The sequence below is a fragment of the Leptosomus discolor genome, chromosome 22 (assembly GCF_034619465.1).
Source record: "Leptosomus discolor isolate bLepDis1 chromosome 22, bLepDis1.hap2, whole genome shotgun sequence".
NCBI classification, from domain to species: domain Eukaryota; kingdom Metazoa; phylum Chordata; class Aves; order Leptosomiformes; family Leptosomidae; genus Leptosomus; species Leptosomus discolor.
In genome coordinates this window covers 8,368,052-8,439,455 of record NC_141412.1, presented here as the reverse complement: position 1 = coordinate 8,439,455, position 71,404 = coordinate 8,368,052, and positions in this window count along the sequence as shown.

Sequence of the window (71,404 nt, the reverse complement as noted above, 5' to 3'; positions counted from 1 at the left end):
TAGGGACGTGCGTTGGGCTCTACGTCGGGACGTGTGTTGGGCTCTACGTCGGGACGTGCGTTAGGCTCTACGTCTGTAGTTAGCTAACTTTCAGCTCTACGTGGGGACGTGCGTTGGGCTCTACGTCGGGACGTGCGTTGGGCTGTACATCGGGACGTGCGTTGGGCTCTACGTCGGGACGTGCGTTGGGCTCTACGTCGGGACGTGTGTTGGGCTCTACGTCGGGACGTGTGTTGGGCTCTACGTCAGGATTTAGTTTAATTTCAGCTCTTCGTCGGGTCGTGCGTTGGGCACTACGTCGGGACGTGCGTTGGGCTCTATGTCGGGACGTGCGTTGGGCTCTACGTCGGGACGTGTGTTGGGATTTACATCAGGATTTAGGTTAATTTCAGCTCTACGTCGGGTCATGTGTTGGGCACTACGTCGGGACATGTGTTGGGCTGTACATCAGGATTTAGCTTACTTTTAGCTCTACGTGGGGACGTGTGTTGCACTCGACATCAGGATTTAGCTTACTTTTAGCTCTACGTCGGGAGATGTGTTGGGCTCTACGTCGGGACGTGTGTTGGGCTCTACATCAGGATTTAGATTACTTTCAGCTCTGCGTCGGGACGTGTGTTGGGCTCTACGTCGGGACGTGTGTTGGGCTCTACGTCGGGACGTGTGCTGGGCTCTATGTCGGGACGTGTGCTGGGCTCTACGTCGCGACGTGTGTTGGAGTCTGCCTCGGGACGTGTGTTGGGCTCTACGTCGGGACGTGTGTTGGACTCTACATCAGGATTTAGCTTACTTTCAGCTCTACGTCGGGACGTGTGTTGGACTCTACATCAGGATTTAGCTTACTTTCAGCTCTACGTCGGGACGTGTGTTGGGCTCTACATCAGGATTTAGCTTGTTTTCAGCTCTACCTCGGGACGTGCGTTGGGCTCTACGTCGGGACGTGCGCTGGGCTCTACGTCGGGACGTGCGCTGGGCTCTACGTCGGGACGTGCGTTGGGCTCTACGTCGGGACTTGCGTTGGGCTCTACGTCGGGACGTGCGTTGTGCTCTACATCAGGGTTTAGCTTACTTTCACCTCTACATCGGGACGTGTGTTGGGCTCTACGTCGGGACGTGTGTTGGGCTCTACGTCGGGACGTGTGTTGCGCTCTACGTCGGGACGTGTGTTGGGCTCTACGTCGGGACGTGTGTTGGGCTCTACGTCGGGACGAGTGTTGGGCTCTACTTCGGGACGTCTGTTGGTCTCTACATAAGGATTTAGCTTACTTTCAGCTCTACGTCGGGACGTGTGTTGGGCTCTACGTCGGGACGTGCGTTGGGCTCTACGTCGGGACGTGTTTTGGGCACTAGATCAGGATTTATCTTACTTTCAGCTCTACGAGGGGACGTGTGTTGGCTCGACATCAGGATTTAGCGTACTTTCAGCTCTACGTGGGGACCTGTGTTGGGCTCTACGTCGGGACGTGTGTTGGGCTCCACGTCGGGACGCGTGTTGGGCTGCATGTCGGGACGTGTGTTGGGCTCTACGTCAGGATTTAGTTACTTTCAGCTCTACGTCGGGACGTGTGTTGGGCTCTACGTCGGGACGCGTGCTGGGCTCTACGGCGGGACGTGTGCTGGGCTCTACATCGCGACGTGTGTTGGAGTCTGCCTCGGGACGTGTGTTGGGCTCTACGTCGGGACGTGTGTTGGGATCTACATCAGGATTTAGCTTGTTTTCAGCTCTACATCGGGACGTGTGTTGGGCTCTACGTCGGGACGTGTGTTGGGCTCTACGTCGGGACGTGTGTTGGGCTCTAGATCAGGATTTATTTTACTTTCAGCTCTACGAGGGGACGTGTGTTGGGCTCGACATCAGGATTTTTTGTACTTTCAGCTCTACGTGGGGACGTGTGTTGGGCTCTACGTCGGGACGTGTGTTGGGCTCCACGTCGGGACGCGTGTTGGGCTGCATGTCGGGACGTGTGTTGGGCTCTACGTCGGGATTTAGTTACTTTCAGCTCTACATCGCGACGTGTGTTGGGCTCTACGTCGCGACGTGTGTTGGGCTCTGCGTCGCGACGTGTGTTGGGCTCTGGGTCGGGACGTGTGTTGGGCTCTACGTCGGGACGTGTGTTGGGCTCTACGTCGGGACGTGTTTTGGGCACTAGATCAGGATTTATCTTACTTTCAGCTCTACGAGGGGACGTGTGTTGGGCTCGACATCAGGATTTAGCGTACTTTCAGCTCTACGTGGGGACCTGTGTTGGGCTCTACGTCGGGACGTGTGTTGGGCTCCACGTCGGGACGCGTGTTGGGCTGCATGTCGGGACGTGTGTTGGGCTCTACGTCGGGACGTGTGTTGGGCTCCACGTCGGGACGCGTGTTGGGCTGCATGTCGGGACGTGTGTTGGGCTCTGCGTCGGGACGTGTGTTGGGCTCTACGTCGGGATTTAGTTACTTTCAGCTCTACGTCGGGACGTGTGTTGGGCTCTACGTCGGGACTTGTGTTGGGCTCTACGTCGCGACGTGTGTTGGACTCTGCGTCTGGACGTGTGTTGGGCTCTGCGTCGGGACGTGTGTTGGGCTCTACGTCGGGACGTGTGTTGGGCTCTACATCAGGATTTAGCTTACTTTCAGCTCTACGTCGGGACGTGTGTTGGGCTCTACGTCGGGACGTGTGTTGGGCTCTACGTCGGGACGTGTGTTGGGCTCTACATCAGGATTTAGCTTACTTTTAGCTCTACGTGGGGACGTGTGTTGCGCTCGACATCAGGATTTAGCTTACTTTTAGCTCTACGTCGGGAGATGTGTTGGGCTCTACGTCGGGACGTGCGTTGGGCTCTACGTCGGGACATGCGTTGGGCTCTACATCTGTAGTTAGCTAACTTTCAGCTCTACGTCGGGACGTGCGTTGGGCTCTACGTCGGGACGTGCGTTGGGCTCTACGTCGGGACGTGCGTTGGGCTCTACGTCTATAGTTAGCTAACTTTCAGCTCTACGTCGGGACGTGCGTTGGGCTCTACGTCGGGACGTGCGTTGGGCCCTACGTCGGGACGTGCGTTGGGCCCTATGTCGGGACGTGTGTTGGGTTCTACGTCTGTAGTTAGCTAACGTTCAGCTCTACATCGAGACGTGTGTTGGGCTCTACGTCTGTAGTTAGCTGACTTTCAGCTGTACGTCGGGACGTGTGTTGGGCTCTACATCAGGATTTAGCTTACTTTCAGCTCTATGTCGGGACGTGTGTTGGGCTCTACGTCGGGACGTGAGTTTGTGTCTACGTCGGGACGTGTGCTGGGCTATACGTCGGGACGTGTGCTGGGCTCTACGTCGGGACGTGTGTTGGGCTCTACGTCGCGACTTGTGATGGAGTCTGGCCCGGGACGTGTGTTGGGCTCTACGTCGGGACGTGTGTTGGGCTCTACGTCGGGACGTCGGTTGGCTCTACGTCGGGACGTGTGATGGGCTCTACGTCGGGACGTGGGTTGGGCTCTACGTCGGGACGTGGGTTGGGCTCTACGTCGGGACGTCTGTCGGGCCCTACGTCGGGACGTGGGTTGGGCTCTACGTCGGGACGTCTGTCGGGCTCTACGTCGGGACATCTGTTGGGCTCTACGTCGTGACATGTGTTGGTCTCTGCGTCGGGACGTGTGTTGGTCTCTACATCAGGATTTAGCTTACTTTCAGCTCTATGTCGGGACGTGTGTTGGGCTCTTCATCGGGACGTGTGTTGGGCTCTACGTCGGGACGTGTGTTGGGCTCTACATCAGGATTTAGCTTACTTTTAGCTCTACGTCGAGACGTGTGTTGGGCTCTACGTCGGGACATGCGTTGGGCTCTACGTCGGGACGTGTGTTGGGCTCTACGTCGGGACGTGTGTTGGGCTCTACGTCGGGACGTGTGTTGGGCTCTACATCAGGACTTAGCTTACTTTCGGCTCTACGTCGGGACGTGCGTTGGGCTCTACGTCGGGACGTGCGTTGGGCTCTACGTCGGGACGTGCGTTGGGCTCTACGTCGGGACGTGTGTTGGGTTCTACGTCTGTAATTAGCTAACGTTCAGCTCTACATCGAGACGTGTGTTGGGCTCTACGTCTGTAGTTAGCTGACTTTCAGCTGTACGTCGGGACGTGTGTTGGGCTCTACATCAGGATTTAGCTTACTTTCAGCTCTACGTCGGGACGTGCGTTGGGCTCTACGTCGGGACGTGCGTTGGGCCCTTCGTCGGGACGTGTGTTGGGTTCTACGTCTGTAGTTAGCTAACGTTCAGCTCTACATCGAGACGTGTGTTGGGCTCTACGTCTGTAGTTAGCTGACTTTCAGCTGTACGTCGGGACGTGTGTTGGGCTCTACATCAGGATTTAGCTTACTTTCAGCTCTACGTCGGGAAGTGTGTTGGGCTCGACATCAGGATTTAGCTTGTTTTCAGCTCTACGTCGGGACGTGTGTTGGGCTCTACGTCGGGACGTGTGTTGGGCTCTACGTCGGGACGTGTGTTGGGCTCTACATCAGGTTTAGCTTATATTGAGCTCTACGTCGGGACGTGTGTTGGGCTCTACGTCGGGACGTGTGTTGGGCTCTACATCAGTGTTTAGCTTACTTTCACCTCTACGTCGGGACATGTGTTGGGCTCTACGTCGGGACGTGTGTTGGGCTCTACGTCCGGACGTGTGTTGGGCTCTACGTCGGGACGTGTGTTGGGCTCTACATCGGGACGTGTGTTGGGCTCGACATCAGGATTTAGCTTACTTTCAGCTCTACTTCGGGACGTGTGTTGGGCTCTACGTCGGGACGTGTGTTGGGCTCTTCGTCGGGACATCTGTTCGGCTCTACGTCGGGATGTAGCTTACTTTCAGCTCTATGTCGGGACGTGTGTTGGGCTCTATGACGGGACGTGTGTTGGGCTCTATGTCCGGACGTGTGTTGGGCTCTACGTCGCGACGTGTGTTGGGCTGTACGTCGGGACGTGTTTTGGGCTCTACGTCGGGACGTGTGTTGGGCTCGACATCAGGATTTAGCTTACTTTTAGCTCTACGTCGGGACGTGTGTTGGGCTCTACGTCGGGACGTGTGTTGGGCTCTACATCAGGACTTAGCTTACTTTCGGCTCTACGTCGGGACGTGCGTTGGGCTCTACGTCGGGACGTGCGTTGGGCTCTACGTCGGGACGTGTGTTGGGTTCTACGTCTGTAGTTAGCTAACATTCAGCTCTACATCGAGACGTGTGTTGGGCTCTACGTCTGTAGTTAGCTGACTTTCAGCTGTACGTCGGGACGTGTGTTGGGCTCTACATCAGGATTTAGCTTACTTTCAGCTCTACGTCGGGACGTGCGTTGGGCTCTACGTCGGGACGTGCGTTGGGCCCTACGTCGGGACGTGTGTTGGGTTCTACGTCTGTAGTTAGCTAACGTTCAGCTCTACATCTTGACGTGTGTTGGGCTCTACGTCTGTAGTTAGCTGACTTTCAGCTGTACGTCGGGACGTGTGTTGGGCTCTACATCAGGATTTAGCTTACTTTCAGCTCTACGTCGGGAAGTGTGTTGGGCTCGATATCAGGATTTAGCTTGTTTTCAGCTCTACGTCGGGACGTGTGTAGGGGTCTACGTCGGGACGTGTGTTGGGGTCTACGTCGGGACGTGTGTTGGTCTCTACGTCGGGACGTGTGTTGGTCTCTACGTCGGGACGTGTGTTGGACTCTACGTCGGGACGTGTGTTGGGCTCTACGTCGCGACGTGTGTTGGGCTCTACGTCGGGACGTGTGTTGGGCTCTACATCAGGATTTAGCAAACTTTCAGCTCTACGTCGGGAAAAGTGTTATGCTCTTTGTCGGGACGTGTGTTGGTCTCTACATCAGATTTAGTTTTTTTTCAGCTCTACGTCGGGACGTGTGTTGGGCTCTACGTCGGGACGTGTGTTGGGCTCTATGTCGGGACGTCGGTTGGCTCTACGTCGGGACGTGTGATGGGCTCTACGTCGGGACGTGGGTTGGGCTCTACGTCGGGACGTGGGTTGGGCTCTACGTCGGGACGTCTGTCGGGCCCTACGTCGGGACGTGGGTTGGGCTCTACGTCGGGACGTCTGTCGGGCTCTACGTCGGGACATCTGTTGGGCTCTACGTCGTGACATGTGTTGGTCTCTGCGTCGGGACGTGTGTTGGTCTCTACATCAGGATTTAGCTTACTTTCAGCTCTATGTCGGGACGTGTGTTGGGCTCTTCATCGGGACGTGTGTTGGGCTCTACGTCGGGACGTGTGTTGGGCTCTACATCAGGATTTAGCTTACTTTTAGCTCTACGTCGAGACGTGTGTTGGGCTCTACGTCGGGACATGCGTTGGGCTCTACGTCGGGACGTGTGTTGGGCTCTACGTCGGGACGTGTGTTGGGCTCTACATCAGGACTTAGCTTACTTTCGGCTCTACGTCGGGACGTGCGTTGGGCTCTACGTCGGGACGTGCGTTGGGCTCTACGTCGGGACGTGCGTTGGGCTCTACGTCGGGACGTGTGTTGGGTTCTACGTCTGTAATTAGCTAACGTTCAGCTCTACATCGAGACGTCTGTTGGGCTCTACGTCTGTAGTTAGCTGACTTTCAGCTGTACGTCGGGACGTGTGTTGGGCTCTACATCAGGATTTAGCTTACTTTCAGCTCTACGTCGGGACGTGCGTTGGGCTCTACGTCGGGACGTGCGTTGGGCCCTTCGTCGGGACGTGTGTTGGGTTCTACGTCTGTAGTTAGCTAACGTTCAGCTCTACATCGAGACGTGTGTTGGGCTCTACGTCTGTAGTTAGCTGACTTTCAGCTGTACGTCGGGACGTGTGTTGGGCTCTACATCAGGATTTAGCTTACTTTCAGCTCTACGTCGGGAAGTGTGTTGGGCTCGACATCAGGATTTAGCTTGTTTTCAGCTCTACGTCGGGACGTGTGTTGGGCTCTACGTCGGGACGTGTGTTGGGCTCTACGTCGGGACGTGTGTTGGGCTCTACATCAGGTTTAGCTTATATTGAGCTCTACGTCGGGACGTGTGTTGGGCTCTACGTCGGGACGTGTGTTGGGCTCTACATCAGTGTTTAGCTTACTTTCACCTCTACGTCGGGACATGTGTTGGGCTCTACGTCGGGACGTGTGTTGGGCTCTACGTCCGGACGTGTGTTGGGCTCTACGTCGGGACGTGTGTTGGGCTCTACGTCGGGACGTGTGTTGGGCTCGACATCAGGATTTAGCTTACTTTCAGCTCTACTTCGGGACGTGTGTTGGGCTCTACGTCGGGACGTGTGTTGGGCTCTTCGTCGGGACATCTGTTCGGCTCTACGTCGGGATGTAGCTTACTTTCAGCTCTATGTCGGGACGTGTGTTGGGCTCTATGACGGGACGTGTGTTGGGCTCTATGTCCGGACGTGTGTTGGGCTCTACGTCGCGACGTGTGTTGGGCTCTACGTCGGGACGTGTGTTGGGCTCTACGTCGGGACGTGTGTTGGGCTCGACATCAGGATTTAGCTTACTTTTAGCTCTACGTCGGGACGTGTGTTGGGCTCTACGTCGGGACGTGTGTTGGGCTCTACATCAGGACTTAGCTTACTTTCGGCTCTACGTCGGGACGTGCGTTGGGCTCTACGTCGGGACGTGCGTTGGGCTCTACGTCGGGACGTGTGTTGGGTTCTACGTCTGTAGTTAGCTAACGTTCAGCTCTACATCGAGACGTGTGTTGGGCTCTACGTCTGTAGTTAGCTGACTTTCAGCTGTACGTCGGGACGTGTGTTGGGCTCTACATCAGGATTTAGCTTACTTTCAGCTCTACGTCGGGACGTGCGTTGGGCTCTACGTCGGGACGTGCGTTGGGCCCTACGTCGGGACGTGTGTTGGGTTCTACGTCTGTAGTTAGCTAACGTTCAGCTCTACATCTTGACGTGTGTTGGGCTCTACGTCTGTAGTTAGCTGACTTTCAGCTGTACGTCGGGACGTGTGTTGGGCTCTACATCAGGATTTAGCTTACTTTCAGCTCTACGTCGGGAAGTGTGTTGGGCTCGATATCAGGATTTAGCTTGTTTTCAGCTCTACGTCGGGACGTGTGTAGGGGTCTACGTCGGGACGTGTGTTGGGGTCTACGTCGGGACGTGTGTTGGTCTCTACGTCGGGACGTGTGTTGGTCTCTACGTCGGGACGTGTGTTGGACTCTACGTCGGGACGTGTGTTGGGCTCTACGTCGCGACGTGTGTTGGGCTCTACGTCGGGACGTGTGTTGGGCTCTACATCAGGATTTAGCAAACTTTCAGCTCTACGTCGGGAAAAGTGTTATGCTCTTTGTCGGGACGTGTGTTGGTCTCTACATCAGATTTAGTTTTTTTTCAGCTCTACGTCGGGACGTGTGTTGGGCTCTACGTCGGGACGTGTGTTGGGCTCTACGTCGGGACGTCGGTTGGCTCTACGTCGGGACGTGTGATGGGCTCTACGTCGGGACGTGGGTTGGGCTCTACGTCGGGACGTGGGTTGGGCTCTACGTCGGGACGTCTGTCGGGCCCTACGTCGGGACGTGGGTTGGGCTCTACGTCGGGACGTCTGTCGGGCTCTACGTCGGGACATCTGTTGGGCTCTACGTCGTGACATGTGTTGGTCTCTGCGTCGGGACGTGTGTTGGTCTCTACATCAGGATTTAGCTTACTTTCAGCTCTATGTCGGGACGTGTGTTGGGCTCTTCATCGGGACGTGTGTTGGGCTCTACGTCGAAACGTGTGTTGGGCTCTACATCAGGATTTAGCTTACTTTTAGCTCTACGTCGAGACGTGTGTTGGGCTCTACGTCGGGACATGCGTTGGGCTCTACGTCGGGACGTGTGTTGGGCTCTACGTCGGGACGTGTGTTGGGCTCTACGTCGGGACGTGTGTTGGGCTCTACATCAGGACTTAGCTTACTTTCGGCTCTACGTCGGGACGTGCGTTGGGCTCTACGTCGGGACGTGCGTTGGGCTCTACGTCGGGACGTGCGTTGGGCTCTACGTCGGGACGTGTGTTGGGTTCTACGTCTGTAATTAGCTAACGTTCAGCTCTACATCGAGACGTCTGTTGGGCTCTACGTCTGTAGTTAGCTGACTTTCAGCTGTACGTCGGGACGTGTGTTGGGCTCTACATCAGGATTTAGCTTACTTTCAGCTCTACGTCGGGACGTGCGTTGGGCTCTACGTCGGGACGTGCGTTGGGCCCTTCGTCGGGACGTGTGTTGGGTTCTACGTCTGTAGTTAGCTAACGTTCAGCTCTACATCGAGACGTGTGTTGGGCTCTACGTCTGTAGTTAGCTGACTTTCAGCTGTACGTCGGGACGTGTGTTGGGCTCTACATCAGGATTTAGCTTACTTTCAGCTCTACGTCGGGAAGTGTGTTGGGCTCGACATCAGGATTTAGCTTGTTTTCAGCTCTACGTCGGGACGTGTGTTGGGCTCTACGTCGGGACGTGTGTTGGGCTCTACATCAGGTTTAGCTTATATTGAGCTCTACGTCGGGACGTGTGTTGGGCTCTACGTCGGGACGTGTGTTGGGCTCTACATCAGTGTTTAGCTTACTTTCACCTCTACGTCGGGACATGTGTTGGGCTCTACGTCGGGACGTGTGTTGGGCTCTACGTCCGGACGTGTGTTGGGCTCTACGTCGGGACGTGTGTTGGGCTCTACGTCGGGACGTGTGTTGGGCTCGACATCAGGATTTAGCTTACTTTCAGCTCTACTTCGGGACGTGTGTTGGGCTCTACGTCGGGACGTGTGTTTGGCTCTTCGTCGGGACATCTGTTCGGCTCTACGTCGGGATGTAGCTTACTTTCAGCTCTATGTCGGGACGTGTGTTGGGCTCTATGACGGGACGTGTGTTGGGCTCTATGTCCGGACGTGTGTTGGGCTCTACGTCGCGACGTGTGTTGGGCTCTACGTCGGGACGTGTGTTGGGCTCTACGTCGGGACGTGTGTTGGGCTCGACATCAGGATTTAGCTTACTTTTAGCTCTACGTCGGGACGTGTGTTGGGCTCTACGTCGGGACGTGTGTTGGGCTCTACATCAGGACTTAGCTTACTTTCGGCTCTACGTCGGGACGTGCGTTGGGCTCTACGTCGGGACGTGCGTTGGGCTCTACGTCGGGACGTGTGTTGGGTTCTACGTCTGTAGTTAGCTAACGTTCAGCTCTACATCGAGACGTGTGTTGGGCTCTACGTCTGTAGTTAGCTGACTTTCAGCTGTACGTCGGGACGTGTGTTGGGCTCTACATCAGGATTTAGCTTACTTTCAGCTCTACGTCGGGACGTGCGTTGGGCTCTACGTCGGGACGTGCGTTGGGCCCTACGTCGGGACGTGTGTTGGGTTCTACGTCTGTAGTTAGCTAACGTTCAGCTCTACATCTTGACGTGTGTTGGGCTCTACGTCTGTAGTTAGCTGACTTTCAGCTGTACGTCGGGACGTGTGTTGGGCTCTACATCAGGATTTAGCTTACTTTCAGCTCTACGTCGGGAAGTGTGTTGGGCTCGATATCAGGATTTAGCTTGTTTTCAGCTCTACGTCGGGACGTGTGTAGGGGTCTACGTCGGGACGTGTGTTGGGGTCTACGTCGGGACGTGTGTTGGTCTCTACGTCGGGACGTGTGTTGGTCTCTACGTCGGGACGTGTGTTGGACTCTACGTCGGGACGTGTGTTGGGCTCTACGTCGCGACGTGTGTTGGGCTCTACGTCGGGACGTGTGTTGGGCTCTACATCAGGATTTAGCAAACTTTCAGCTCTACGTCGGGAAAAGTGTTATGCTCTTTGTCGGGACGTGTGTTGGTCTCTACATCAGATTTAGTTTTTTTTCAGCTCTACGTCGGGACGTGTGTTTGGCTCTACGTCGGGACGTGTGTTGGGCTCCACGTCGGGATGTGTGTTGGGCTCTACATCAGGTTTAGCTTATATTCAGCTCTACGTCGGGACGTGTGATGGGCTCTACGTCGGGACGTGTGTTGGGCTCTACGTCGGGACGTGTGTTGGGCTCTACATCAGTGTTTAGCTTACTTTCACCTCTACGTCGGGACGTGTGTTGGGCTCTACGTCGGGACGTGTGTTGGGCTCTACGTCGGGACGTGGGTTGGGCTCTACGTCTGGACGTGGGTTGGGCTCTACGTCGGGATGTGGGTTGGGCTCTACGTCGGGACGTCTGTCGGGCTCTACGTCGGGACATCTGTTGGGCTCTACGTCGTGACATGTGTTGGGCATTGCGTCGGGACGTGTGTTGGTCTCTACGTCAGGATTTAGCTTACTTTCAGCTCTACGTCGGGACGTGTGTTGGGCTCTACGTCGGGACGTGTGTTGGGCTCTACGTCGGGACGTGTGTTGGGCTCTACATCAGGACTTAGCTTACTTTCGGCTCTACGTCGGGACGTGCGTTGGGCTCTACGTCGGGACGTGCGTTGGGCTCTACGTCGGGACATGCGTTGGGCTCTACATCTGTAGTTAGCTAACTTTCAGCTCTACGTCGGGACGTGCGTTGGGCTCTACGTCGGGACGTGCGTTGGGCTCTACGTCGGGACGTGCGTTGGGCTCTACGTCTATAGTTAGCTAACTTTCAGCTCTACGTCGGGACGTGCGTTGGGCTCTACGTCGGGACGTGCGTTGGGCCCTACGTCGGGACGTGCGTTGGGCCCTATGTCGGGACGTGTGTTGGGTTCTACGTCTGTAGTTAGCTAACGTTCAGCTCTACATCGAGACGTGTGTTGGGCTCTACGTCTGTAGTTAGCTGACTTTCAGCTGTACGTCGGGACGTGTGTTGGGCTCTACATCAGGATTTAGCTTACTTTCAGCTCTACGTCGGGACGTGTGTTGGGCTCTACGTCGGGACGTATGTTGGGCTCTTCGTCGGGACATCTGTTCGGCTCTACGTCGGGATGTAGCTTACTTTCAGCTCTACTTCGGGACGTGTGTTGGGCTGTACGTCGGGACGTGTGTTGGGCTCTTCGTCGGGACATCTGTTCGGCTCTACGTCGGTATGTAGCTTACTTTCAGCTCTATGTCGGGACGTGTGTTGGGCTCTATGTCGGGACGTGTGTTGGGCTCTATGTCCGGACGTGTGTTGGGCTCTACGTCGCGACGTGTGTTGGGCTCTACGTCGAGACGTATGTTGGGCTCTACATCAGGGTTTATCTTACTTTCAGCTCTACGTCGGGACGTGAGTTTGTGTCTACGTCGGGACGTGTGTTGGGCTCTACGTCGGGACGTGTGTTGGGCTCTACGTCGGGACGTCGGTTGGCTCTACGTCGGGACGTGTGATGGGCTCTACGTCGGGACGTGGGTTGGGCTCTACGTCGGGACGTGGGTTGGGCTCTACGTCGGGACGTCTGTCGGGCCCTACGTCGGGACGTGGGTTGGGCTCTACGTCGGGACGTGTGTTGGGCTCTACGTCGGGACGTGTGTTGGGCTCTACATCAGGTTTAGCTTATATTGAGCTCTACGTCGGGACGTGTGTTGGGCTCTACGTCGGGACGTGTGTTGGGCTCTACATCAGTGTTTAGCTTACTTTCACCTCTACGTCGGGACATGTGTTGGGCTCTACGTCGGGACGTGTGTTGGGCTCTACGTCCGGACGTGTGTTGGGCTCTACGTCGGGACGTGTGTTGGGCTCTACGTCGGGACGTGTGTTGGGCTCGACATCAGGATTTAGCTTACTTTCAGCTCTACTTCGGGACGTGTGTTGGGCTCTACGTGGGGACGTGTGTTGGGCTCTTCGTCGGGACATCTGTTCGGCTCTACGTCGGGATGTAGCTTACTTTCAGCTCTATGTCAGGACGTGTGTTGGGCTCTATGACGGGACGTGTGTTGGGCTCTATGTCCGGACGTGTGTTGGGCTCTACGTCGCGACGTGTGTTGGGCTCTACGTCGGGACGTGTGTTGGGCTCGACATCAGGATTTAGCTTACTTTTAGCTCTACGTCGGGACGTGTGTTGGGCTCTACGTCGGGACGTGTGTTGGGCTCTACGTCGGGACGTGTGTTGGGCTCTACGTCGGGACGTGTGTTGGGCTCTACATCAGGACTTAGCTTACTTTCGGCTCTACGTCGGGACGTGCGTTGGGCTCTACGTCGGGACGTGCGTTGGGCTCTACGTCGGGACGTGTGTTGGGTTCTACCTCTGTAGTTAGCTAACGTTCAGCTCTACATCGAGACGTGTGTTGGGCTCTACGTCTGTAGTTAGCTGACTTTCAGCTGTACGTCGGGACGTGTGTTGGGCTCTACATCAGGATTTAGCTTACTTTCAGCTCTACGTCGGGAAGTGTGTTGGGCTCGACATCAGGATTTAGCTTGTTTTCAGCTCTACGTCGGGACGTGTGTAGGGGTCTACGTCGGGACGTGTGTTGGGGTCTACGTCGGGACGTGTGTTGGTCTCTACGTCGGGACGTGTGTTGGTCTCTACGTCGGGACGTGTGTTGGACTCTACGTCGGGACGTGTGTTGGGCTCTACGTCGCGACGTGTGTTGGGCTCTACGTCGGGACGTGTGTTGGGCTCTACATCAGGATTTAGCAAACTTTCAGCTCTACGTCGGGAAAAGTGTTATGCTCTTTGTCGGGACGTGTGTTGGTCTCTACATCAGATTTAGTTTTTTTTCAGCTCTACGTCGGGACGTGTGTTTGGCTCTACGTCGGGACGTGTGTTGGGCTCCACGTCGGGATGTGTGTTGGGCTCTACATCAGGTTTAGCTTATATTCAGCTCTACGTCGGGACGTGTGTTGGGCTCTACGTTGGGACGTGTGTTGGGCTCTACGTCGGGACGTGTGTTGGGCTCTACATCAGTGTTTAGCTTACTTTCACCTCTACGTCGGGACGTGTGTTGGGCTCTACGTCGGGACGTGTGTTGGGCTCTACGTCGGGACGTGGGTTGGGCTCTACGTCGGGACGTGGGTTGGGCTCTACGTCGGGATGTGGGTTGGGCTCTACGTCGGGACGTCTGTCGGGCTCTACGTCGGGACATCTGTTGGGCTCTACGTCGTGACATGTGTTGGGCTCTGCGTCGGGACGTGTGTTGGTCTCTACGTCAGGATTTAGCTTACTTTCAGCTCTACGTCGGGACGTGTGTTGGGCTCTACGTCGGGACGTGTGTTGGGCTCTACGTCGGGACGTGTGTTGGGCTCTACATCAGGACTTAGCTTACTTTCGGCTCTACGTCGGGACGTGCGTTGGGCTCTACGTCGGGACGTGCGTTGGGCTCTACGTCGGGACATGCGTTGGGCTCTACATCTGTAGTTAGCTAACTTTCAGCTCTACGTCGGGACGTGCGTTGGGCTCTACGTCGGGACGTGCGTTGGGCTCTACGTCGGGACGTGCGTTGGGCTCTACGTCTATAGTTAGCTAACTTTCAGCTCTACGTCGGGACGTGCGTTGGGCTCTACGTCGGGACGTGCGTTGGGCCCTACGTCGGGACGTGCGTTGGGCCCTATGTCGGGACGTGTGTTGGGTTCTACGTCTGTAGTTAGCTAACGTTCAGCTCTACATCGAGACGTGTGTTGGGCTCTACGTCTGTAGTTAGCTGACTTTCAGCTGTACGTCGGGACGTGTGTTGGGCTCTACATCAGGATTTAGCTTACTTTCAGCTCTACGTCGGGAAGTGTGTTGGGCTCTACATCAGGATTTAGCTTGTTTTCAGCTCTACGTCGGGACGTGTGTTGGGCTCTACGTCGGGACGTGTGTTGGGCTCTACATCAGGTTTAGCTTATATTGAGCTCTACGTCGGGACGTGTGTTGGGCTCTGCATCGGGACGTGTGTTAGGCTCTACATCAGTGTTTAGCTTACTTTCACCTCTACGTCGGGACATGTGTTGGGCTCTACGTCGGGACGTGTGTTGGGCTCTACGTCGGGACGTGTGTTGGGCTCTACGTCGGGACGTGTGTTGGGCTCTACATCACGATTTAGAGTACTTTCAGCTCTACGTCGGGACGTGTGTTGGGCTCTACGTCGGGATGTGTGTTGGGCTCTACATCAGGATTTAGCTTACTTTCAGCTCTACGTGGGGACGTGTGTTGGGCTCGACATCAGGATTTAGCTTACTTTCAGCTCTACTTCGGGACGTGTGTTGGGCTCTACGTCGGGACGTGTGTTGGGCTCTTCGTCGGGACGTCTGTTCGGCTCTACGTCAGGATTTAGCTTACTTTCAGCACTATGTCGGGACGTGTGTTGGGCTCTTCATCGGGACGTGTGTTGGGCTCTACGTCGGGACGTGTGTTGGGCTCTACATCAGGATTTAGCTTACTTTTAGCTCTACGTCGGGACGTGTGTTGGGCTCTACGTCGGGAAATGCGTTGGGCTCTACGTCGGGACGTGTGTTGGGCTCTACGTCGGGACGTGTGTTGGGCTCTACGTCGGGACGTGTGTTGGGCTCTACATCAGGACTTAGCTTACTTTCGGCTCTACGTCGGGACGTGCGTTGGGCTCTACGTCAGGACGTGCGTTGGGCTCTACGTCGGGACGTGTGTTGGGTTCTACGTCTGTAGTTAGCTAACGTTCAGCTCTACATCGAGACGTGTGTTGGGCTCTACGTCTGTAGTTAGCTGACTTTCAGCTGTACGTCGGGACGTGTGTTGGGCTATACATCAGGATTTAGCTTACTTTCAGCTCTACGTCGGGACGTGCGTTGGGCTCTACGTCGGGACGTGCGTTGGGCCCTTCGTCGGGACGTGTGTTGGGTTCTACGTCTGTAGTTAGCTAACGTTCAGCTCTACATCGAGACGTGTGTTGGGCTCTACGTCTGTAGTTAGCTGACTTTCAGCTGTACGTCGGGACGTGTGTTGGGCTCTACATCAGGATTTAGCTTACTTTCAGCTCTACGTCGGGAAGTGTGTTGGGCTCGACATCAGGATTTAGCTTGTTTTCAGCTCTACTTCGGGACGTGTGTTGGGCTCTACATCGGGACGTGTGTTGGTCTCTACGTCGGGACGTGTGTTGGGCTCTACGTCGGGACGTGTGTTGGGCTCTACATCAGGTTTAGCTTTTATTGAGCTCTACGTCGGGACGTGTGTTGGGCTCTACGTCGGGACGTGTGTTGGGCTCTACATCAGTGTTTAGCTTACTTTCACCTCTACGTCGGGACATGTGTTGGGCTCTACGTCGGGACGTGTGTTGGGCTCTACGTCCGGACGTGTGTTGGGCTCTACGTCGGGACGTGTGTTGGGCTCTACGTCGGGACGTGTGTTGGGCTCGACATCAGGATTTAGCTTACTTTCAGCTCTACTTCGGGACGTGTGTTGGGCTCTACGTCGGGACGTGTGTCGGGCTCTTCGTCGGGACGTCTGTTCGGCTCTACGTCGGGATGTAGCTTACTTTCAGCTCTATGTCGGGACGTGTGTTGGGCTCTATGTCGGGACGTGTGTTGGGCTCTATGTCCGGACGTGTGTTGGGCTCTACGTCGCGACGTGTGTTGGGCTCTACGTCGAGACGTATGTTGGGCTCTACATCAGGGTTTATCTTACTTTCAGCTATACGTCGGGACGTGAGTTTGTGTCTACGTCGGGACGTGTGTTGGGCTCTACGTCGGGACGTGTGTTGGGCTCTACGTCGGGACGTCGGTTGGCTCTACATCGGGACGTGTGATGGGCTCTACGTCGGGACGTGGGTTGGGCTCTACGTCGGGACGTGGGTTGGGCTCTACGTCGGGACGTCTGTCGGGCCCTACGTCGGGACGTGGGTTGGGCTCTACGTCGGGACGTCTGTCGGGCTCTACGTCGGGACATCTGTTGGGCTCTACTTCGTGACATGTTTTGGGCTCTGCGTCGGGACGTGTGTTGGTCTCTACGTCAGGATTTAGCTTACTTTCAGCTCTATGTCGGGACGTGTGTTGGGCTCTTCATCGGGACGTGTGTTGGGCTCTACGTCGGGACGTGTGTTGGGCTCTACGTCGGGACGTGTGTTGGGCTCTACATCAGGATTTAGCTTACTTTTAGCTCTACGTCGGGACGTGTGTTGGGCTCTACGTCGGGACATGCGTTGGGCTCTACGTCGGGACGTGTGTTGGGCTCTACGTCGGGACGTGTGTTGGGCTCTACGTCGGGACGTGTGTTGGGCTCTACATCAGGACTTAGCTTACTTTCGGCTCTACGTCGGGACGTGCGTTGGGCTCTACGTCGGGACGTGCGTTGGGCTCTACGTCGGGACGTGTGTTGGGTTCTACGTCTGTAGTTAGCTAACGTTCAGCTCTACATCGAGACGTGTGTTGGGCTCTACGTCTGTAGTTAGCTGACTTTCAGCTGTACGTCGGGACGTGTGTTGGGCTCTACATCAGGATTTAGCTTACTTTCAGCTCTACGTCGGGACGTGCGTTGGGCTCTACGTCGGGACGTGCGTTGGGCCCTACGTCGGGACGTGTGTTGGGTTCTACGTCTGTAGTTAGCTAACGTTCAGCTCTACATCGAGACGTGTGTTGGGCTCTACGTCTGTAGTTAGCTGACTTTCAGCTGTACGTCGGGACGTGTGTTGGGCTCTACGTCGGGACGTGTGTTGGGCTCTACGTCGGGACGTGTGTTGGGCTCTACATCAGGTTTAGCTTATATTGAGCTCTACGTCGGGACGTGTGTTGGGCTCTACGTCGGGACGTGTGTTGGGCTCTACATCAGTGTTTAGCTTACTTTCACCTCTACGTCGGGACATGTGTTGGGCTCTACGTCGGGACGTGTGTTGGGCTCTACGTCCGAACGTGTGTTGGGCTCTACGTCGGGACGTGTGTTGGGCTCTACGTCGGGACGTGGGTTGGGCTCTACGTCTGGACGTGGGTTGGGCTCTACGTCGGGATGTGGGTTGGGCTCTACGTCGGGACGTCTGTCGGGCTCTACGTCGGGACATCTGTTGGGCTCTACGTCGTGACATGTGTTGGGCTCTGCGTCGGGACGTGTGTTGGTCTCTACGTCAGGATTTAGCTTACTTTCAGCTCTACGTCGGGACGTGTGTTGGGCTCTACGTCGGGACGTGTGTTGGGCTCTACGTCGGGACGTGTGTTGGGCTCTACATCAGGACTTAGCTTACTTTCGGCTCTACGTCGGGACGTGCGTTGGGCTCTACGTCGGGACGTGCGTTGGGCTCTACGTCGGGACATGCGTTGGGCTCTACATCTGTAGTTAGCTAACTTTCAGCTCTACGTCGGGACGTGCGTTGGGCTCTACGTCGGGACGTGCGTTGGGCTCTACGTCGGGACGTGCGTTGGGCTCTACGTCTATAGTTAGCTAACTTTCAGCTCTACGTCGGGACGTGCGTTGGGCTCTACGTCGGGACGTGCGTTGGGCCCTACGTCGGGACGTGCGTTGGGCCCTATGTCGGGACGTGTGTTGGGTTCTACGTCTGTAGTTAGCTAACGTTCAGCTCTACATCGAGACGTGTGTTGGGCTCTACGTCTGTAGTTAGCTGACATTCAGCTGTACGTCGGGACGTGTGTTGGGCTCTACATCAGGATTTAGCTTACTTTCAGCTCTACGTCGGGAAGTGTGTTGGGCTCTACATCAGGATTTAGCTTGTTTTCAGCTCTACGTCGGGACGTGTGTTGGGCTCTACGTCGGGACGTGTGTTGGGCTCTACATCACGTTTAGCTTATATTGAGCTCTACGTCGGGACGTGTGTTGGGCTCTGCATCGGGACGTGTGTTGGGCTCTACATCAGTGTTTAGCTTACTTTCACCTCTACGTCGGGACATGTGTTGGGCTCTACGTCGGGACGTGTGTTGGGCTCTACGTCGGGACGTGTGTTGGGCTCTACGTCGGGACGTGTGTTGGGCTCTACGTCGGGACGTGTGTTGGGCTCTACATCACGATTTAGATTACTTTCAGCTCTACGTCGGGACGTGTGTTGGGCTCTACGTCGGGATGTGTGTTGGGCTCTACATGAGGATTTAGCTTACTTTCAGCTCTACGTGGGGACGTGTGTTGGGCTCGACATCAGGATTTAGCTTACTTTCAGCTCTACTTCGGGACGTGTTTGGGCTCTACGTCGGGACGTGTGTTGGGCTCTTCGTCGGGAAGTCTGTTCGGCTCTACGTCAGGATTTAGCTTACTTTCAGCTCTATGTCGGGACGTGTGTTGGGCTCTTCATCGGGACGTGTGTTGGGCTCTACGTCGGGACGTGTGTTGGGCTCTACATCAGGATTTAGCTTACTTTTAGCTCTACGTCGGGACGTGTGTTGGGCTCTACGTCGGGACATGCGTTGGGCTCTACGTCGGGACGTGTGTTGGGCTCTACGTCGGGACGTGTGTTGGGCTCTACGTCGGGACGTGTGTTGGGCTCTACATCAGGACTTAGCTTACTTTCGGCTCTACGTCGGGACGTGCGTTGGGCTCTACGTCGGGACGTGCGTTGGGCTCTACGTCGGGACGTGCGTTGGGCTCTACGTCGGGACGTGTGTTGGGTTCTACGTCTGTAGTTAGCTAACGTTCAGCTCTACATCGAGACGTGTGTTGGGCTCTACGTCTGTAGTTAGCTGACTTTCAGCTGTACGTCGGGACGTGTGTTGGGCTATACATCAGGATTTAGCTTACTTTCAGCTCTACGTCGGGACGTGCGTTGGGCTCTACGTCGGGACGTGCGTTGGGCCCTTCGTCGGGACGTGTGTTGGGTTCTACGTCTGTAGTTAGCTAACGTTCAGCTCTACATCGAGACGTGTGTTGGGCTCTACGTCTGTAGTTAGCTGACTTTCAGCTGTACGTCGGGACGTGTGTTGGGCTCTACATCAGGATTTAGCTTACTTTCAGCTCTACGTCGGGAAGTGTGTTGGGCTCGACATCAGGATTTAGCTTGTTTTCAGCTCTACGTCGGGACGTGTGTTGGGCTCTACGTCGGGACGTGTGTTGGGCTCTACGTCGGGACGTGTGTTGGGCTCTACATCAGGTTTAGCTTTTATTGAGCTCTACGTCGGGACGTGTGTTGGGCTCTACGTCGGGACGTGTGTTGGGCTCTACATCAGTGTTTAGCTTACTTTCACCTCTACGTCGGGACATGTGTTGGGCTCTACGTCGGGACGTGTGTTGGGCTCTACGTCCGGACGTGTGTTGGGCTCTACGTCGGGACGTGTGTTGGGCTCTACGTCGGGACGTGTGTTGGGCTCGACATCAGGATTTAGCTTACTTTCAGCTCTACTTCGGGACGTGTGTTGGGCTCTACGTCGGGACGTGTGTCGGGCTCTTCGTCGGGACATCTGTTCGGCTCTACGTCGGGATGTAGCTTACTTTCAGCTCTATGTCGGGACGTGTGTTGGGCTCTATGTCGGGACGTGTGTTGGGCTCTATGTCCGGACGTGTGTTGGGCTCTACGTCGCGACGTGTGTTGGGCTCTACGTCGAGACGTATGTTGGGCTCTACATCAGGGTTTATCTTACTTTCAGCTATACGTCGGGACGTGAGTTTGTGTCTACGTCGGGACGTGTGTTGGGCTCTACGTCGGGACGTGGGTTGGGCTCTACGTCGGGACGTCGGTTGGCTCTACATCGGGACGTGTGATGGGCTCTACGTCGGGACGTGGGTTGGGCTCTACGTCGGGACGTGGGTTGGGCTCTACGTCGGGACGTCTGTCGGGCCCTACGTCGGGACGTGGGTTGGGCTCTACGTCGGGACGTCTGTCGGGCTCTACGTCGGGACATCTGTTGGGCTCTACTTCGTGACATGTGTTGGGCTCTGCGTCGGGACGTGTGTTGGTCTCTACGTCAGGATTTAGCTTACTTTCAGCTCTATGTCGGGACGTGTGTTGGGCTCTTCATCGGGACGTGTGTTGGGCTCTACGTCGGGACGTGTGTTGGGCTCTACATCAGGATTTAGCTTACTTTTAGCTCTACGTCGGGACGTGTGTTGGGCTCTACGTCGGGACATGCGTTGGGCTCTACGTCGGGACGTGTGTTGGGCTCTACGTCGGGACGTGTGTTGGGCTCTACGTCGGGACGTGTGTTGGGCTCTACATCAGGACTTAGCTTACTTTCGGCTCTACGTCGGGACGTGCGTTGGGCTCTACGTCGGGACGTGCGTTGGGCTCTACGTCGGGACGTGTGTTGGGTTCTACGTCTGTAGTTAGCTAACGTTCAGCTCTACATCGAGACGTGTGTTGGGCTCTACGTCTGTAGTTAGCTGACTTTCAGCTGTACGTCGGGACGTGTGTTGGGCTCTACATCAGGATTTAGCTTACTTTCAGCTCTACGTCGGGACGTGCGTTGGGCTCTACGTCGGGACGTGCGTTGGGCCCTACGTCGGGACGTGTGTTGGGTTCTACGTCTGTAGTTAGCTAACGTTCAGCTCTACATCGAGAAGTGTGTTGGGCTCTACGTCTGTAGTTAGCTGACTTTCAGCTGTACGTCGGGACGTGTGTTGGGCTCTACGTCGGGACGTGTGTTGGGCTCTACGTCGGGACGTGTGTTGGGCTCTACATCAGGTTTAGCTTATATTGAGCTCTACGTCGGGACGTGTGTTGGGCTCTACGTCGGGACGTGTGTTGGGCTCTACATCAGTGTTTAGCTTACTTTCACCTCTACGTCGGGACATGTGTTGGGCTCTACGTCGGGACGTGTGTTGGGCTCTACGTCCGAACGTGTGTTGGGCTCTACGTCGGGACGTGTGTTGGGCTCTACGTCGGGACGTGTGTTGGGCTCTACGTCGGGACGTGTGTTGGGCTCTACATCACGATTTAGCGTACTTTCAGCTCTACGTCGGGACTTGTGTTGGGCTCTACGTCGGGATGTGTGTTGGGCTCTACATGAGGATTTAGCTTACTTTCAGCTCTACGTGGTGACGTGTGTTGGGCTCTACGTCGGGATTTAGCTTACTTTCAGCTCTGTGTCGGGACGTGTGTTGGGCTCTATGTCGGGACGTGTGTTGGGCTCTACGTCGCGACGTGTGTTGGGCTCTACGTCGAGAAGTATGTTGGGCTGTACATCAGGGTTTACCTTACTTTCAGCTCTACGTCGGGACGTGAGTTTGTGTCTACGTCGGGACGTGTGCTGGGCTCTACGTCGGGACGTGTGTTGGGCTCTACGTCGCGACTTGTGTTGGAGTCTGGCCCGGGACGTGTGTTGGGCTCTACGTCGGGACGTGTGTTGGGCTCTACGTCGGGCCGTGTTTTGGGCTCTACGTCGGGACGTCGGTTGGCTGTACGTCGGGACGTGTGATGGGCTCTATGTCGGGACGTGGGTTGGGCTCTACGTCGGGACGTGTGTTGGGCTCTACGTCGGGACGTCTGTCGGGCCCTACGTCGGGACGTGGGTTGGGCTCTACGTCGGGACGTCTGTCGGGCTCTACGTCGGGACATCTGTTGGGCTCTACGTCGTGACATGTGTTGGGCTCTGCGTCGGGACGTGTGTTGGTCTCTACGTCAGGATTTAGCTTACTTTCAGCTCTATGTCGGGACGTGTGTTGGGCTCTTCATCGGGACGTGTGTTGGGCTCTACGTCGGGACGTGTGTTGGGCTCTACATCAGGATTTAGCTTACTTTTAGCTCTACGTCGGGACGTGTGTTGGGCTCTACGTCGGGACATGCATTGGGCTCTACGTCGGGACGTGTGTTGGGCTCTACGTCGGGACGTGTGTTGGGCTCTACGTCGGGACGTGTGTTGGGCTCTACATCAGGACTTAGCTTACTTTCGGCTCTACGTCGGGACGTGCGTTGAGCTCTACGTCGGGACGTGCGTTGGGCTCTACGTCGGGACGTGCGTTGGGCTCTACGTCGGGACGTGTGTTGGGTTCTATGAATGTAGTTAGCTAACGTTCAGCTCTAAATCGAGACGTGTGTTGGGCTGTACGTCTGTAGTTAGCTTACTTTCAGCTGTACGTCGGGACGTGTGTTGGGCTCTACATCAGGATTTAGCTTGTTTTCAGCTCTACGTCGGGACGTGTGTTGGGCTCTACGTCGGGACGTGTGTTGGGCTCTACGTCGGGACGTGTGTTGGGCTCTACATCAGGTTTAGCTTATATTGAGCTCTACGTCGGGACGTGTGTTGGGCTCTACTTCGGGACGTGTGTTGGGCTCTACATCAGAATTAGCTTACTTTCACCTCTACGTCGGGACATGTGTTGGGCTCTACGTCGGGACGTGTGTTGGGCTCTACATCGGGACGTGTGTTGGGCTCTACGTCGGGATGTGTGTTGGGCTCTACGTCGGGACGTGTGTTGGGCTCTACGTCGGGACGTGTGTTGGGCTCTACATCTGTAGATAGCTAACTTTCAGCTCTACGTCGGCACGTGCGTTGGGCTCTTCGTCGGCACGTGCGTTGGGCTCTACGTCGGCACGTGCGTTGGGCTCTACGTCGGGACTTGCGTTGGGCTCTACGTCGGGACGTGCGTTGGGCTCTACGTCGGGACGTGTGTTGGGCTCTACATCAGGATTTAGCTTAATTTCAGCTCTACGTCGGGACGTGTGTTGGGCTCTACGTCGGGACGTGTGTTGGGCTCTACGTCGGGACGTGTGTTGGGCTCCATGTCGGGACTTGTGTTGGGTTCTACGTCTGTTGTTAGCTAACTTTCAGCTCTACGTTGGGACGTATGTTGGGCCCTACGTCGGGACGTGTGTTGGGCCCTACGTCGGTACGTGTGTTGGGCCATACGTCGGTACGTGAGTTGGGCCCTACGTCGGGACGTGTGTTGGGTTCTACGTCTGTAGTTAGCTAACGTTCAGCTCTACGTCGAGACGTGTGTTGGGCTCTACGTCTGTAGTTAGCTGACTTTCAGCTGTATGTCGGGTCGTGTGTTGGGCTCTACATCAGGATTTAGCTTACTTTCAGCTCTACGTCGGGATGTGTGTTGGGTTCTACGTCGGGACGTGTGTTGGGCACTACGTCGGGACGTGTGTTGTGCTCTACGTTGGGACGTGTGTTTGGCTCTACATCGGGACATGTGTTGGGCTCTACGTCGGGATGTGTGTTGGGCTCTACATCAGGATTTAGCTTACTTTGAGCTCTTCGTTGGGACGTGTGTTAGGCTCGGCATCAGGATTTAGCTTACTTTCAGGTCTACGTCGGGACGTGTGTTGGGCTCTACGTCGGGACGTGTGTTGGGCTCTACATCAGGATTTAGCTTACTTTAAGCTCTACGTCGGGACGTGTGTTGGTCACTACGTTGGGACGTGTGTTGGGCTCTACGCCGGGACGTGTGTTGGGCTCTACGCCGGGACGTGTGTTGGGCTCTACATCAGGATTTAGCTTACTTTCAGCTCTACGTCGCGACATGTGTTGGGCTCTACGTCGGGACGTGTGTTGCGCTCTACATCAGGATTTAGATTACTTTCATCTCTACGTCGGGACCTGTGTTGGGCTCTACGTCGGGATGTGTGTTGGAGTCTACATCAGGATTTAGATTACTTTCAGCTCTATGTGGGACGTGTGTTGGGCTCGACATCAGGATTTAGCTTACTTTCAGCTCTACGTCGGGACGTGTGTTGGGCTCTACGTCGGGACATGTGTTGGGCTCTACATCAGAATTTAGCGTACTTTCAGTTCTACGTCGGGACATGTGTTGGGCTCTACGTCAGGACGTCTGTTGGGCTCTACATCAGAATTTAGCGTATTTTCAGCTCTACGTCGGGACGTGTCTTGGGCTCTACGTCGGTACGTGTGTTGGGCTCTACGTTGGGACGTGTGTTGGGCTCTGCGTCGCGACGAGTGTTGGACTCTGCGTCGGGACGTGTGTTGGGCTCTACGTCGGGACGTGTGTTGGGCTCTACATCAGGTTTAGCTTATATTGAGCTCTACGTCGGGACGTGTGTTGGGCTCTACGTCGGGACGTGTGTTGGGCTCTACATCAGTGTTTAGCTTACTTTCACCTCTACGTCGGGACATGTGTTGGGCTCTACGTCGGGACGTGTGTTGGGCTCTACGTCCGGACGTGTGTTGGGCTCTACGTCGGGACGTGTGTTGGGCTCTACGTCGGGACGTGTGTTGGGCTCTACGTCGGGACGTGTGTTGGGCTCGACATCAGGATTTAGCTTACTTTCAGCTCTACTTCAGGACGTGTGTTGGGCTCTACGTCGGGACGTGTGTTGGGCTCTTCGTCGGGACATCTGTTCGGCTCTACGTCGGGATGTAGCTTACTTTCAGCTCTATGTCGGGATGTGTGTTGGGCTCTATGTCGGGACGTGTGTTGGGCTCTATGTCGGGACGTGTGTTGGGCTCTACGTCGCGACGTGTGTTGGGCTCTACGTCGAGACGTATGTTGGGCTCTACATCAGGGTTTACCTTACTTTCAGCTCTATGTCAAGACGTGAGTTTGTGTCTACGTCGGGACGTGTGCTGGGCTCTACGTCGGGACGTGTGTTGGGCTCTACGTCGCGACTTGTGTTGGAGTCTGGCCCGGGACGTGTGTTGGGCTCTACGTCGGGACGTGTGTTGGGCTCTACGTCGGGCCGTGTTTTGGGCTCTACGTCGGGACGTCGGTTGGCTGTACGTCGGGACGTGTGATGGGCTCTATGTCGGGACGTGGGTTGGGCTCTACGTCGGGACGTGTGTTGGGCTCTACGTCGGGACGTCTGTCGGGCCCTACGTCGGGACGTGGGTTGGGCTCTACGTCGGGACGTCTGTCGGGCTCTACGTCGGGACATCTGTTGGGCTCTACGTCGTGACATGTGTTGGGCTCTGCGTCGGGACGTGTGTTGGTCTCTACGTCAGGATTTAGCTTACTTTCAGCTCTATGTCGGGACGTGTGTTGGGCTCTTCATCGGGACGTGTGTTGGGCTCTACGTCGGGACGTGTGTTGGGCTCTACATCAGGATTTAGCTTACTTTTAGCTCTACGTCGGGACGTGTGTTGGGCTCTACGTCGGGACATGCATTGGGCTCTACGTCGGGACGTGTGTTGGGCTCTACGTCGGGACGTGTGTTGGGCTCTACGTCGGGACGTGTGTTGGGCTCTACATCAGGACTTAGCTTACTTTCGGCTCTACGTCGGGACGTGCGTTGGGCTCTACGTCGGGACGTGCGTTGGGCTCTACGTCGGGACGTGCGTTGGGCTCTACGTCGGGACGTGTGTTGGGTTCTATGAATGTAGTTAGCTAACGTTCAGCTCTAAATCGAGACGTGTGTTGGGCTGTACGTCTGTAGTTAGCTTACTTTCAGCTGTACGTCGGGACGTGTGTTGGGCTCTACATCAGGATTTAGCTTGTTTTCAGCTCTACGTCGGGACGTGTGTTGGGCTCTACGTCGGGACGTGTGTTGGGCTCTACGTCGGGACGTGTGTTGGGCTCTACATCAGGTTTAGCTTATATTGAGCTCTACGTCGGGACGTGTGTTGGGCTCTACGTCGGGACGTGTGTTGGGCTCTACATCAGAATTAGCTTACTTTCAACTCTACGTCGGGACATGTGTTGGGCTCTACGTCGGGACGTGTGTTGGGCTCTACATCGGGACGTGTGTTGGGCTCTACGTCGGGATGTGTGTTGGGCTCTACGTCGGGACGTGTGTTGGGCTCTACGTCGGGACGTGTGTTGGGCTCTACATCTGTAGATAGCTAACTTTCAGCTCTACGTCGGCACGTGCGTTGGGCTCTTCGTCGGCACGTGCGTTGGGCTCTACGTCGGCACGTGCGTTGGGCTCTACGTCGGGACTTGCGTTGGGCTCTACGTCGGGACGTGCGTTGGGCTCTACGTCGGGACGTGTGTTGGGCTCTACATCAGGATTTAGCTTAATTTCAGCTCTACGTCGGGACGTGTGTTGGGCTCTACGTCGGGACGTGTGTTGGGCTCTACGTCGGGACGTGTGTTGGGCTCCATGTCGGGACTTGTGTTGGGTTCTACGTCTGTTGTTAGCTAACTTTCAGCTCTACGTTGGGACGTATGTTGGGCCCTACGTCGGGACGTGTGTTGGGCCCTACGTCGGTACGTGTGTTGGGCCATACGTCGGTACGTGAGTTGGGCTCTACGTCGGGACGTGTGTTGGGTTCTACGTCTGTAGTTAGCTAACGTTCAGCTCTACGTCGAGACGTGTGTTGGGCTCTACGTCTGTAGTTAGCTGACTTTCAGCTGTATGTCGGGTCGTGTGTTGGGCTCTACATCAGGATTTAGCTTACTTTCAGCTCTACGTCGGGACGTGTGTTGGGTTCTACGTCGGGACGTGTGTTGGGCACTACGTCGGGACGTGTGTTGTGCTCTACGTTGGGACGTGTGTTTGGCTCTACATCGGGACATGTGTTGGGCTCTACGTCGGGATGTGTGTTGGGCTCTACATCAGGATTTAGCTTACTTTGAGCTCTTCGTTGGGACGTGTGTTAGGCTCGGCATCAGGATTTAGCTTACTTTCAGGTCTACGTCGGGACGTGTGTTGGGCTCTACGTCGGGACGTGTGTTCGGCTCTACATCAGGATTTAGCTTACTTTAAGCTCTACGTCGGGACGTGTGTTGGTCACTACGTTGGGACGTGTGTTGGGCTCTACGCCGGGACGTGTGTTGGGCTCTACGCCGGGACGTGTGTTGGGCTCTACATCAGGATTTAGCTTACTTTCAGCTCTACGTCGCGACATGTGTTGGGCTCTACGTCGGGACGTGTGTTGCGCTCTACATCAGGATTTAGATTACTTTCATCTCTACGTCGGGACCTGTGTTGGGCTCTACGTCGGGATGTGTGTTGGAGTCTACATCAGGATTTAGATTACTTTCAGCTCTATGTGGGACGTGTGTTGGGCTCGACATCAGGATTTAGCTTACTTTCAGCTCTACGTCGGGACGTGTGTTGGGCTCTACGTCGGGACATGTGTTGGGCTCTACATCAGAATTTAGCGTACTTTCAGTTCTACGTCGGGACATGTGTTGGGCTCTACGTCAGGACGTCTGTTGGGCTCTACATCAGAATTTAGCTTATTTTCAGCTCTACGTCGGGACGTGTCTTGGGCTCTACGTCGGTACGTGTGTTGGGCTCTACGTTGGGACGTGTGTTGGGCTCTGCGTCGCGACGAGTGTTGGACTCTGCGTCGGGACGTGTGTTGGGCTCTACGTCAGGACGTGTGTTGATCTCTACGTCGGGACGTGTGTTGGGCTCTACGTCGGGACTTGTGTTGGTCTCTACGTCGGGACGTGTGTTGTGCTCTACGTCGGGACTTGTGTTGGGCTCTACGTCAGGACGTGTGTTGGGCTCTACGTCGGGACGTGTGTTGGGCTCTACATCAGGATTTAGCTTTTTTTCAGCTCTACGTGGGGACGTGTGTTGGGCTCGACATCAGGGTTTACCTTACTTTCACCTCTACGTCGGGACGTGTGTTGGGTTCTACGTCGGGACGTATGTGGGGCTCTACGTCGGGACGTGTGTTGGGCTCTACATCAGGATTTAGCTTACTTTCAGCTCTACGTCGGGACGTGTGTTGGGCTCTACATCAGGATTTAAATTACTTTCAGCTCTACGTCGGGACGTGTGTTGGGCTCTACATCAGGATTTAGATTACTTTCAGCTCTAAGTCGGAACGTGTGTTGGGCTCTACGTCGGGACGTGTGTTGGGCTCTACATCAGGATTTAGCGTACTTACAGCTCTACGTCGGGACGTGCGTTGGGCTCTACGTCGGGACGTGCGTTGGGCTCTACGTCGGGACGTGCGTTGGGCTCTACGTCGGGACGTGTGTTGGGCCCTACGTCGGGACGTGTGTTGGGCTCTACGTCGGGACGTGTGTTCGGCTCTACATCAGGATTTAGCTTACTTTCAGCTCTACGTCGGGACGTGTGTTGGGCTCTACGTCGGGACGTGTGTTGGGCTCTACATCAGGATTTAGCTTACTTTCAGCTCTACGTCGCGACATGTGTTGGGCTCTACGTCGGGACGTGTGCTGGGCTCTACATCAGGGTTTAGCTTACTTTCAGCTCTACGTCGGGACGTGTGTTGGCCTTGACATCAGGATTTAGCTTACTTTCAGCTCTACGTCGGGACGTGTGTTGGGCTCTACGTCGGGACGTGTGTTGGGCTCTAGGTCGGGACCTGTGTTGGGCTCTACGTCGGGACATGTGTTGGAGTCTGCCTCGGGACCTGTGTTGGGCTCTACGTCGGGACGTGTGTTGGGCTCTACATCAGGACTTCTGTTGGGCTCTACATCAGAATTTAGCGTACTTTCAGCTCTACTTCGGGACGTGTGTTGGGCTCTACGTCTGGATGTGTGTTGGGCTCTACATCAGGATTTAGCTTACTTTCAGCTCTACGTGGGGACGTGTGTTTGGCTCGACATCAGGACTTAGCTTACTTTCAGCTCTACTTCGGGACGTGTCTTGGGCTCTACGTCGAGACGTCTGCTGGGCTCTACGTCGGGACATCTGTTGGGCTCTCCATCAGGATTTAGCGTACTGTCAGCTCTACGTCGGGACGTGTGTTGGGCTCTACGTCGGGACGTGTGTTAGGCTCTACGTCGGGACGTGTGTTGGGCTCTACATCAGGATTTAGCTTACTTTCAGCTCTACGTTGGGACGTGTGTTGGGCTCTACATCGGGACGTGTGTTGGGCTCTACGTCGGGACGTCGGTTGGCTCTACGTCGGGACGTGTGATGGGCTCTATGTCGGGACGTGGGTTGGGCTCTACGTCGGGACGTGTGTTGGGCTCTACGTCGGGACGTCTGTCGGGCCCTACGTCGGGACGTGGGTTGGGCTCTACGTCGGGACGTCTGTCGGGCTCTACGTCGGGACATCTGTTGGGCTCTACGTCGTGACATGTGTTGGGCTCTGCGTCGGGACGTGTGTTGGTCTCTACGTCAGGATTTAGCTTACTTTCAGCTCTATGTCGGGACGTGTGTTGGGCTCTTCATCGGGACGTGTGTTGGGCTCTACGTCGGGACGTGTGTTGGGCTCTACATCAGGATTTAGCTTACTTTTAGCTCTACGTCGGGACGTGTGTTGGGCTCTACGTCGGGACATGCATTGGGCTCTACGTCGGGACGTGTGTTGGGCTCTACGTCGGGACGTGTGTTGGGCTCTACATCAGGACTTAGCTTACTTTCGGCTCTACGTCGGGACGTGCGTTGGGCTCTACGTCGGGACGTGCGTTGGGCTCTACGTCGGGACGTGTGTTGGGTTCTATGAATGTAGTTAGCTAACGTTCAGCTCTAAATCGAGACGTGTGTTGGGCTGTACGTCTGTAGTTAGCTTACTTTCAGCTGTACGTCGGGACGTGTGTTGGGCTCTACATCAGGATTTAGCTTGTTTTCAGCTCTACGTCGGGACGTGTGTTGGGCTCTACGTCGGGACGTGTGTTGGGCTCTACGTCGGGACGTGTGTTGGGCTCTACATCAGGTTTAGCTTATATTGAGCTCTACGTCGGGACGTGTGTTGGGCTCTACGTCGGGACGTGTGTTGGGCTCTACATCAGAATTAGCTTACTTTCAACTCTACGTCTGGACATGTGTTGGGCTCTACGTCGGGACGTGTGTTGGGCTCTACATCGGGACGTGTGTTGGGCTCTACGTCGGGATGTGTGTTGGGCTCTACGTCGGGACGTGTGTTGGGCTCTACGTCGGGACGTGTGTTGGGCTCTACATCTGTAGATAGCTAACTTTCAGCTCTACGTCGGCACGTGCGTTGGGCTCTTCGTCGGCACGTGCGTTGGGCTCTACGTCGGCACGTGCGTTGGGCTCTACGTCGGGACTTGCGTTGGGCTCTACGTCGGGACGTGCGTTGGGCTCTACGTCGGGACGTGTGTTGGGCTCTACATCAGGATTTAGCTTAATTTCAGCTCTACGTCGGGACGTGTGTTGGGCTCTACGTCGGGACGTGTGTTGGGCTCTACGTCGGGACGTGTGTTGGGCTCCATGTCGGGACTTGTGTTGGGTTCTACGTCTGTTGTTAGCTAACTTTCAGCTCTACGTTGGGACGTATGTTGGGCCCTACGTCGGGACGTGTGTTGGGCCCTACGTCGGTACGTGTGTTGGGCCATACGTCGGTACGTGAGTTGGGCTCTACGTCGGGACGTGTGTTGGGTTCTACGTCTGTAGTTAGCTAACGTTCAGCTCTACGTCGAGACGTGTGTTGGGCTCTACGTCTGTAGTTAGCTGACTTTCAGCTGTATGTCGGGTCGTGTGTTGGGCTCTACATCAGGATTTAGCTTACTTTCAGCTCTACGTCGGGACGTGTGTTGGGTTCTACGTCGGGACGTGTGTTGGGCACTACGTCGGGACGTGTGTTGTGCTCTACGTTGGGACGTGTGTTTGGCTCTACATCGGGACATGTGTTGGGCTCTACGTCGGGATGTGTGTTGGGCTCTACATCAGGATTTAGCTTACTTTGAGCTCTTCGTTGGGACGTGTGTTAGGCTCGGCATCAGGATTTAGCTTACTTTCAGGTCTACGTCGGGACGTGTGTTGGGCTCTACGTCGGGACGTGTGTTCGGCTCTACATCAGGATTTAGCTTACTTTAAGCTCTACGTCGGGACGTGTGTTGGTCACTACGTTGGGACGTGTGTTGGGCTCTACGCCGGGACGTGTGTTGGGCTCTACGCCGGGACGTGTGTTGGGCTCTACATCAGGATTTAGCTTACTTTCAGCTCTACGTCGCGACATGTGTTGGGCTCTACGTCGGGACGTGTGTTGCGCTCTACATCAGGATTTAGATTACTTTCATCTCTACGTCGGGACCTGTGTTGGGCTCTACGTCGGGATGTGTGTTGGAGTCTACATCAGGATTTAGATTACTTTCAGCTCTATGTGGGACGTGTGTTGGGCTCGACATCAGGATTTAGCTTACTTTCAGCTCTACGTCGGGACGTGTGTTGGGCTCTACGTCGGGACATGTGTTGGGCTCTACATCAGAATTTAGCGTACTTTCAGTTCTACGTCGGGACATGTGTTGGGCTCTACGTCAGGACGTCTGTTGGGCTCTACATCAGAATTTAGCTTATTTTCAGCTCTACGTCGGGACGTGTCTTGGGCTCTACGTCGGTACGTGTGTTGGGCTCTACGTTGGGACGTGTGTTGGGCTCTGCGTCGCGACGAGTGTTGGACTCTGCGTCGGGACGTGTGTTGGGCTCTACGTCAGGACGTGTGTTGATCTCTACGTCGGGACGTGTGTTGGGCTCTACGTCGGGACTTGTGTTGGTCTCTACGTCGGGACGTGTGTTGTGCTCTACGTCGGGACTTGTGTTGGGCTCTACGTCAGGACGTGTGTTGGGCTCTACGTCGGGACGTGTGTTGGGCTCTACATCAGGATTTAGCTTTTTTTCAGCTCTACGTGGGGACGTGTGTTGGGCTCGACATCAGGGTTTACCTTACTTTCACCTCTACGTCGGGACGTGTGTTGGGTTCTACGTCGGGACGTATGTGGGGCTCTACGTCGGGACGTGTGTTGGGCTCTACATCAGGATTTAGCTTACTTTCAGCTCTACGTCGGGACGTGTGTTGGGCTCTACATCAGGATTTAAATTACTTTCAGCTCTACGTCGGGACGTGTGTTGGGCTCTACATCAGGATTTAGATTACTTTCAGCTCTAAGTCGGAACGTGTGTTGGGCTCTACGTCGGGACGTGTGTTGGGCTCTACATCAGGATTTAGCGTACTTACAGCTCTACGTCGGGACGTGCGTTGGGCTCTATGTCGGGACGTGCGTTGGGCTCTACGTCGGGACGTGCGTTGGGCTCTACGTCGGGACGTGCGTTGGGCTCTACGTCGGGACGTGTGTTGGGCCCTACGTCGGGACGTGTGTTGGGCTCTACGTCGGGACGTGTGTTCGGCTCTACATCAGGATTTAGCTTACTTTCAGCTCTACGTCGGGACGTGTGTTGGGCTCTACGTCGGGACGTGTGTTGGGCTCTACATCAGGATTTAGCTTACTTTCAGCTCTACGTCGCGACATGTGTTGGGCTCTACGTCGGGACGTGTGCTGGGCTCTACATCAGGGTTTAGCTTACTTTCAGCTCTACGTCGGGACGTGTGTTGGCCTTGACATCAGGATTTAGCTTACTTTCAGCTCTACGTCGGGACGTGTGTTGGGCTCTACGTCGGGACGTGTGTTGGGCTCTAGGTCGGGACCTGTGTTGGGCTCTACGTCGGGACATGTGTTGGAGTCTGCCTCGGGACCTGTGTTGGGCTCTACGTCGGGACGTGTGTTGGGCTCTACATCAGGACTTCTGTTGGGCTCTACATCAGAATTTAGCGTACTTTCAGCTCTACTTCGGGACGTGTGTTGGGCTCTACGTCGGGATGTGTGTTGGGCTCTACATCAGGATTTAGCTTACTTTCAGCTCTACGTGGGGACCTGTGTTTGGCTCGACATCAGGACTTAGCTTACTTTCAGCTCTACTTCGGGACGTGTCTTGGGCTCTACGTCGAGACGTCTGCTGGGCTCTACGTCGGGACATCTGTTGGGCTCTCCATCAGGATTTAGCGTACTGTCAGCTCTACGTCGGGACGTGTGTTGGGCTCTACGTCGGGACGTGTGTTAGGCTCTACGTCGGGACGTGTGTTGGGCTCTACATCAGGATTTAGCTTACTTTCAGCTCTACGTTGGGACGTGTGTTGGGCTCTACATCGGGACGTGTGTTGGGCTCTACGTCGGGACGTCGGTTGGCTCTACGTCGGGACGTGTGATGGGCTCTATGTCGGGACGTGGGTTGGGCTCTACGTCGGGACGTGTGTTGGGCTCTACGTCGGGACGTCTGTCGGGCCCTACGTCGGGACGTGGGTTGGGCTCTACGTCGGGACGTCTGTCGGGCTCTACGTCGGGACATCTGTTGGGCTCTACGTCGTGACATGTGTTGGGCTCTGCGTCGGGACGTGTGTTGGTCTCTACGTCAGGATTTAGCTTACTTTCAGCTCTATGTCGGGACGTGTGTTGGGCTCTTCATCGGGACGTGTGTTGGGCTCTACGTCGGGACGTGTGTTGGGCTCTACATCAGGATTTAGCTTACTTTTAGCTCTACGTCGGGACGTGTGTTGGGCTCTACGTCGGGACATGCATTGGGCTCTACGTCGGGACGTGTGTTGGGCTCTACGTCGGGACGTGTGTTGGGCTCTACATCAGGACTTAGCTTACTTTCGGCTCTACGTCGGGACGTGCGTTGGGCTCTACGTCGGGACGTGCGTTGGGCTCTACGTCGGGACGTGTGTTGGGTTCTATGAATGTAGTTAGCTAACGTTCAGCTCTAAATCGAGACGTGTGTTGGGCTGTACGTCTGTAGTTAGCTTACTTTCAGCTGTACGTCGGGACGTGTGTTGGGCTCTACATCAGGTTTTAGCTTGTTTTCAGCTCTACGTCGGGACGTGTGTTGGGCTCTACGTCGGGACGTGTGTTGGGCTCTACGTCGGGACGTGTGTTGGGCTCTACATCAGGTTTAGCTTATATTGAGCTCTACGTCGGGACGTGTGTTGGGCTCTACGTCGGGACGTGTGTTGGGCTCTACATCAGAATTAGCTTACTTTCACCTCTACGTCGGGACATGTGTTGGGCTCTACGTCGGGACGTGTGTTGGGCTCTACATCGGGACGTGTGTTGGGCTCTACGTCGGGATGTGTGTTGGGCTCTACGTCGGGACGTGTGTTGGGCTCTACGTCGGGACGTGTGTTGGGCTCTACATCTGTAGATAGCTAACTTTCAGCTCTACGTCGGCACGTGCGTTGGGCTCTTTGTCGGCACGTGCGTTGGGCTCTATGTCGGCACGTGCGTTGGGCTCTACGTCGGGACTTGGGTTGGGCTCTACGTCGGGACGTGCGTTGGGCTCTACGTCGGGACGTGTGTTGGGCTCTACATCAGGATTTAGCTTAATTTCAGCTCTACGTCGGGACGTGTGTTGGGCTCTACGTCGGGACGTGTGTTGGGCTCTACGTCGGGACGTGTGTTGGGCTCCATGTCGGGACTTGTGTTGGGTTCTACGTCTGTTGTTAGCTAACTTTCAGCTCTACGTTGGGACGTATGTTGGGCCCTACGTCGGGACGTGTGTTGGGTCCTACGTCGGTACGTGTGTTGGGCCATACGTCGGTACGTGAGTTGGGCCCTACGTCGGGACGTGTGTTGGGTTCTACGTCTGTAGTTAGCTAACGTTCAGCTCTACGTCGAGACGTGTGTTGGGCTCTACGTCTGTAGTTAGCTGACTTTCAGCTGTACGTCGGGTCGTGTGTTGGGCTCTACATCAGGATTTAGCTTACTTTCAGCTCTACGTCGGGACGTGTGTTGGGTTCTACGTCGGGACGTGATTTGGGCTCTACGTCGGGACGTGTGTTGTACTCTACGTTGGGACGTGTGTTTGGCTCTACATCGGGACATGTGTTGGGCTCTACGTCGGGATGTGTGTTGGGCTCTACATCAGGATTTAGCTTACTTTGAGCTCTTCGTTGGGACGTGTGTTAGGCTCGGCATCAGGATTTAGCTTACTTTCAGGTCTACGTCGGGACGTGTGTTGGGCTCTACGTCGGGACGTGTGTTGGGCTCTACATCAGGATTTAGCTTACTTTAAGCTCTACGTCGGGACGTGTGTTGGTCACTACGTTGGGACGTGTGTTGGGCTCTACGCCGGGACGTGTGTTGGGCTCTACGCCGGGACGTGTGTTGGGCTCTACATCAGGATTTAGCTTACTTTCAGCTCTACGTCGCGACATGTGTTGGGCTCTACGTCGGGACGTGTGTTGCGCTCTACATCAGGATTTAGATTACTTTCATCTCTACGTCGGGACCTGTGTTGGGCTCTACGTCGGGATGTGTGTTGGAGTCTACATCAGGATTTAGATTACTTTCAGCTCTATGTGGGACGTGTGTTGGGCTCGACATCAGGATTTAGCTTACTTTCAGCTCTACGTCGGGACGTGTGTTGGGCTCTACGTCGGGACATGTGTTGGGCTCTACATCAGAATTTAGCGTACTTTCAGTTCTACGTCGGGACATGTGTTGGGCTCTACGTCAGGACGTCTGTTGGGCTCTACATCAGAATTTAGCGTATTTTCAGCTCTACGTCGGGACGTGTCTTGGGCTCTACGTCGGTACGTGTGTTGGGCTCTACGTTGGGACGTGTGTTGGGCTCTGCGTCGCGACGAGTGTTGGACTCTGCGTCGGGACGTGTGTTGGGCTCTACGTCAGGACGTGTGTTGATCTCTACGTCGGGACGTGTGTTGGGCTCTACGTCGGGACTTGTGTTGGTCTCTACGTCGGGACGTGTGTTGTGCTCTACGTCGGGACTTGTGTTGGGCTCTACGTCAGGACGTGTGTTGGGCTCTACGTCGGGACGTGTGTTGGGCTCTACATCAGGATTTAGCTTTTTTTCAGCTCTACGTGGGGACGTGTGTTGGGCTCGACATCAGGGTTTACCTTACTTTCACCTCTACGTCGGGACGTGTGTTGGGTTCTACGTCGGGACGTATGTGGGGCTCTACGTCGGGACGTGTGTTGGGCTCTACATCAGGATTTAGCTTACTTTCAGCTCTACGTCGGGACGTGTGTTGGGCTCTACATCAGGATTTAAATTACTTTCAGCTCTACGTCGGGACGTGTGTTGGGCTCTACATCAGGATTTAGATTACTTTCAGCTCTAAGTCGGAACGTGTGTTGGGCTCTACGTCGGGACGTGCGTTGGGCTCTACGTCGGGACGTGCGTTGGGCTCTACGTCGGGACGTGCGTTGGGCTCTACGTCGGGACGTGTGTTGGGCTCTACGTCGGGACGTGTGTTGGGCTCTACGTCGGGACGTGTGTTCGGCTATACATCAGGATTTAGCTTACTTTCAGCTCTACGTCGGGACGTGTGTTGGGCTCTACGTCGGGACGTGTGTTGGGCTCTACATCAGGATTTAGCTTACTTTCAGCTCTACGTCGCGACATGTGTTGGGCTCTACGTCGGGACGTGTGTTGGGCTCTACATCAGGGTTTAGCTTACTTTCAGCTCTACGTCGGGACGTGTGTTGGCCTTGACATCAGGATTTAACTTACTTTCAGCTCTACGTCGGGACGTGTGTTGGGCTCTACGTCGGGACGTGTGTTGGGCTCTACATCAGGATTTAGCTTACTTTAAGCTCTACGTCGGGACGTGTGTTGGTCACTACGTTGGGACGTGTGTTGGGCTCTACGCCGGGACGTGTGTTGGGCTCTACGCCGGGACGTGTGTTGGGCTCTACATCAGGATTTAGCTTACTTTCAGCTCTACGTCGCGACATGTGTTGGGCTCTACGTCGGGACGTGTGTTGCGCTCTACATCAGGATTTAGATTACTTTCATCTCTACGTCGGGACCTGTGTTGGGCTCTACGTCGGGATGTGTGTTGGAGTCTACATCAGGATTTAGATTACTTTCAGCTCTATGTGGGACGTGTGTTGGGCTCGACATCAGGATTTAGCTTACTTTCAGCTCTACGTCGGGACGTGTGTTGGGCTCTACGTCGGGACATGTGTTGGGCTCTACATCAGAATTTAGCGTACTTTCAGTTCTACGTCGGGACATGTGTTGGGCTCTACGTCAGGACGTCTGTTGGGCTCTACATCAGAATTTAGCGTATTTTCAGCTCTACGTCGGGACGTGTCTTGGGCTCTACGTCGGTACGTGTGTTGGGCTCTACGTTGGGACGTGTGTTGGGCTCTGCGTCGCGACGAGTGTTGGACTCTGCGTCGGGACGTGTGTTGGGCTCTACGTCAGGACGTGTGTTGATCTCTACGTCGGGACGTGTGTTGGGCTCTACGTCGGGACTTGTGTTGGTCTCTACGTCGGGACGTGTGTTGTGCTCTACGTCGGGACTTGTGTTGGGCTCTACGTCAGGACGTGTGTTGGGCTCTACGTCGGGACGTGTGTTGGGCTCTACATCAGGATTTAGCTTTTTTTCAGCTCTACGTGGGGACGTGTGTTGGGCTCGACATCAGGGTTTACCTTACTTTCACCTCTACGTCGGGACGTGTGTTGGGTTCTACGTCGGGACGTATGTGGGGCTCTACGTCGGGACGTGTGTTGGGCTCTACATCAGGATTTAGCTTACTTTCAGCTCTACGTCGGGACGTGTGTTGGGCTCTACATCAGGATTTAAATTACTTTCAGCTCTACGTCGGGACGTGTGTTGGGCTCTACATCAGGATTTAGATTACTTTCAGCTCTAAGTCGGAACGTGTGTTGGGCTCTACGTCGGGACGTGCGTTGGGCTCTACGTCGGGACGTGCGTTGGGCTCTACGTCGGGACGTGCGTTGGGCTCTACGTCGGGACGTGTGTTGGGCTCTACGTCGGGACGTGTGTTGGGCTCTACGTCGGGACGTGTGTTCGGCTATACATCAGGATTTAGCTTACTTTCAGCTCTACGTCGGGACGTGTGTTGGGCTCTACGTCGGGACGTGTGTTGGGCTCTACATCAGGATTTAGCTTACTTTCAGCTCTACGTCGCGACATGTGTTGGGCTCTACGTCGGGACGTGTGTTGGGCTCTACATCAGGGTTTAGCTTACTTTCAGCTCTACGTCGGGACGTGTGTTGGCCTTGACATCAGGATTTAACTTACTTTCAGCTCTACGTCGGGACGTGTGTTGGGCTCTACGTCGGGACGTGTGTTGGGCTCTACATCAGGATTTAGCTTACTTTAAGCTCTACGTCGGGACGTGTGTTGGTCACTACGTTGGGACGTGTGTTGGGCTCTACGCCGGGACGTGTGTTGGGCTCTACGCCGGGACGTGTGTTGGGCTCTACATCAGGATTTAGCTTACTTTCAGCTCTACGTCGCGACATGTGTTGGGCTCTACGTCGGGACGTGTGTTGCGCTCTACATCAGGATTTAGATTACTTTCATCTCTACGTCGGGACCTGTGTTGGGCTCTACGTCGGGATGTGTGTTGGAGTCTACATCAGGATTTAGATTACTTTCAGCTCTATGTGGGACGTGTGTTGGGCTCGACATCAGGATTTAGCTTACTTTCAGCTCTACGTCGGGACGTGTGTTGGGCTCTACGTCGGGACATGTGTTGGGCTCTACATCAGAATTTAGCGTACTTTCAGTTCTACGTCGGGACATGTGTTGGGCTCTACGTCAGGACGTCTGTTGGGCTCTACATCAGAATTTAGCGTATTTTCAGCTCTACGTCGGGACGTGTCTTGGGCTCTACGTCGGTACGTGTGTTGGGCTCTACGTTGGGACGTGTGTTGGGCTCTGCGTCGCGACGAGTGTTGGACTCTGCGTCGGGACGTGTGTTGGGCTCTACGTCAGGACGTGTGTTGATCTCTACGTCGGGACGTGTGTTGGGCTCTACGTCGGGACTTGTGTTGGTCTCTACGTCGGGACGTGTGTTGTGCTCTACGTCGGGACTTGTGTTGGGCTCTACGTCAGGACGTGTGTTGGGCTCTACGTCGGGACGTGTGTTGGGCTCTACATCAGGATTTAGCTTTTTTTCAGCTCTACGTGGGGACGTGTGTTGGGCTCGACATCAGGGTTTACCTTACTTTCACCTCTACGTCGGGACGTGTGTTGGGTTCTACGTCGGGACGTATGTGGGGCTCTACGTCGGGACGTGTGTTGGGCTCTACATCAGGATTTAGCTTACTTTCAGCTCTACGTCGGGACGTGTGTTGGGCTCTACATCAGGATTTAAATTACTTTCAGCTCTACGTCGGGACGTGTGTTGGGCTCTACATCAGGATTTAGATTACTTTCAGCTCTAAGTCGGAACGTGTGTTGGGCTCTACGTCGGGACGTGCGTTGGGCTCTACGTCGGGACGTGCGTTGGGCTCTACGTCGGGACGTGCGTTGGGCTCTACGTCGGGACGTGTGTTGGGCTCTACGTCGGGACGTGTGTTGGGCTCTACGTCGGGACGTGTGTTCGGCTATACATCAGGATTTAGCTTACTTTCAGCTCTACGTCGGGACGTGTGTTGGGCTCTACGTCGGGACGTGTGTTGGGCTCTACATCAGGATTTAGCTTACTTTCAGCTCTACGTCGCGACATGTGTTGGGCTCTACGTCGGGACGTGTGTTGGGCTCTACATCAGGGTTTAGCTTACTTTCAGCTCTACGTCGGGACGTGTGTTGGCCTTGACATCAGGATTTAACTTACTTTCAGCTCTACGTCGGGACGTGTGTTGGGCTCTACGTCGGGACGTGTGTTGGGCTCTACATCAGGATTTAGCTTACTTTAAGCTCTACGTCGGGACGTGTGTTGGTCACTACGTTGGGACGTGTGTTGGGCTCTACGCCGGGACGTGTGTTGGGCTCTACGCCGGGACGTGTGTTGGGCTCTACATCAGGATTTAGCTTACTTTCAGCTCTACGTCGCGACATGTGTTGGGCTCTACGTCGGGACGTGTGTTGCGCTCTACATCAGGATTTAGATTACTTTCATCTCTACGTCGGGACCTGTGTTGGGCTCTACGTCGGGATGTGTGTTGGAGTCTACATCAGGATTTAGATTACTTTCAGCTCTATGTGGGACGTGTGTTGGGCTCGACATCAGGATTTAGCTTACTTTCAGCTCTACGTCGGGACGTGTGTTGGGCTCTACGTCGGGACATGTGTTGGGCTCTACATCAGAATTTAGCGTACTTTCAGTTCTACGTCGGGACATGTGTTGGGCTCTACGTCAGGACGTCTGTTGGGCTCTACATCAGAATTTAGCGTATTTTCAGCTCTACGTCGAGACGTGTCTTGGGCTCTACGTCGGTACGTGTGTTGGGCTCTACGTTGGGACGTGTGTTGGGCTCTGCGTCGCGACGAGTGTTGGACTCTGCGTCGGGACGTGTGTTGGGCTCTACGTCAGGACGTGTGTTGATCTCTACGTCGGGACGTGTGTTGGGCTCTACGTCGGGACTTGTGTTGGTCTCTACGTCGGGACGTGTGTTGTGCTCTACGTCGGGACTTGTGTTGGGCTCTACGTCAGGACGTGTGTTGGGCTCTACGTCGGGACGTGTGTTGGGCTCTACATCAGGATTTAGCTTTTTTTCAGCTCTACGTGGGGACGTGTGTTGGGCTCGACATCAGGGTTTACCTTACTTTCACCTCTACGTCGGGACGTGTGTTGGGTTCTACGTCGGGACGTATGTGGGGCTCTACGTCGGGACGTGTGTTGGGCTCTACATCAGGATTTAGCTTACTTTCAGCTCTACGTCGGGACGTGTGTTGGGCTCTACATCAGGATTTAAATTACTTTCAGCTCTACGTCGGGACGTGTGTTGGGCTCTACATCAGGATTTAGATTACTTTCAGCTCTAAGTCGGAACGTGTGTTGGGCTCTACGTCGGGACGTGCGTTGGGCTCTACGTCGGGACGTGCGTTGGGCTCTACGTCGGGACGTGCGTTGGGCTCTACGTCGGGACGTGTGTTGGGCTCTACGTCGGGACGTGTGTTGGGCTCTACGTCGGGACGTGTGTTCGGCTATACATCAGGATTTAGCTTACTTTCAGCTCTACGTCGGGACGTGTGTTGGGCTCTACGTCGGGACGTGTGTTGGGCTCTACATCAGGATTTAGCTTACTTTCAGCTCTACGTCGCGACATGTGTTGGGCTCTACGTCGGGACGTGTGTTGGGCTCTACATCAGGGTTTAGCTTACTTTCAGCTCTACGTCGGGACGTGTGTTGGCCTTGACATCAGGATTTAACTTACTTTCAGCTCTACGTCGGGACGTGTGTTGGGCTCTACGTCGGGACGTGTGTTGGGCTCTAGGTCGGGACCTGTGTTGGGCTCTACGTCGGGACATGTGTTGGAGTCTGCCTCGGGACGTGTGTTGGGCTCTACGTCGGGACGTGTGTTGGGCTCTACATCAGAATTTAGCGTACTTTCAGCTCTACTTCGGGACGTGTGTTGGGCTCTACGTCGGGATGTGTGTTGGGCTCTACATCAGGATTTAGCTTACTTTCAGCTCTACGTGGGGACGTGTGTTTGGCTCGACATCAGGACTTAGCTTACTTTCAGCTCTACTTCGGGACGTGTCTTGGGCTCTACGTCGAGACGTCTGCTGGGCTCTACGTCGGGACATCTGTTGGGCTCTCCATCAGGATTTAGCGTACTGTCAGCTCTACGTCGGGACGTGTGTTGGGCTCTACGTCGGGACGTGTGTTAGGCTCTACGTCGGGACGTGTGTTGGGCTCTACATCAGGATTTAGCTTACTTTCAGCTCTACGTTGGGACGTGTGTTGGGCTCTACATCGGGACGTGTGTTGGGCTCTACCTCAGGATTTAGCGTACTTTCAGCTCTGCGTCGGGACGAGTGTTGGGCTCTACATCTGTAGTTAGATAACTTTCAGATCTACGTCGGGACATGTGTTGGGCTCTACGTCGGGACGTGTGTTGGGCTCTACGTCGGGACGTGTGTTGGGCTCTACGTCGGGACGTGTGTTGGGCTCTACATTGTAGATAGCTAACTTTCAGCTCTACGTCGGCACGTGCGTTGGGCTCTACGTCGGCACGTGCGTTGGGCTCTACGTCGGCACGTGCGTTGGGCTCTACGTCGGGACGTGCGTTGGGCTCTACGTCGGGACGTGTGTTGGGCTCTACGTCGGGACGTGTGTTGGGCTCTACATCAGGATTTAGCTTAATTTCAGCTCTACGTCGGGACGTGTGTTGGGCTCTACGTCGGGACGTGTGTTGGGCTCTACGTCGGGACGTGTGTTGGGCTCCATGTCGGGACTTGTGTTGGGCTCTACGGCTGTTGTTAGCTAACTTTCAGCTCTACGTTGGGACGTATGTTGGGCCCTACGTCGGGACGTGTGTTGGGCCCTACGTCGGTACGTGTGTTGGGCCCTACGTCGGTACGTGAGTTGGGCCCTACGTCGGGACGTGTGTTGGGTTCTACGTCTGTAGTTAGCTAACGTTCAGCTTTACGTCGAGACGTGTGTTGGGCTCTACGTCTGTAGTTAGCTGACTTTCAGCTGTACGTCGGGTCGTGTGTTGGGCTCTACATCAGGTTTAGCTTATATTGAGCTCTACGTCGGGACGTGTGTTGGGCTCTACGTCGGGACGTGTGTTGGGCTCTACATCAGTGTTTAGCTTACTTTCACCTCTACGTCGGGACATGTGTTTGGCTCTACGTCGGGACGTGTGTTGGGCTCTACGTCCGGACGTGTGTTGGGCTCTACGTCGGGACGTGTGTTGGGCTCTACGTCGGGACGTGTGTTGTGCTCTACGTCGGGACGTGTGTTTGGCTCTACATCGGGACATGTGTTGGGCTCTACGTCGGGATGTGTGTTGGGCTCTACATCAGTATTTAGCTTACTTTGAGCTCTTCGTTGGGACGTGTGTTAGGCTCGGCATCAGGATTTAGCTTACTTTCAGGTCTACGTCGAGACGTGTGTTGGGCTCTACGTCTGTAGTTAGCTGACTTTCAGCTGTACGTCGGGTCGTGTGTTGGGCTCTACGTCGGGACGTGGGTTGGGCTCTACGTCGGGACGTGGGTTGGGCTCTACGTCGGGACGTGGGTTGGGCTCTACATCAGGATTTAGCGTACTTTTAGCTCTACTTCGGGACGTGTGTTGGGCTCTACGTCGGGACGTGGGTTGGGCTCTACGTCGGGACGTGGGTTGGGCTCTACGTCGGGATGTGGGTTGGGCTCTACGTCGGGACGTGTGCTGGGCTCTACGTCGAGACGTGGGTTGGGCTCTACATCAGGATGTAGCGTACTTTTAGCTCTACTTCGGGACGTGTGTTGGGCTCTACGTCGGGACGTGTGCTGGGCTCTACGTCGGGACGTGTGTTGGGCTCTACATCAGGATTTAGCGTACTTTTAGCTCTGCTTCGGGACGTGTGTTGGGCTCTACGTCGGGACGTGTGTTGGGCTCTACATCAGGATTTAGCTTACTTTCAGCTCGACGTCGGAACGTGTGTTGGGCTCTACGTCGGGACGTGTGTTGGGCTCTACGTCAGGATTTAGCTTACTTTCAGCTGTACGTCGGGACGTGTGTTGGGCTCTACGTCGGGACGTGTGTTGGGCTCTACATCAGGATCTTGCATACTTTCAGTTCTACGTCGGGACACGTGTTATGCTCTAAGTCGGGACGTGTGTTGGGCTCTACATCAGATTTAGCTTACTTTCAGCTCTACGTCGGGACGTGTGTTGGGCTCTACGTCGGGACGTGTGTTGGGCTCTACATCAGGATTTAGCGTACTTTCAGCTCAACTTAGGGACGTGTGTTGGGCTCTACGTCGGGACGTGTGTTGGGCTCTATGTCGGGACGTGTGTTGGGCTCTACGTCGGGATTTAGCTTACTTTCAGCTCTACGTCGGGACGTGTGTTGGGCTCTATGTCGGGAAGTGTGTTGGGCTCTACGTCGCGACGTGTGTTGGGCTCTACGTCGAGACGTATGTTGGGCTCTACATCAGGGTTCAGCTTACTTTCAGCTCTACGTCGGGACGTGAGTTCGGGTCTACGTCGGGTCGTGTGCTGGGCTCTAGATCAGGATTTAGCTTACTTTCAGCTCTACGAGGGGATGTGTGTTGGGCTCGACATTAGGATTTAGCTTATTATCAGCTGTACGTTGGGACGCGTGTTGGGCTCTACATCGGGAAGTGTGTTGGGCTCTAGATCAGGATTTAGCTTACTTTCAGCTCTACGAGGGGACGTGTGTTGGGCTCGACATCAGGATTTAGCTTACTTTCAGCTCTACGTCGGGACATATGTTGGGCTCTACATCGGGACGTATGTTGCGCTCTACGTCGGGACGTGTGTTGGGCTCTACGTCTGGACCAGTGTTGGGCTCTACGTCGGGACGATTGTTGGGCTCTACGTCGGGACGAGTGTTGGGCTCTACATAACCATTTAGCTTACTTTCAGCTGTACGTCGGGATGTGTGTTGGGCTCTACGTCGGGACGTGTGTTGGGCTCTACGTCGGGACGTGTGTTGGGCTCTACATCAGGATCTAGCTTGTTTTCAGCTCTACTTCGGGACACGTGTTATGCTCTAAGTTGGGACGTGTGTTGGGCTCTAATTCGGGACGTGTGTTGGGCTCTACGTCGGGACGTATGTTGGGCTCTACATCAGGATCTAGCATACTTTCAGTTCTACGTCGGGACACGTGTTATGCTCTAAGTCGGGACGTGTGTTGGGCTCTACATCAGATTTAGCTTCCTTTCAGCTGTACGTTGGGACGTGTGTTGGGCTCTACGTCGGAATGTGTGTTGGGCTCGACATCAGGATTTAGCTTACTTTCAGCTCTACGTCGGGACGTGTGTTGGGCTCTACGTCGGGACGTGTGTTGGGCTCTACATCAGGATTTAGCGTACTTTCAGCTCTACTTCGGGACGTGTGTTGGGCTCTACGTCGGGACGTGTGTTGGGCTCTATGTTGGGACGTGTGTTGGGCTCTACGTCGGGATTTAGCTTACTTTCAGCTCTACGTCGGGACGTGTGTTGGGCTCTATGTCGGGATGTGTGTTGGGCTCTACGTCGCGACGTGTGTTGGGCTCTACGTCGAGACGTATGTTGGGCTCTACATCAGGGTTCAGCTTACTTTCAGGTCTACGTCGGGACGTGAGTTCGGGTCTACGTCGGGACGTGTGCTGGGCTCCACGTCGGGACGTCTGTTGGGTTCTACGTTGCACTGTGTGTTGGGCTCTACGTCGAGACGTATGTTGGGCTCTACATCAGGATTTAGCGTACTTTCAGCTCTACTTCTGGACATGTGTTGGGCTCTACGTTGGGACGTGTGTTGGGCTCTACATCAGGATTTAGCTTACTTTCAGCTCTACGTCGGGACATGTGTTGGGCTCTACGTTGGGACGTGTGTTGGGCTCTACATCAGGATTTAGCTTACTTTCAGCTCTACGTCTGGGCGAGTGTTGGGCTCTACGTCGGGACGTCTGTTGGGCTCTACGTTGGGACGTGTGTTGGGCTCTACGTCGGGACGTTTGTTGGGCTCTACGTCGGGACGTGTGTTGGCCTCTACGTCGGGACGTGTGTTGGGCTCTACGTCGGGACGTGTGTTGGGCTCTACGTCGGGACGTGGGTTGGGCTCTACGTCGGGACGTGGGTTGGGTTCTACATCGGGACGTGGGTTGGGCTCTACGTCGGGACGTGGGTTGGGGTCTAGATCAGGATTTAGCTTACTTTCAGCTCTACGAGGGGACGTGTGTTGGTCTCGACATCAGGATTTAGCTTACTTTCTGCTCTACGTCGGGACATGTGTTGGGCTCTACGTCGGGACGTGTGTTGCGCTCTACGTCGGGACGTGTGTTGGGCTCTACGTCGGGACGCGTGTTGGGCTGCATGTCGGGACCTGTGTTGAGCTCTACGTCGGGACATGTTTTGGGTTCTGCGTCGGGACGTGTGTTGGGCTCTACGTCGGGACGTGTGTTGGGCTTTACGTCGCGACGTGTGTTGGGCTCTACGTCGCGACGTGTGTTGGACTCTGCGTCGGGATGTGTGTTGGGTTCTGCGTCGGGACGTGTGTTGGGCTCTACGTCGGGACGTGTGTTGGGCTCTACGTCGGGACGTGTGTTGGGCTCTACATCAGGATTTAGCTTACTTTCATCTCTACGTCGGGACGTGTGTTGGGCTCTACGTCGGGATGTGTGTTCGGCTCTACTTCGGGATGTGTGTTGGGCTCTACATAAGGATTTAGCTTACTTTCAGCTCTACGTGGGGACGTGTGTTTGGCTCGACATCAGGACTTAGCTTACTTTCAGCTCTACTTCGGGACGTGTGCTGGGCTCTGTGTCGGGACGTGTGCTGGGCTCTACGTCGGGATGTGTGCTGGGCTCTACGTCGGGACGTGTGTTGGGCTCTTCGTCGGGATGTCTGTTGGGCTCTACGTCAGGATTTAGCTTGTTTTCAGCTCTACATCGGGACGTGTGTTTGGCTCTACGTCGGGACGTGTGTTGGGCTCTACGTCGGGACGTGTGTTGGGCTCTAGATCAGGATTTAGCTTACTTTCAGCTCTACGAGGGGACGTGTGTTGGGCTCGACATCAGGATTTAGCTTACTTTCAGCTCTACGTCGGGACGTGTGTTGGGCTCTACGTCGGGACGTGTGTTGGGCTGTACGTCGCGACGTGTGTTGCGGTGCATGTCGGGACGTGTGTTGAGCTCTACGTCGGGACGTGTTTTGGGCTCTACGTCGGGACGTGTGTTGGGCTCTACGTCGGGATTTAGTTACTTTCAGCTCTACGTCGGGATGTGTGTTGGGCTCTACGTCGGGACGTGTGTTGGGCTCTACATCAGGATCTAGCTTGTTTTCAGCTCTACTTCGGGACACGTGTTATGCTCTAAGTTGGGACGTGTGTTGGGCTCTAATTCGGGACGTGTGTTGGGCTCTACGTCGGGACGTATGTTGGGCTCTACATCAGGATCTAGCATACTTTCAGTTCTACGTCGGGACACGTGTTATGCTCTAAGTCGGGACGTGTGTTGGGCTCTACATCAGATTTAGCTTCCTTTCAGCTGTACGTTGGGACGTGTGTTGGGCTCTACGTCGGAATGTGTGTTGGGCTCGACATCAGGATTTAGCTTACTTTCAGCTCTACGTCGGGACGTGTGTTGGGCTCTACGTCGGGACGTGTGTTGGGCTCTACATCAGGATTTAGCGTACTTTCAGCTCTACTTCGGGACGTGTGTTGGGCTCTACGTCGGGACGTGTGTTGGGCTCTATGTTGGGACGTGTGTTGGGCTCTACGTCGGGATTTAGCTTACTTTCAGCTCTACGTCGGGACGTGTGTTGGGCTCTATGTCGGGACGTGTGTTGGGCTCTACGTCGCGACGTGTGTTGGGCTCTACGTCGAGACGTATGTTGGGCTCTACATCAGGGTTCAGCTTACTTTCAGGTCTACGTCGGGACGTGAGTTCGGGTCTACGTCGGGACGTGTGCTGGGCTCCACGTCGGGACGTCTGTTGGGTTCTACGTTGCACTGTGTGTTGGGCTCTACGTCGAGACGTATGTTGGGCTCTACATCAGGATTTAGCGTACTTTCAGCTCTACTTCTGGACGTGTGTTGGGCTCTACGTTGGGACGTGTGTTGGGCTCTACATCAGGATTTAGCTTACTTTCAGCTCTACGTCGGGACATGTGTTGGGCTCTACGTTGGGACGTGTGTTGGGCTCTACATCAGGATTTAGCTTACTTTCAGCTCTACGTCTGGGCGAGTGTTGGGCTCTAAGTCAGGACGTGTGTTGGGCTCTACATCAGGATTTAGCTTACTTTCAGCTCTACGTGGGGACGTGTGTTTGGCTCTACGTCGGGACGTCTGTTGGGCTCTACGTTGGGACGTGTGTTGGGCTCTACGTCGGGACGTGTGTTGGGCTCTACGTCGGGACGTGTGTTGGCCTCTACGTCGGGACGTGTGTTGGGCTCTACGTCAGGACTTGTGTTGGGCTCTACGTCGGGACGTGGGTTGGGCTCTACGTCGGGACGTGGGTTGGGCTCTACGTCGGGACGTGGGTTGGGTTCTACGTCGGGACGTGGGTTGGGCTCTACGTCGGGACGTGGGTTGGGGTCTAGATCAGGATTTAGCTTACTTTCAGCTCTACGAGGGGACGTGTGTTGGTCTCGACATCAGGATTTAGCTTACTTTCAGCTCTACGTCGGGACATGTGTTGGGCTCTACGTCGGGACGTGTGTTGCGCTCTACGTCGGGATGTGTGTTGGGCTCTACGTCGGGACGCGTGTTGGGCTGCATGTCGGGACGTGTGTTGACCTCTACGTCGGGACATGTTTTGGGTTCTGCGTCGGGACGTGTTTTGGGCACTACGTTGGGACGTGTGCTGGGCTCTACGTCGGGACGTGTGTTGGGCTCTACATCAGGATTTAGATTACTTTCAGCTCTTCGTCTGGACGTGTGTTGGGCTCTACCTCGGGACATGTGTTGGGCTCTACATCAGAATTTAGCTTACTTTCAGCTCTACGTGGGGACGTGTGTTGGGCTTGACATCAGGATTTAGCTTACTCTCAGCTCTACGTCGGGACGTGTGTTGGGCTCTACGTCGGGACGTGTGTTAGGCTCTACGTCGGGACGTGTTTTGGGCTCTACGTCGGGAAGTGTGTTCGGCTCTACATCAGGATTTAGCGTACTTTCAGCTCTACGTCGGGACGTGCGTTGGGCTCTACGTCGGGACATGTGTTGGGCTCTACGTCGGGACGTGTGTTGGGCTCTACGTCGGGACGTCTGTTGGGTTCTACGTCGCGATGTGTGTTGGGCTCTACGTCGAGACGTATGTTGGGCTCTACATCAGGATTTAGCTTACTTTCAGCTCTACGTCGGGACGTGTGTTGGGCTCTACGTCGGGACGTGTGTTGGGCTCTACGTCGGGACGTGTGTTGGGCTCTATATAAGGATTTAGCTTACTTTCAGCTCTACGTCGGGACATGTGTTGGGCTCTACGTCGGGACGTGTGTTGGGATCCACATCAGGATTTAGCTTACTTTCAGCTCTACGTCGCGACGTGTGTTGGGCTCTACGTCGGGACGTGTATTGGGCTCTACATCAGGATTTAGCTTACTTTCAGCTCTACGTCGGGACGTGTGTTGGGCTCTACGTCGGGACGTGTGTTGTTGGGCTCTACGTCGTGACGTGTTTTGGGCTCTACGTCGGGACGTCTGTTGGGTTCTACATCAGGGTTTAGCTTACTTTCACCTCTACGTCGGGACATGTGTTGGGCTCTACGTCGGGACGTGTGTTGGGCTCTACGTCGGGACGTGTGTTGGGCTCTACATCAGGATTTAGCGTACTTTCAGCTCTACGTCGGGACGTGTGTTGGGCTCTACGTCGGGACGTGTGTTGGGCTCTACGTCGGCACGTGTGTTGGGCTCTACATCGGGATTTAGCTTACTTGCAGCTCTACGTCGGGAAATGTGTTATGCTCTTTGTCGGGACGTGTGTTGGGCTCTACATCAGATTTAGCTTTCTTTCAGCTCTACGTCGGGACTTGTGTTGGGCTCTACATCAGGATTTAGCTTGTTTTCAGCTCTACTTCGGGACGTGTGTTGGGCTCTACATCGGGACGTGTGTTGGGCTCTACATCAGGATTTAGCTTACTTACAGCTCTACGTCGGGACATGTGTTGGGCTCTACGTTGGGACGTGTGTTGGGCTCTACATCAGGACTTAGCTTACTTTCAGCTCTACGTCGGGACGTGTGTTGGGCTCTACGTTGGGATGTGTGTTGGGCTCTACATCAGGATTTAGCTTACTTTCAGCTCAACGTCGGGATGTGTGTTGGGCTATACGTCGGGATGTCTGTTGGTCTCTACGTCGGGACGTGTGTTGGGTTCTACATCAGGATTTAGCTTACTTTCACCTCTATGTCGGGACGTGTGTTGGGCTCTACGTCGGGACGTGTGTTGGGCTCCATGTCGGGACGTGTGTTGCGCTCTACGTCGGGAGGTGTGTTGTGCTCTACGTCGGGACGTGTGTTGGGCTCCATGTCGGGACGTGTGTTGGGTTCTACGTCGGGACGTATGTGGTGGGCTCTACGTCGGGACGTGTGGTGGGCTCTACGGCGGGACGTGTGTTGGGCTCTACATCAGGATTTAGCTTACTTTCAGCTGTACGTCGGGACGTGTGTTGGGCTCTACGTTGGGACGTGTGTTGGGCTCTACGTCGGGACGTGTGTTGGGCTTTACGTCGGGACGTGTGTTGGGCTCTACGGCGGGATGTGTGTTGGGCTCTACGTCGAGACATGTGTTGGGCTCTACATCAGGATTTAGCTTACTTTCAGCTCTACGAGGGGACGTGTGTTGGGCTCGACATCATTTTTTAGCTTACTTTCAGCTCTACGTCGGGACGTGCGTTGGGCTCTACGTCAGGACGTGCGTTGGGCTCTACGTCGGGACGTGTGTTGGGCTCTACATCAGGATTTAGCGTACTTTCAGCTCTACGTCGGGACGTGTGTTGGGCTCTACGTCGGGACGTGTGTTGGGTTCTACGTCGCGACGTGTGTTGGGCTCTACGTCGAGACGTATGTTGGGCTCTACATCAGGATTTAGCTTACTTTCAGCTCTACGTCGGGACGTGTGTTGGGCTCTACGTCGGAACGTGTGTTGGGCTCTACGTCGGGACGTGCGTTGGGTTCTACATCAGGATTTAGCTTACTTTCAGCTCTTTGTCGGGACGTGTGTTGGGCTCTACGTCGGGACGTGTGCTGGGTTCTACGTCGCGACGTGTGTTGGGCTCTACGTCGAGACGTATGTTGGGCTCTACATCAGCATTTAGCTTACTTTCAGCTCTACGTCGGGACGTGTGTTGGGCTCTACGTCGGGACGTGTGTTGGGTTCTACGTCGCGACGTGTGTTGGGCTCTACGTCGGGACGTGTGCTGGGCTCTACGTCGGGGTTTAGCTTACATTCAGCTCTACGTCGGGACGTGTGTTGGGCTCTGCGTCGGGACGTGTGTTGAGCTCTACGTTGGGACGTCTGTTGGGCTCTACGTCGGGACGTTTGTTGGGCTCTATGTGGGGGTTTAGCATACATTCAGCTCTACGTCGGGACGTGTGTTGGGCTCCACGTCGGGACGTGTGTTGGGCTCCATGTCGGGACGTGTGTTGGGCTCTACGTCGGAACGTGTGTTGGGCTCTATGTCTGTAGTTAGCTAACTTTCATCTCTACGTCGGGACGTGTGTTGGGCTCTACGTCGGGACGTGTGTTGGGCTCTACGTCGGGACGTTTGTTGGGCTCTACGTGGGGGTTTAGCATACATTCAGCTCTACGTCGGGACGTGTGTTGGGCTCCACGTCGGGACGTGTGTTGGGCTCCATGTCGGGACGTGTGTTGGGCTCCATGTCGGGACGTGTGTTGGGCTCTATGTCTGTAGTTAGCTAACTTTCATCTCTACGTCGGGACTTGTGTTGGGCTCTACGTCGGGACGTGTGTTGGGCTCTACGTCGGGACCTGTGTGGGGCTCTACGTCGGGACGTGTGTTGGGCTCTACGTCGGGACGTGTGTTGGGCTCTACATCAGGATTTAGCTTACTTTCAGCTCTACGTCGGGACGTGTGTTTGGCTCTACGTCGCGACGTGTGTTGGGCTCTACATCAGGATTTAGCTTCCTTTCAGCTCTACGTCGGGACGTGTGTTGGGCTCTACGTTGGGACGTGTGTTGGGCTCCACGTCGGGACGTGCGTTGGGCTCTACCTCGGGACGTGTGTTGGGCTCTACGTCGGGACGTGTGTTGGGCTCTACGTCGGGACGTGTATCGGGCTCTGCGTCTGTAGTTAGCTAAATTTCAACTCTACGTCGGGACGTGCGTTGGGCTCTACGTCGGGACGTGCGTTGGTCTCTACGTCGGGACGTGCGTTGGGCTCTCCGTCGGGACGTGTGTTGGGCTCTATATCAGGATTTAGCTTACTTTCGGCTCTACGTCGGGACGTGTGTTGGGCTCTACGTCGGGAAGTGTGTTGGGCTCTACGTCGGAAAGTGTGTTGGGCTCTACATCGGGAAGTGTGTTGGGCTCTAAGTCGGGACGTGTGTTGGGCTCTACGTCGGGAAGTGTGTTGGGCTCTACATCAAGATTTAGCTTCTATTCAGCTCTACGTCGGGACGTGTGTTGGGCTCTACGTCGGGACATGTGTTGGGCTCTACGTCGGGACATGTGTTGGGCTCCACATCAGGATTTAGCTTACTTTCAGCTCTACGTCGGGACGTGTGTTGGGCTCTACGTCGGGACGTGTGTTGGGCTCTACATCAGGATTTAGCTTACTTTCAGCTCTACGTCGGGACGTGTGTTGGGCTCTACGTCGGGAAGTGTGTTGGGCTCTACGTCGGGACGTGTGTTGGGCTCCACGTCGGGACGTGCGTTGGGCTCTACCTCGGGACGTGTGTTGGGCTCTACGTCGAGACGTGTGTTGGGCTCTACGTCGGGACGTGTGTTGGGCTCTACGTCGGGACGTGTGTTGGGCTCTACATCAGGATTTAGCTTACTTTCAGCTCTACGTCGGGACGTGTGTTGGGCTCTACGTCGGGACATGTGTTGGGCTCTACGTCGGGACATGTGTTGGGCTCCACATCAGGATTTAGCTTACTTTCAGCTCTACGTCGGGACGTGTGTTGGGCTCTACGTCGGGACGTGTGTTGGGCTCTACATCAGGATTTAGCTTACTTTCAGCTCTACGTCGGGACGTGTGTTGGGCTCTACGTCGGGAAGTGTGTTGGGCTCTACGTCGGGACGTGTGTTGGGCTCCACGTCGGGACGTGCGTTGGGCTCTACCTCGGGACGTGTGTTGGGCTCTACGTCGAGACGTGTGTTGGGCTCTACGTCGGGACGTGTGTTGGGCTCTACGTCGGGACGTGTGTTGGGCTCTACATCAGGATTTAGCTTACTTTCAGCTCTACGTCGGGACGTGTGTTGGGCTCTACGTCGGGACATGTGTTGGGCTCTACGTCGGGACGTGTGTTGGGCTATACGTCGGGACATGTGTTGGGCTCTACATCAGGATTTAGCTTACTTTCAGCTCTACGTCGGGACATGCGTTGGGCTCTGCGTCGGGACGTGTGTTGAGCTCTACGTTGGGACGTCTGTCGGGCTCTACGTCGGGACGTGTGTTGGGCTCCATGTCGGGACGTGTGTTGGGCTCTACGTCGGAACGTGTGTTGGGCTCTATGTCTGTAGTTAGCTAACTTTCATCTCTACGTCGGGACGTGTGTTGGGCTCTACGTCGGGACGTGTGTTGGGCTCTACGTCGGGACATGTGTTGGGCTATACGTCGGGACGTGTGTGGGGCTCTACATCACGATTTAGCTTACTTTCTGCTCTACGTCGGGACGTGGGTTCGGTTCCACGTAGGGACGTGTGTTGGGCTCTACGTCGGGACGTGTGTTGGGCTCTACTTCGGGACTTGTGTTGGGCTCTACATCAGGATTTAGCTTACTTTCTGCTCTACGTCGGGACGTGTGTTGGGCTCTACTTCGGGACTTGTGTTGGGCTCTACATCAGGATTTAGCTTACTTTCTGCTCTACGTCGGGACGTGTGTTGGGCTCTACGTCGGGAAGTGTGTTGGGCTCTACGTCGGGAAGTCTGTTGGGCTCTACTTCAGGATTTAGCTTCCTTTCAGCTCTACGTCGGCACGTGTGTTGGGCTCTACGTCGGGACGTGTGTTGGGCTCTACTTCGGGACTTGTGTTGGGCTCTACATCACGATTTAGCTTACTTTCTACTCTACGTCAGGACGTGGGTTCGGTTCCACGTAGGGACGTGTGTTGGGCTCTACGTCGGGACGTGTGTTGGGCTCTACTTCGGGACTTGTGTTGGGCTCTACATCAGGATTTAGCTTACTTTCTGCTCTACGTTGGGACGTGCGTTGGGTTCTACGTAGGGACGTGTGTTGGGCTCTACGTCGGGACGTGTGTTGGGCTCTACGTCGGGAAGTGTGTTGGGCTCTACGTCGGGAAGTGTGTTGGGCTCTACATCAAGATTTAGCTTCCTTTCAGCTCTACGTCGGGACGTGTGTTGGGCTCCACGTCGGGACGTGCGTTTGGCTCTACCTCGGGACGTGTGTTGGTCTCTACGTCTAGACGTGTTTTTGGCTCTACATCAGGATTTAGCTTACTTTGAGCTCTATGTCGGGACGTGTGTTGGGCTCTACGTTGGGACGTGTGTTGGGCTCTACGTCTAGACGTGTGTTGGGCTCTACATCAGGATTTAGCTTACTTTGAGCTCTATGTCGGGACGTGTGTTGGGCTCTACGTCGGGACGTGTGTTGGGCTCTACGTCGCGACGTGCGTTGGGCTCTACGTCTGTAGTTAGCTAACTTTCAGCTCTACGTCGGGACGTGCGTTGGGCTCTACATCGGGACGTGCGTTGGGCTCTACGTCGGGACATGGGTTGGGCTCTACGTAGGGACGTGCGTTGGGCTCTCCGTCGGGACGTGTGTTGGGCTCTACATCAGGATCTACCTTACTTTCAGCTCTACGTCGGGACGTGTGTTGTTGGGCTCTACGTCGTGACGTGTTTTGGGCTCTACGTCGGGACGTCTGTTGGGTTCTACATCAGGGTTTAGCTTACTTTCACCTCTACGTCGGGACATGTGTTGGGCTCTACGTCGGGACGTGTGTTGGGCTCTACGTCGGGACGTGTGTTGGGCTCTACGTCGGGACCTGTGTGGGGCTCTACGTCGGGACGTGTGTTGGGCTCTACGTCGGGACGTGTGTTGGGCTCTACATCAGGATTTAGCTTACTTTCAGCTCTACGTCGGGACGTGTGTTTGGCTCTACGTCGCGACGTGTGTTGGGCTCTACATCAGGATTTAGCTTCCTTTCAGCTCTACGTCGGGACGTGTGTTGGGCTCCACGTCGGGACGTGCGTTGGGCTCTACCTCGGGACGTGTGTTGGGCTCTACGTCGGGACGTGTGTTGGGCTCTACGTCGGGACGTGTATCGGGCTCTGCGTCTGTAGTTAGCTAAATTTCAACTCTACGTCGGGACGTGCGTTGGGCTCTACGTCGGGACGTGCGTTGGTCTCTACGTCGGGACGTGCGTTGGGCTCTCCGTCGGGACGTGTGTTGGGCTCTATATCAGGATTTAGCTTACTTTCGGCTCTACGTCGGGACGTGTGTTGGGCTCTACGTCGGGAAGTGTGTTGGGCTCTACGTCGGAAAGTGTGTTGGGCTCTACATCGGGAAGTGTGTTGGGCTCTAAGTCGGGACGTGTGTTGGGCTCTACGTCGGGAAGTGTGTTGGGCTCTACATCAAGATTTAGCTTCTATTCAGCTCTACGTCGGGACGTGTGTTGGGCTCTACGTCGGGACATGTGTTGGGCTCTACGTCGGGACATGTGTTGGGCTCCACATCAGGATTTAGCTTACTTTCAGCTCTACGTCGGGACGTGTGTTGGGCTCTACGTCGGGACGTGTGTTGGGCTCTACATCAGGATTTAGCTTACTTTCAGCTCTACGTCGGGACGTGTGTTGGGCTCTACGTCGGGAAGTGTGTTGGGCTCTACGTCGGGACGTGTGTTGGGCTCCACGTCGGGACGTGCGTTGGGCTCTACCTCGGGACGTGTGTTGGGCTCTACGTCGAGACGTGTGTTGGGCTCTACGTCGGGACGTGTGTTGGGCTCTACGTCGGGACGTGTGTTGGGCTCTACATCAGGATTTAGCTTACTTTCAGCTCTACGTCGGGACGTGTGTTGGGCTCTACGTCGGGACATGTGTTGGGCTCTACGTCGGGACGTGTGTTGGGCTATACGTCGGGACATGTGTTGGGCTCTACATCAGGATTTAGCTTACTTTCAGCTCTACGTCGGGACATGCGTTGGGCTCTGCGTCGGGACGTGTGTTGAGCTCTACGTTGGGACGTCTGTCGGGCTCTACGTCGGGACGTTTGTTGGGCTCTACGTGGTGGTTTAGCATACATTCAGCTCTACGTCGGGACGTGTGTTGGGCTCCATGTCGGGACGTGTGTTGGGCTCTACGTCGGAACGTGTGTTGGGCTCTATGTCTGTAGTTAGCTAACTTTCATCTCTACGTCGGGACGTGTGTTGGGCTCTACGTCGGGACGTGTGTTGGGCTCTACGTCGGGACATGTGTTGGGCTATACGTCGGGACGTGTGTGGGGCTCTACATCACGATTTAGCTTACTTTCTGCTCTACGTCGGGACGTGGGTTCGGTTCCACGTAGGGACGTGTGTTGGGCTCTACGTCGGGACGTGTGTTGGGCTCTACTTCGGGACTTGTGTTGGGCTCTACATCAGGATTTAGCTTACTTTCTGCTCTACGTCGGGACGTGGGTTGGGTTCTACGTAGGGACGTGTGTTGGGCTCTACGTCGGGACGTGTGTTGGGCTCTACGTCGGGAAGTGTGTTGGGCTCTACGTCGGGAAGTCTGTTGGGCTCTACTTCAGGATTTAGCTTCCTTTCAGCTCTACGTCGGGACGTGTGTTGGGCTCTACGTCGGGACGTGTGTTGGGCTCTACTTCGGGACTTGTGTTGGGCTCTACATCACGATTTAGCTTACTTTCTACTCTACGTCAGGACGTGGGTTCGGTTCCACGTAGGGACGTGTGTTGGGCTCTACGTCGGGACGTGTGTTGGGCTCTACTTCGGGACTTGTGTTGGGCTCTACATCAGGATTTAGCTTACTTTCTGCTCTACGTTGGGACGTGCGTTGGGTTCTACGTCGGGACGTGTGTTGGGCTCTACGTCGGGAAGTGTGTTGGGCTCTACGTCGGGAAGTGTGTTGGGCTCTACATCAAGATTTAGCTTCCTTTCAGCTCTACGTCGGGACGTGTGTTGGGCTCCACGTCGGGACGTGCGTTTGGCTCTACCTCGGGACGTGTGTTGGTCTCTACGTCTAGACCTGTTTTTGGCTCTACATCAGGATTTAGCTTACTTTGAGCTCTATGTCGGGACGTGTGTTGGGCTCTACGTTGGGACGTGTGTTGGGCTCTACGTCTAGACGTGTGTTGGGCTCTACATCAGGATTTAGCTTACTTTGAGCTCTATGTCGGGACGTGTGTTGGGCTCTACGTCGGGACGTGTGTTGGGCTCTACGTCGCGACGTGCGTTGGGCTCTACGTCTGTAGTTAGCTAACTTTCAGCTCTACGTCGGGACGTGCGTTGGGCTCTACATCGGGACGTGCGTTGGGCTCTACGTCGGGACGTGTGTTGGGCTCTACTTCGGGACTTGTGTTGGGCTCTACATCAGGATTTAGCTTACTTTCTGCTCTACGTTGGGACGTGCGTTGGGTTCTACGTAGGGACGTGTGTTGGGCTCTACGTCGGGACGTGTGTTGGGCTCTACGTCGGGAAGTGTGTTGGGCTCTACGTCGGGAAGTGTGTTGGGCTCTACATCAAGATTTAGCTTCCTTTCAGCTCTACGTCGGGACGTGTGTTGGGCTCTACGTAGGGACGTGCGTTGGGCTCTCCGTCGGGACGTGTGTTGGGCTCTACATCAGGATCTACCTTACTTTCAGCTCTACGTCGGGACGTGTGTTGTTGGGCTCTACGTCGTGACGTGTTTTGGGCTCTACGTCGGGACGTCTGTTGGGTTCTACATCAGGGTTTAGCTTACTTTCACCTCTACGTCGGGACATGTGTTGGGCTCTACGTCGGGACGTGTGTTGGGCTCTACGTCGGGACGTGTGTTGGGCTCTACATCAGGATTTAGCGTACTTTCAGCTCTACGTCGGGACGTGTGTTGGGCTCTACGTCGGGACGTGTGTTGGGCTCTACGTCGGCACGTGTGTTGGGCTCTACATCAGGATTTAGCTTACTTGCAGCTCTACGTCGGGAAATGTGTTATGCTCTTTGTCGGGACGTGTGTTGGGCTCTACATCAGATTTAGCTTTCTTTCAGCTCTACGTCGGGACTTGTGTTGGGCTCTACATCAGGATTTAGCTTGTTTTCAGCTCTACTTCGGGACGTGTGTTGGGCTCTACATCGGGACGTGTGTTGGGCTCTACATCAGGATTTAGCTTACTTACAGCTCTACGTCGGGACATGTGTTGGGCTCTACGTTGGGACGTGTGTTGGGCTCTACATCAGGACTTAGCTTACTTTCAGCTCTACGTCGGGACGTGTGTTGGGCTCTACGTTGGGATGTGTGTTGGGCTCTACATCAGGATTTAGCTTACTTTCAGCTCAACGTCGGGATGTGTGTTGGGCTATACGTCGGGATGTCTGTTGGTCTCTACGTCGGGACGTGTGTTGGGTTCTACATCAGGATTTAGCTTACTTTCACCTCTATGTCGGGACGTGTGTTGGGCTCTACGTCGGGACGTGTGTTGGGCTCCATGTCGGGACGTGTGTTGCGCTCTACGTCGGGAGGTGTGTTGGGCTCTACGTCGGGACGTGTGTTGGGCTCCATGTCGGGACGTGTGTTGGGTTCTACGTCGGGACGTATGTGGTGGGCTCTACGTCGGGACGTGTGGTGGGCTCTACGTCGGGACGTGTGTTGGGCTCTACATCAGGATTTAGCTTACTTTCAGCTGTACGTCGGGACGTGTGTTGGGCTCTACGTTGGGACGTGTGTTGGGCTCTACGTCGGGACGTGTGTTGGGCTTTACGTCGGGACGTGTGTTGGGCTCTACGGCGGGATGTGTGTTGGGCTCTACGTCGGGACGTGTGTTGGGCTCTACATCAGGATTTAGCTTACTTTCAGCTGTACGTCGGGACGTGTGTTGGGCTCTATATCAGGATTTAGCTTACTTTCAGCTGTACGTCGGGACGTGTGTTGGGCTCTACGTCGAGACATGTGTTGGGCTCTACATCAGGATTTAGCTTACTTTCAGCTCTACGAGGGGACGTGTGTTGGGCTCGACATCATTTTTTAGCTTACTTTCAGCTCTACGTCGGGACGTGCGTTGGGCTCTACGTCAGGACGTGCGTTGGGCTCTACGTCGGGACGTGTGTTGGGCTCTACATCAGGATTTAGCGTACTTTCAGCTCTACGTCGGGACGTGTGTTGGGCTCTACGTCGGGACGTGTGTTGGGTTCTACGTCGCGACGTGTGTTGGGCTCTACGTCGAGACGTATGCTGGGCTCTACATCAGGATTTAGCTTACTTTCAGCTCTACGTCGGGACGTGTGTTGGGCTCTACGTCGGAACGTGTGTTGGGCTCTACGTCGGGACGTGCGTTGGGTTCTACATCAGGATTTAGCTTACTTTCAGCTCTACGTCGGGACGTGTGTTGGGCTCTACGTCGGGACGTGTGCTGGGTTCTACGTCGCGACGTGTGTTGGGCTCTACGTCGAGACGTATGTTGGGCTCTACATCAGCATTTAGCTTACTTTCAGCTCTACGTCGGGACGTGTGTTGGGCTCTAAGTCGGGACGTGTGTTGGGTTCTACGTCGCGACGTGTGTTGGGCTCTACGTCGGGACGTGTGCTGGGCTCTACGTCGGGGTTTAGCTTACATTCAGCTCTACGTCGGGACGTGTGTTGGGCTCTGCGTCGGGACGTGTGTTGAGCTCTACGTTGGGACGTCTGTTGGGCTCTACGTCGGGACGTTTGTTGGGCTCTATGTGGGGGTTTAGCATACATTCAGCTCTACGTCGGGACGTGTGTTGGGCTCCACGTCGGGACGTGTGTTGGGCTCCATGTCGGGACGTGTGTTGGGCTCTACGTCGGAACGTGTGTTGGGCTCTATGTCTGTAGTTAGCTAACTTTCATCTCTACGTCGGGACGTGTGTTGGGCTCTACGTCGGGACGTGTGTTGGGCTCTACGTCGGGACGTTTGTTGGGCTCTACGTGGGGGTTTAGCATACATTCAGCTCTACGTCGGGACGTGTGTTGGGCTCCACGTCGGGACGTGTGTTGGGCTCCATGTCGGGACGTGTGTTGGGCTCCATGTCGGGACGTGTGTTGGGCTCTATGTCTGTAGTTAGCTAACTTTCATCTCTACGTCGGGACTTCTGTTGGGCTCTACGTCGGGACGTGTGTTGGGCTCTACGTCGGGACCTGTGTGGGGCTCTACGTCGGGACGTGTGTTGGGCTCTACGTCGGGACGTGTGTTGGGCTCTACATCAGGATTTAGCTTACTTTCAGCTCTACGTCGGGACGTGTGTTTGGCTCTACGTCGCGACGTGTGTTGGGCTCTACATCAGGATTTAGCTTCCTTTCAGCTCTACGTCAGGACGTGTGTTGGGCTCTACGTCGGGACGTGTGTTGGGCTCCACGTCGGGACGTGCGTTGGGCTCTACCTCGGGACGTGTGTTGCGCTCTACGTCGGGACGTGTGTTGGGCTCTACGTCGGGACGTGTATCGGGCTCTGCGTCTGTAGTTAGCTAAATTTCAACTCTACGTCGGGACGTGCGTTGGGCTCTACGTCGGGACGTGCGTTGGTCTCTACGTCGGGACGTGCGTTGGGCTCTCCGTCGGGACGTGTGTTGGGCTCTATATCAGGATTTAGCTTACTTTCGGCTCTACGTCGGGACGTGTGTTGGGCTCTACGTCGGGAAGTGTGTTGGGCTCTACGTCGGAAAGTGTGTTGGGCTCTACATCGGGAAGTGTGTTGGGCTCTAAGTCGGGACGTGTGTTGGGCTCTACGTCGGGAAGTGTGTTGGGCTCTACATCAAGATTTAGCTTCTATTCAGCTCTACGTCGGGACGTGTGTTGGGCTCTACGTCGGGACATGTGTTGGGCTCTACGTCGGGACATGTGTTGGGCTCCACATCAGGATTTAGCTTACTTTCAGCTCTACGTCGGGACGTGTGTTGGGCTCTACGTCGGGACGTGTGTTGGGCTCTACATCAGGATTTAGCTTACTTTCAGCTCTACGTCGGGACGTGTGTTGGGCTCTACGTCGGGAAGTGTGTTGGGCTCTACGTCGGGACGTGTGTTGGGCTCCACGTCGGGACGTGCGTTGGGCTCTACCTCGGGACGTGTGTTGGGCTCTACGTCGAGACGTGTGTTGGGCTCTACGTCGGGACGTGTGTTGGGCTCTACGTCGGGACGTGTGTTGGGCTCTACATCAGGATTTAGCTTACTTTCAGCTCTACGTCGGGACGTGTGTTGGGCTCTACGTCGGGACATGTGTTGGGCTCTACGTCGGGACGTGTGTTGGGCTATACGTCGGGACATGTGTTGGGCTCTACATCAGGATTTAGCTTACTTTCAGCTCTACGTCGGGACATGCGTTGGGCTCTGCGTCGGGACGTGTGTTGAGCTCTACGTTGGGACGTCTGTCGGGCTCTACGTCGGGACGTTTGTTGGGCTCTACGTGGTGGTTTAGCATACATTCAGCTCTACGTCGGGACGTGTGTTGGGCTCTACGTCGGAACGTGTGTTGGGCTCTATGTCTGTAGTTAGCTAACTTTCATCTCTACGTCGGGACGTGTGTTGGGCTCTACGTCGGGACGTGTGTTGGGCTCTACGTCGGGACATGTGTTGGGCTATACGTCGGGACGTGTGTGGGGCTCTACATCACGATTTAGCTTACTTTCTGCTCTACGTCGGGACGTGGGTTCGGTTCCACGTAGGGACGTGTGTTGGGCTCTACGTCGGGACGTGTGTTGGGCTCTACTTCGGGACTTGTGTTGGGCTCTACATCAGGATTTAGCTTACTTTCTGCTCTACGTCGGGACGTGGGTTGGGTTCTACGTAGGGACGTGTGTTGGGCTCTACGTCGGGACGTGTGTTGGGCTCTACGTCGGGAAGTGTGTTGGGCTCTACGTCGGGAAGTCTGTTGGGCTCTACTTCAGGATTTAGCTTCCTTTCAGCTCTACGTCGGGACGTGTGTTGGCCTCTACGTCGGGACGTGTGTTGGGCTCCACGTCGGGACGTGCGTTTGGCTCTACCTCGGGACGTGTGTTGGTCTCTACGTCTAGACGTGTTTTTGGCTCTACATCAGGATTTAGCTTACTTTGAGCTCTATGTCGGGACGTGTGTTGGGCTCTACGTTGGGACGTGTGTTGGGCTCTACGTCTAGACGTGTGTTGGGCTCTACATCAGGATTTAGCTTACTTTGAGCTCTATGTCGGGACGTGTGTTGGGCTCTACGTCGGGACGTGTGTTGGGCTCTACGTCGCGACGTGCGTTGGGCTCTACGTCTGTAGTTAGCTAACTTTCAGCTCTACGTCGGGACGTGCGTTGGGCTCTACATCGGGACGTGCGTTGGGCTCTACGTCGGGACATGGGTTGGGCTCTACGTAGGGACGTGCGTTGGGCTCTCCGTCGGGACGTGTGTTGGGCTCTACATCAGGATCTACCTTACTTTCAGCTCTACGTCGGGACGTGTGTTGGCATCTACGTCGGGAAGTGTGTTGAGCTCTACGTCGGGAAGTGTGTTGGGCTCTACGTCGGGAAGTGTGTTGGGCTATAAGTCGGAACGTGTGTTGGGCTTTACGGCGGGAAGTGTGTTGGGCTCTACATCAAGATTTAGCTTCCTTTCAGCTCTACGTCGAGACGTGTGTTGGGCTCTACGTCGGGACGTGTGTTGGGCTCTACGTCGGGACGTGTGTTGGGCTCTACATCAGGACATGGGTTGGGCTCTACGTAGGGACGTGCGTTGGGCTCTCCGTCGGGACGTGTGTTGGGCTCTACATCAGGATCTACCTTACTTTCAGCTCTACGTCGGGACGTGTGTTGGCATCTACGTCGGGAAGTGTGTTGAGCTCTACGTCGGGAAGTGTGTTGGGCTCTACGTCGGGAAGTGTGTTGGGCTCTACATCAAGATTTAGCTTCCTTTCAGCTCTACGTCGAGACGTGTGTTGGGCTCTACGTCGGGACGTGTGTTGGGCTCTACGTCGGGACGTGTGTTGGGCTCTACATCAGGATTTAGCTTATTTTCAGCTCTACTTCGGGACGTGTGTTGGGCTCTACGTCGGGACGTGTGTTGGGCTCTACGTCGGGATGTGTATTGGGCTCTACGTCGGGACGTCTGTTGGGCTCTACGTCGGGACGTGTGTTGGGCTCTACATCAGGATTTAGCTTACTTTCAGCTCTACGTCGGGACGTGTGTTGGGCTCTACGTCGGGACGTGTGTTGGGCTCTACGTCGGGACGTGTGTTGGGCTCTACGTGGGGTTTTAGCATACATTCAGCTCTACGTTGGGACGTGTGTTGGGCTCCACGTCGGGACGTGTGTTTGGCTCCATGTCGGGACGTGTGTTGGGCTCCATGTCAGGACGTGTGTTGGGCTCTACCTCGGAACGTGTGTTGGGCTCTACGTCGGGACGTGTATTGGGCTCTACGTGGGGACGTGTGTTGGGCTCTACGTGGGGACGTGTGTTGGGCTCTACGTCGGGACGTGTGTTGGGCTCTACGTCGGGACGTGTGTTGGGCTCTACATCAGGATTTAGCTGACTTTCATCTCTACTTCGGGACGTGTGTTGGGCTCTACGTCGGGACGTGTGTTGGGCTCTACGTCGGGACATGTGTTGGGCTCTACATCAGGATTTAGCTTACTTTCAGCTCTACGTCGGGACGTGTGTTGGTCTCTACGTCGGGCTGTGTGTTGGGCTCTACGTCGGGACGTGTGTTGGGCTCTACTTCGGGACGTGTGTTGTGCTCTACATCAGGATTTAGCTTACTTTCAGCTCTACGTCGGGACGTGTGTTGGGCTCCACATCAAGATTTAGCTTACTTTCAGCTCTACGTCGGGACGTGTGTTGGGCTCTACGTCGGGACGTGTGTTGGGCTCTACATCAGGATTTAACTTACATTCAGTTCTTCGTCGGGACGTGTGTTGGGCTCTACGTCGGGACGTGTGTTGGGCTTTACTTCAGGATTTAACTTACTTTCAGCTCTACCTCGGAACGTGTGTTGGGCTCTACGTCGGGACGTGTATTGGGCTCTACGTGGGGACGTGTGTTGGGCTCTACGTGGGGACGTGTGTTGGGCTCTACGTCGGGACGTGTGTTGGGCTCTACGTCGGGACGTGTGTTGGGCTCTACATCAGGATTTAGCTGACTTTCATCTCTACTTCGGGACGTGTGTTGGGCTCTACGTCGGGACGTGTGTTGTGCTCTACGTCGGGACGTGCGTTGGGCTCTACGTCGGGACGTGCGTTGGGCTCTACGTCGGGACGTGCGTTGGGCTCTACGTCTGTAATTAGCTAACTTTCAGGTCTACGTCGGGACGTGCGTTGGGCTCTACGTCGGGACGTGCGTTGGGCTCTACGTCGGGACGTGCGTTGGGCTCTACGTCGGGATTTAGCTTACTTTCAGCTCTACGTCGGGACGTGCATTGGGCTCTATGTCGGGATGTGCGTTGGGCTCTACATCGGGACGTGCGTTGGGCTCTACGTCGGGACGTGCGTTGGGCTCTACTGCGGGACGTGCTTTGGGCTCTACGCCTGTAGTTAGCTAACTTTCAGCTCTACGTCGGGACGTGCGTTGGCCTCTACTTCGGGACGTGCGTTGGCCTCTACGTCGGGATTTAGCTTACTTTCAGCTCTACGTCGGGACGTGCTTTGGCCTCTACGTCGGGATTTACCTTACTTTCAGCTCTACGTCGGGACGTGCGTTGGGCTCTACGTCGGGACGTGCGTTGGGCATTACTTCGGGACGTGCGTTGGGCTCTACGTCTGTAGTTAGCTAACTTTCAGTTCTACGTCGGGACGTGCGTTGGGCTCTACGTCGGGATTTAGCTTACTTTCAGCTCTACGTCGGGACGTGCGTTGGGCTCTACGTCGGGACGTGCGTTGGGCTCTACGTCGGGACGTGCGTTGAGCTCTACGTCGGGACGTGCGTTGGGCTCTACGTCGGGATTTAGCTTACTTTCAGCTCTACGTCGGGACGTGCGTTGGACTCTACGTCGGGACGTGCGTTGGGCTCTACGTCGGGACGTGCGTTGGCCTCTACGTCGGGACGTGCGTTGGGCTCTACGTCGGGATTTAGCTTACTTTCAGCTCTATGTCGGGACGCGCGTTTGCCTCTACGTCGGGACGCGCGTTGGCCTCTACGTCGCGACGCGCGTTGGCCTCTACGTCGGGATTTAGCTTACTTTCAGCTCTACGTCGGGACGCGCGTTGCGCTCTACGTCGGGACGCGCGTTGGGCTCTACGTCTGTAGTTAGCTAACTTTCAGCTCTACGTCGGGACTCGCGTTGGGCTCTACGTCGGGACGCGCATTGGGTTCTACGTCGGGACGCGCGTTGGGCTCTACGTCGGGATTTAGCTTAGTTTTAGCTCTACGTCGGGACGTGCCTTGGGCTCTACGTCTGTAGTTAGCTAACTTTCAGCTCTACGTCGGGACGTGCGTTGGGCTCTACGTCTGTAGTTAGCTAACTTTCAGCTCTACGTCGGGACGTGCGTTGGGCTCTACGTCTGTAGTTAGCTAACTTTCAGCTCTACGTCGGGACGTGCGTTGGGCTCTATGTCGGGACGTGCGTTGGGCTCTACGTCGGGACGTCGTTGGGCTCTACGTCGGGACGTGCGTTGGCCTCTACGTCGGGATTTAGCTTACTTTCAGCTCTACGTCGGGACGTGCTTTGGCCTCTACGTCGGGATTTAGCTTACTTTCAGCTCTACGTCGGGACGTGCGTTGGGCTCTACGTCGGGACGTGCGTTGGGCATTACGTCGGGACGTGCGTTGGGCTCTACGTCTGTAGTTAGCTAACTTTCAGTTCTACGTCGGGACGTGCGTTGGGCTCTACGTCGGGATTTAGCTTACTTTCAGCTCTACGTCGGGACGTGCGTTGGGCTCTACGTCGGGATGCGCGTTGGGCTCTACGTCTGTAGTTAGCTAACTTTCAGCTCTACGTCGGGACGCGCGTTGGGCTCTACGTCGGGACGCGCGTTGAGCTCTACGTCGGGACGCGCGTTGGGCTCTACGTCGGGACGCGCGTTGGGCTCTACGTCGGGACGCGCGTTGGGCTCTACGTCGGGATTTAGCTTACTTTTAGCTCTACGTCGGGACGTGCGTTGGGCTCTACGTCGGGACGTGCGTTGGGCTCTACGTCGGGACGTGCGTTGGGCTCTACGTCTGTAGTTAGCTAACTTTCAGCTCTACGTCGGGACGTGCGTTGGGCTCTACGTCGGGACGTGCGTTGGGCTCTACGTCGGGACGTCGTTGGGCTCTACGTCGGGACGTGCGTTGGGCTCTACGTCGGGATTTAGCTTACTTTGAGCTCTACGTCGGGACGTGCGTTGGGCTCTACGTCGGGACGTGCGTTTGGCTCTACGTCGGGACGTGCGTTGGGCTCTACGTCTGTAGTTAGCTAACTTTCAGCTCTACGTCGGGACGTGCGTTGGGCTCTACCTCGGGACGTGCGTTGGGCTCTACGTCGGGACGTGCGTTGGGCTCTACGTCGGGATTTAGCTTACTTTCAGCTCTACGTCGGGACGTGCGTTGGGCGCTACGTCGGGACGTGCGTTGGGCTCTACGTCGGGACGTGCGTTGGGCTCTACGTCTGTAGTTAGCTAACTTTCAGCTCTACGTCGGGACGTGCGTTGGGCTCTACGTCTGTAGTTAGCTAACTTTCAGCTCTACGTCGGGACGTGCGTTGGGCGCTACGTCGGGACGTGCGTTGGGCTCTACGTCGGGACGTGCGTTGGGCTCTACGTCGGGACTTAGCTTACGTTCAGCTCTACGTCGGGACGTGCGTTGGGCTCTACGTCGGGACGTGCGTTGGGCTCTACGTCTGTAATTAGCTAACTTTCAGGTCTACGTCGGGACGTGCGTTGGGCTCTACGTCGCGACGTGCGTTGGGCTCTACGTCGGGACGTGCGTTGGGCTCTACGTCGGGACGTGCGTTGGGCTCTACGTCGGGATTTAGCTTACTTTCAGCTCTACGTCGGGATGTGCGTTGGGTTCTATGTCGGGACGTGCGTTGGGCTCTATGTCGGGACGTGCGTTGGGCTCTACGTCGGGACGTGCGTTGGGCTCTACTTCGGGACGTGCTTTGGGCTCTACGCCTGTAGTTAGCTAACTTTCAGCTCTACGTCGGGACGTGCGTTGGGCTCTACGTCGGGATTTAGCTTAATTTCAGGTCTACGTCGGGACGTGCGTTGGCCTCTACGTCGGGATTTAGCTTACTTTCAGCTCTACGTCGGGACGTGCTTTGGCCTCTACGTCGGGATTTAGCTTACTTTCAGCTCTACGTCGGGACGTGCGTTGGCCTCTACGTCGGGACGTGCGTTGGGCATTACGTCGGGACGTGCGTTGGGCTCTACGTCTGTAGTTAGCTAACTTTCAGTTCTACGTCGGGACGTGCGTTGGGCTCTACGTCGGGATTTAGCTTACTTTCAGCTCTACGTCGGGACGTGCGTTGGGCTCTACGTCGGGACGTGCGTTGGGCTCTACATCGGGACGTGCGTTGGCCTCTACGTCGGGACGTGCGTTGGGCTCTACGTCGGGATTTAGCTTACTTTCAGCTCTACGTCGAGACGTGCGTTGGCCTCTACGTCGGGATTTAGCTTACTTTCAGCTCTACGTCGGGACGTGCTTTGGCCTCTACGTCGGGATTTAGCTTACTTTCATCTCTACGTCGGGACGTGCGTTGGGCTCTACGTCGGGACGTGCGTTGGGCATTACGTCGGGACGTGCGTTGGGCTCTACGTCTGTAGTTAGCTAACTTTCAGTTCTACGTCGGGACGTGCGTTGGGCTCTACGTCGGGATTTAGCTTACTTTCAGCTCTACGTCGGGACGTGCGTTGGGCTCTACGTCGGGATGTGCGTTGGGCTCTACGTCGGGAAGTGTGTTGGGCTCTACGTCGGGAAGTCTGTTGGGCTCTACTTCAGGATTTAGCTTCCTTTCAGCTCTACGTCGGGACGTGTGTTGGGCTCTACGTCGGGACGTGTGTTGGGCTCTACTTCGGGACTTGTGTTGGGCTCTACATCACGATTTAGCTTACTTTCTACTCTACGTCGGGACGTGGGTTCGGTTCCACGTAGGGACGTGTGTTGGGCTCTACGTCGGGACGTGTGTTGGGCTCTACTTCGGGACTTGTGTTGGGCTCTACATCAGGATTTAGCTTACTTTCTGCTCTACGTTGGGACGTGGGTTGGGTTCTACGTACGGACGTGTGTTGGGCTCTACGTCGGGACGTTTGTTGGGCTCTACGTCGGGAAGTGTGTTGGGCTCTACATCAAGATTTAGCTTCCTTTCAGCTCTACGTCGGGACGTGTGTTGGGCTCCACGTCGGGACGTGCGTTTGGCTCTACCTCGGGACGTGTGTTGGTCTCTACGTCTAGACGTGTTTTTGGCTCTACATCAGGATTTAGCTTACTTTGAGCTCTATGTCGGGACGTGTGTTGGGCTCTACGTCGGGACGTGTGTTGGGCTCTACGTCGCGACGTGCGTTGGGCTCTACGTCTGTAGTTAGCTAACTTTCAGCTCTACGTCGGGACGTGCGTTGGGCTCTACATCGGGACGTGCGTTGGGCTCTACGTCGGGACATGGGTTGGGCTCTACGTAGGGACGTGCGTTGGGCTCTCCGTCGGGACGTGTGTTGGGCTCTACATCAGGATTTACCTTACTTTCAGCTCTACGTCGGGACGTCTGTTGGCATCTACGTCGGGAAGTGTGTTGAGCTCTACGTCGGGAAGTGTGTTGGGCTCTACGTCGGGAAGTGTGTTGGGCTCTAAGTCGGAACGTGTGTTGGGCTTTACGTCGGGAAGTGTGTTGGGCTCTACATCAAGATTTAGCTTCCTTTCAGCTCTACGTCGAGACGTGTGTTGGGCTCTACGTCGGGACGTGTGTTGGGCTCTACGTCGGGACGTGTGTTGGGCTCTACATCAGGATTTAGCTTATTTTCAGCTCTACTTCGGGACGTGTGTTGGGCTCTACGTCGGGACGTGTGTTGGGCTCTACGTCGGGATGTGTGTTGGGCTCTACGTCGGGATTTAGCTTACTTTCAGCTCTACGTCGGGACGTGCGTTGGGCTCTACGTCGGGATGTGCGTTGGGCTCTATGTCGGGACGTGCGTTGGGCTCTACGTCGGGACGTGCGTTGGGCTCTACGTCGGGATTTAGCTTACTTTCAGCTCTACGTCGGGACGTGCTTTGGCCTCTACGTCGGGATTTAGCTTACTTTCAGCTCTACGTCGGGACGTGCGTTGGGCTCTACGTCGGGACGTGCGTTGGGCATTACGTCGGGACGTGCGTTGGGCTCTACGTCTGTAGTTAGCTAACTTTCAGTTCTACGTCGGGACGTGCGTTGGGCTCTACGTCGGGATTTAGCTTACTTTCAGCTCTACGTCGGGACGTGCGTTGGGCTCTACGTCGGGATGTGCGTTGGGCTCTACGTCGGGACGTGCGTTGGGCTCTACGTCGGGACGTGCGTTGGGCTCTACGTCGGGATTTAGCTTACTTTCAGCTCTACGTCGGGACGTGCGTTGGGCTCTACGTCGGGACGTGCGTTGGGCTCTACGTCGGGACGTGCGTTGGGCTCTACGTCGGGACGTGCGTTGGGCTCTACGTCTGTAGTTAGCTAACTTTCGGCTCTACGTCGGGACGTGCGTTGGGCTCTACGTCGGGACATGTGTTTCTAAGCAGAGAATAGAAACGCTTCCGCAAGTCTATTAAGATTCCTGATAAGATGGTAAAAGGAAAAGCAAAGAAAGAAGTCTGTCTTATTTGATGGGGACAGGAAATAACACCGTATTACATAACCCATTAAATGTTCCAAGCTTTACTTCACACTAAAGCTCAATGCCAATGGTTTTATATATGTGTGTGTGTGTTTTTGTAAAAACCTGTGTAGCTGTTCTGGCAGATCTGCACTGATCCATTGCCATAATTTTTTTTTCCCAGTGGTTCAAATCTCTGACACCAACCCAGTGCTCTAGTACAAAAATACTAGAGTACAATAGTTCAATTTCTAGTGCTAAGGTCTAAATTGTTTTCCCTGTGGTTTGAGAGTGAAAATTTGGCACATCAAACAGGCCACAAGATCATCCAAATTAAACTTCATCCAAACAATTGAACCCACTCCTGTAAACACAGTAAGCAAATTTATATCCAAGCATTTGGCTTTACATTGTTTCGAATTATTTGCTAGCATATATGGAACGTGATAAAACAGGTGATTACTCAATCACTGGCATAAAATGCACCAAAAATAAATATAAGCTAATATTAGTTGGCAAGTTCTGAATGATCCAGAGGTTCCCTTTAACATGCGCATTTGAGCTTCAGATTTGGGAAAGAAAAAGTTTTCTTTTAGTCTTGAGTGTTCACGGATTACGTCCACTGCATAGTAAACTGCTTTTCATGGTATTTTAATAGCACTGTGGTGTTAAAAATACGCGCGTAACTATAGTATCATTTTGCCAGAATGCATTTAAAGAGTATGCTGAAAGATATATTTCAATGGCAAATGGTGACAGAACAAGAATATATTGGGGGTGCTTTCTTTGGAGATTTAATGGGTCACTTCTTAAATATACATGAAGTGGTAAAGCCGCAAAGGACCGGCTACATTGAATGAGGGTCTCACTCCAAAATCACTGAGGGAATTTTTTAACACTTTGGATCTGATCTAAATGTTCACTTGGTGTAAACATCTGGAAGATGTTTACTTTCTACAGTTACAGCCCAGGCCAACCGAGGAGAGAGGAGTGATGGCCTGTAGTGAGTTATGTGCTCAGCATTGTTGCCCAAAGGCCAGTGTAGTTGAAGGGACACCGGCCTAACTGCATCTGTGCTGAGGAGTAGCCAGAGAAGGCGTGCCGTTTAAGTAGGTCTTTAATTTGAAGGAGCCCAACTGAAAGGCATCCTGTCTCTGGATGCAGCCATTGACTGTTCCCTGCTGCAAGGCATTGGCATACACATGCATGGCCCTGTTACACAGTCTGACGCATGGCTTCTCATAGGATAGGACCCAGAAATGCTTGAGCTGCCTGCCTTTTCTCAAAGGGGCTCTACGCACACAGATGCTAGCATACCTCCATGGAGCTCCCCCTAAGAAGTCTGTGGCAATGCTGCATACAGCAATTGCCTGTGATTTTCTCGTGGTTCTTCCCTTTAGTTGCAAAAGGATTTGAGCAAAGCTAGTTTGTTCCTTCCAGCATGGGCCACGTTCTCTGTGCAGGTGCACCACTGTAATTAAAACTGGAGTAACTCTAATGACTCCCATTTACTCAGGTTACTGCAAGCTGGTCCTGAGATGAAGCATAGATCTTGCTGCCTCCTCCTCCTAACATAATTGTTAAGGACATAAACTACAACTGCGTTCACTGTGACTACTGAACTAGAGGGTAAACAGGCTTAGCACAGTAATATAGAGGATTTAAAGTCATGGGTTCTTATGCCTGTTAACGGTCTAGTTCCAAAGATCTGATCCAGGTTCTGTTTATCTGTGGTGTAAATCTAGACTAATTCGATGTGCT